The sequence below is a fragment of the Cydia amplana genome, chromosome 1, assembly GCF_948474715.1.
Source record: "Cydia amplana chromosome 1, ilCydAmpl1.1, whole genome shotgun sequence".
Lineage (NCBI taxonomy): Eukaryota > Metazoa > Arthropoda > Insecta > Lepidoptera > Tortricidae > Cydia > Cydia amplana.
In genome coordinates, this window is record NC_086069.1 from 24,373,924 (window position 1) to 24,426,623 (window position 52,700).

The 52,700-nt window shown below is 39.3% G+C and overlaps 2 protein-coding genes across 2 annotated transcripts; one reads left to right on the plus strand and one right to left on the minus strand.

Annotated features, from left to right (window-relative positions):
- The first annotated feature begins 14,142 nt into the window (after nucleotides 1-14,142).
- Nucleotides 14,143-15,832, plus strand: LOC134650776 (ELAV-like protein 1). Its single transcript, XM_063505712.1, has one exon. The coding sequence runs from the start codon at nucleotides 14,549-14,551 to the stop codon at nucleotides 15,629-15,631; it is 1,083 nt and encodes a 360-aa protein (XP_063361782.1). The 5' UTR covers nucleotides 14,143-14,548; the 3' UTR covers nucleotides 15,632-15,832.
- A 6,381-nt stretch (nucleotides 15,833-22,213) lies between these two features.
- On the minus strand, nucleotides 22,214-38,263 carry LOC134651794 (WD repeat-containing protein on Y chromosome-like). The gene is made up of 18 exons (XM_063506906.1): nucleotides 37,944-38,263; nucleotides 36,576-36,767; nucleotides 35,684-35,795; nucleotides 34,590-34,747; nucleotides 33,936-34,112; nucleotides 33,205-33,381; nucleotides 32,649-32,882; nucleotides 31,670-31,922; nucleotides 31,317-31,453; nucleotides 30,406-30,494; nucleotides 30,136-30,330; nucleotides 29,120-29,245; nucleotides 28,533-28,693; nucleotides 27,944-28,155; nucleotides 26,344-26,525; nucleotides 24,627-24,768; nucleotides 22,998-23,195; nucleotides 22,214-22,423 (listed from the first exon to the last, which is right to left on the minus strand). Exons 1-18 carry the CDS (start codon nucleotides 38,199-38,201, stop codon nucleotides 22,241-22,243), a joined length of 3,186 nt encoding a protein of 1,061 aa, XP_063362976.1. The 5' UTR covers nucleotides 38,202-38,263; the 3' UTR covers nucleotides 22,214-22,240.
- Between the last annotated feature and the right edge of the window lie 14,437 nt (nucleotides 38,264-52,700).

Sequence of the window (52,700 nt, forward strand, 5' to 3'; positions counted from 1 at the left end):
ATTTAATATCAGAAAGTTTGTTGCTTTTTATAAGAACATACCTAATTATAGAAAATAAAATAAAAAATTGTTGTTATTTTTATTTTAGATGTTTTTATTTTTGTACTTCAATGGTGTCAATGTGATACCATTAATACATTCACCGCTGAACTACGGTCGTAGCGCTACGTCGTAGCCGATAACGTGTGTTTCCAGATATGTAGAGGAAATGTATCATCGTAGAGGCAAAACGACGTGTCATGATTAGCGATGAATATTGCATCCCCGATCGATATAAAAACGATACCAAACTAGGCCTAAGTAGTACACCTAGCTTAAATTATATAAAACTAGCGACCCGCCCCGGCTAATCCTTCCTCTTGAATCACTCTATCTATTAAAAAAAGCGGCCAAGTGCGAGTCGGACTCGCCCATGAAGGGTTCCGTATTTAGGGGATTTATGACGTACTAGCTGTTGCCCGCGACTTCGTACGCGTGGATTTGTATATTCATATTCATAATCATATTCATATTCATATTTTATTGATAACGTTAATTACATGTTAGGAGTAAGTACATAAAATAAAATTACATTTCACTAAATGTAAACATACTTAACAACAAATAAAAGCAGAACAGTACGGTTACCATCAGTTTGTCACTGACATAAACGCCGTCGAGAACGTAATTTACTTTCTATACATCTCGCTCGCACTCGCATATTCGTGTAAACGGGATGTATAGAAAGTAAATTACGTTCTCGACGGCGTTTATGTCAGTGACAAACTGATGGTAACCGTACAGAAATACATATGTCGTGTCGATCATAATTATAAACTTAAAACTAAAATAATTCCATGTTTCGTTAAATAATTTTAAATAGTTACATTAAGGCTTTCTAATAATCCATATTAAAATATCTAAATTAAAAATAACATTTTACAGTGAAAGTAATGTCCCATCATGGTCCCATCGAAACAGTGATTTAGATTTTCACATTGTGTGTATGGATCAATGACACCCTGTCGAAGAATTCGTCGATCGTGTAGCAGGCCATCTTTTTTTAATCTTTCTAGTAAATGTGACATCACTAAGGGCATCTCTGATTTCAGCAAGTAACGTGTTGAACAGTCTGACGCCTAAAACACCAAGGGATTTCTTAGCTTTAGCGGTAGTATGGGCCGGTACCAGAATGAGACTTCCACCGCGCGTGCTTCTACCCGACTGCTGCTCACGGGTTTTATAAGAGCTTAGATTGCTTCTTACGTACTTACACGTACTTATTGTTACGTACTTATTGGTGGGTGGTTATAAATTCTACATTAGCTTAGAACATTATGCAGCAAAAGATAGCAGTAGGGACGGTTATCATTTGTTAATTATTATAACAACGCATGAGTTTGTCTTTCACAACCTGGCTACGAAGTCCCTAACTGAATAAAATTGTTCTCGATATAATCTCTCTCTCAACCCCCAGAAGATTTTCAAGTCCACTATTTAATAAAACCTACTACCTACCTATTTACGAAGTTTGAAGTTCCTAGCTTTAAATAAAATTTGAACCCTCTACCAACTCTCAACCCCTGTTTAAACTTTTAGGGGATGAATTTTTAAAAACGCTGAAATTACTTTTCTTGTATTGTAATAATATGCCTTTATACAACGATTCAAGTCCCGCACTCAAGTAAATATTTGGGTTCCATACAAATTTTCGACCCCCTTCACCACCTTGAGGGATGGATTATCAAAGACTCTGAAATTAGTTTTCTTTTCTCTTAATAAAATATTTTTTTACGAAACTTCAAGTTCCTAGCTTTAAATAAAATTATAACCTATACAATCTTTCAACCCCTTTTTAACCCTGTTATCGGATGAATTTTTAAAAACGCTGAAATTAGTTTTCTTGTGTTCTAATAATATGGCTTTATACAAAGATTTAAGTCCCGCACTCTCAAAAATATTTGATCTCCATACAAACTTTCAACCCCTTTTTCACCTCCTCGGGGGATGAATTTTTAAAAACGCTGAATAGGTTTTTTTTGTTTTTTTAATAAAATACCTTTTTACGAAGTTTCAAGTTCCTAGCTTTAAATAAAATTTGAACCCTATACAAACTTTCAACCCCTTTTGGACCCTTATAGGGGATGAATTTTTAAAACCGCTGAAATTACTTTTCTCGTATTCTAATAATATGTCATTATACAAAGATTCAAGTCCCGTACTTACAAAAAATGTTGACCTCCATACAAATTTTCAACCCCTTTTTCACCACCTTAAATGTTGAATTTTGAAAAACGCTGACAATAGTTTTCTTCTCTTTTAATGAAATAACTTTTTACGAAGTTACAAATTCCTAGCTTAAAATAAAGTTTAAACCCTATACAATCTTTTAACCCCTTGTTAACCATTTTAAGGGATGAATCTTTGAAAACGCTGAAATTACTTTTCTTGAAATCTAATAATATGGCTTTATACAAAGATTCAAGTCCCGCACTCTAAAAAATATTTGATCTTCGTACAAACTTTCAACCCCTTTTTCACCACCTCGGGGGATGAATTTTTAAAAACACTGAAATTAGTTTTTTTGTTTTTTAATTTAATACCTTTTTGCGAAGTTTCAAGGTCCTAGCTTAAAATAAAATTTGCACCCCAAGACATAGTTTCATCCCCTTTTTTACCCCCTTAGGGGTTGAATTTCCTAAAACGTCGCAATTCCTTTTTTTTGTAATCGGCTATTATGCCTATCTAAAAAGTTTCAAAGCATTTGTAATGGATTCAAACTTTCAACCCCTTTTTAACCCTGTTAGGGGATGAATTATTAAAAACACTGAAATTACTTTTCCTATCTTATAATAATATACCCATATACAAAGTTTCAAGTCCCACACTCACAAAAATATTTGATCTCCATACAAACTTTCAACCCCTTTTTCACCACCTTGGGGGATGAATTTTCGAAAACGCTGAAATTAGTTTTTTTTTATAAAATACATTTTTACAAAGTTTCAAATTCCTAGCTTAAAATAAATCTTGAATCCCATACAACCTTTCATCCCCTTTTTAACCCTTTTAAGGGATGAATTTTTAAAAACGCTGAAATTACTTTTCTTAAGTCCTAATAATATGGCTTTATACAAAGACTCAAGTCCCGCACTCTCAATAATATTTGATCTCCGTACAAACTCTCAACCCCTTTTTCACCACCTCGGGGGATGAATTTTTAAAAACGCTGAAATTAGTTTTCTTGTTTTTTAATTTAATACCTTTTTGCAAAGTTTCAAGGTCCTTACTTAAAATAAAATTTGCACCCCAAGACAAAGTTTCATCCCCTTTTTTACCCCCTTAGGGGTTGAATTTCCTAAAAAGTCGCAATTACTTTATTTTATAATCGGCTATTATGCCTTTCTAAGAAGTTTCAAAGCATTTGCAATGGATTCAAACTTTCAACCCCTTTTTAACCCTGTTAGGGGATGAAGTTTCAAAAACGCTGAAATTACTTTTCCTGTCTTATAATAATATACCCATATGCAAAGTTTTAAGTCCCACACTCACAAAAATATTTGATCTCCATACAAACATTCAACCCCTATTTCACCACCTTGGGGGATGAATTTTCGAAAACGCTGAAATTATTTTTTTTATTTTTTTATATAATATATTTTCACAAAGTTTCAAATTCCTAGCTTAAAATAAATCTTGAACCCCATACAACCTTTCATCCCCTTTTTAACCCTTTTAAGGGGTGAATTTTTAAAAACGCTGAAATTATTTTTCTTGAGTTCTAATAATATGGCTTTATACAAAGACTCAAGTCCCGCACTCTCAATAATATTTGATCTCCGTACAAACTTTCAACCCCTTTTTCACCACCTCGGGGGATGAATTTTTAAAAACGCTGAAATTAGTTTTCTTGTTTTTTAATTTAATACCTTTTTGCAAAGTTTCAAGGTCCTAGCTTAAAATAAATTTTGCACCCCAAGACAAAGTTTCATCCCCTTTTTTAACCCCTTAGGGGTTGAATTTCCTAAAACGTCGCAATTGCTTTGTTTTGTAATCGGCTATTATGCCTTTCTAAGAAGTTTCAACGCATTTGTAATGGATTCAAACTTTCAACCCCTTTTTAACCCTGTTAGGGGATGAATTTTCAAAAACGCTGAAATTACTTTTCCTGTCTTATAATAATATACCCATATACAAAGTTTCAAGTCCCACACTCACAAAAATATTTGATCTCCATACAAATTTTCAACCCCTTTTTCACCACCTTGGGGGATGAATTTTCGAAAACGCTGAAATTAGTTTTTTTGTTTTTTAATATAATACATTTTCACAAAGTTTCAAATTCCTAGCTTAAACTAAAACTTGAACCCCATACAACCTTTCATCCCCTTTTTAACCCCCTTAGGGGTTGAATTTTTCAAAATCGCTTCTTATCTCTTGTACACTTTACAAATGCAACCTAGTGTGCAAATTTCAACTTTCTAGCTTTTGTAGTTTCGGCTCTGCGTTGATGAATCAGTCAGTCAGTCAGTCAGTCAGTCAGTCAGGACACTTGCATTTATATATATAGATTAAAAAAAACTACTTACTAGATCTCGTTCAAACCAATTTTCGGTGGAAGTTTGCATGTACATCATATATTTTTTTAGTTTTATCATTCCCTTATTTTAGAAGTTACAGGGGGGGGGGGACACATTTTACCACTTTGGAAGTGTCTCTCGCGCAAACTATTCAGTTTAGAAAAAAATTATATTAGAAACCTCATTAACATTTTAAAGACCTATCCATAGATAACCCACACGTATGGGTTTGATGAAAAAAAAATTTTTGAGTTTCAGTTGTAAATATGGGGAACCCCCAAAATTTATTGTTTTTTTTTTCTATTTTTGTGTGAAAATCTTAATGCGGTTCACAGAATCCATCTACTTACCAAGTTTCAACAGTATAGTTCTTATAGTTTCGGAAAAAAGTGGCTGTGACATACGGACGGACAGACGGACAGACGGACAGACGGACAGACAGACAGACAGACATGACGAATCCATAAGGGTTCCGTTTTTTGCCATTTGGCTACGGAACCCTAAAAAACCGCATCAAAATCCGTTGCGTAGTTTTAAAGATCTAAGCATACAGACAGACAGACAGCGGGAAGCGACTTTGTTTTATACTATAGGTATAGATAGATAGTGATGTAGTGATACAGAATACAGATATCAAGAGAGAAAGATTGAAAGTTGAGAGATGTCTCCCTTGTGACACAAACTAAGTATACGGTAGTAAATAAATAGTACGGTTGTAAATAAATTTAATGAAATGTTGCGTCGTTGCGTGTTGTTGTGTGTTGATGTTGTGTGTTGTGTCCGTTGCTAGCCGATCTATTGCAGCGGATAACGATCCGAGCCGTAGTTTCGCAACAGCCACAATGCAAACGTATCCAATAGGTCGAGTTAGACCAAGATAACTCTGCAACGATTTTGATAGCACACGCAGTGCAAGGGTTATTAATAACGTCATAATTTCATAGAAGTTTGACGTATAAAATAACACTTATCACTACCAAAATCGTTGCAGACTTATCGTGGTCTAACTCACGGCTGTAGGATGTCTACAATGGGTAGTCTACATTGTATAGTACGCGTGCACCGATTGACCGAATGCACCGAGACCGACCGCTCCATTCCGGAAGAGTCATCGCCGTCATCGCAACCTCAATTGTAGAAAAGAAAGGATCAGAGGGACCGCGAAAACCGAAAATCGCAACTTGCGGGGATCTTTCTCTTTTACTCCGATGAAAGCGTAATTGGAGTGACAAAGAAAAATGCCCGCAATTTGTGAACTTAGATTTTCGCGGTTATAGCCGAAGACCGCCAATCGAAAGTCATTATCTGCGTCTCTATCGCTCTTGCATAGAAGCGATATCGAGCTCCCATACAAATGATACAAATTGTGAATCTCACCGTTTCTAGAGACACAGCTAAAGTCGGATTATTCCTATTTGCATTATTTGACACATTATGACTGACGTTTATAGAGATGTAACTAACCCAAATCGATTGTCACAGCAAGCGATTAGGGGTCATCCATTAATTACGTCACACGAATTTCTAGGTTTTTTGACCCCTTCCCCCCTCCTTGTCACACTTGGTGACATTTGGCAAACCCCTCCCGCCTAGTGTGACGTCACATTTTTTCTACGAAATCGCCAAATCGAATTAAGTATAGGTACTTAATTCGATTACCTAAGTATTATTAATATTTTATCAAAATATTTTTGACGATATAAATATTAGTAATTTTATAATCCAAAACTACTTAGGAAAGAAAATTAAACGAATAAAAACGATTATCGTTTTAAAAACTTGTTATTTAAATGTACAGCTAATAAAATAATTTAAATAAATTTTCGGTTACTGATGAAGTTAAAGTGACGTCACAAAGTTTGTGTCTCCCCCTCCCCCATCCCCCATGTCACAATATGTCACATTTTCTTGACCCCCTCCCTCCCCCTAAACGTGTGATGTAATTAATGGATGACCCCTTACGATTGGATGGCACCTAGACTGAGGTATCGAATTGTGACGTTTAATGAATTTTTATTTGCGATTTAAATAAAGCTAGAATTATATGATTAGTAAATAATAATAAAAAAATATAATAAATTTAATAATAATGCTTTGTTTCCATCTAAAATGAAAAATTTATATCGATTTACTTAGACGACTACCGATTCATAACGGTGGTGTCCGGCCAACCCTAAAGGCTTGGCCAGACACAGAGCGCGACTTGGCGCGACGCAGCACCGCGTCCGCGCCGCGTGATGCCGACGCGATGACTGTTCAAACAGGGCGCGCGCGGACCGCGCTCTCAACACGCCCTCATCGCGCGCGCGAATGCGGCGCGGCCGCGCGCCACCGCTCGCTGCCTAACGTCCGATCCGACTGATGTGACCCAGCGCAACGCGGCGGCCCGCCGCGTCCCGCCGCGTTCCGCCGCGTCCGCGCGGCGCAGCGCTGCGCGGACGCAAGGGGCCGCGCGGCGCGGGGCGCGACAGTAGCGGGGCGTGATACCGGCGGGACGCAGTCTGTTTGACGTCGGTAACCTGTTAGCATGTGCCGCGGTCGCGCGGCGCGGACGCGTCGCTGCGTCGCGCTCTGTGTCTGGCCAAGCCTTTAATTAAAAAAAAAAGACGTAGAACGTAAACGTTCGCAATGCAATTGTCTTCTTTGTGATTTCGATGTGCAAGACCTTTTACGTTGTATTGCTGTTGTGAGTGACATGTGTCAAATAACGCAAATAGGAATAATCCGACTATAGTTTGCCAATTACTGTTTATAATTGTTGGTATGTAGAGGGTGTATATGCAATCGACACTGGCTTGACACATTTAATTTGAATACAGAAGCTCAAGTTTGAATGATGTTTAATTCAAACTTGAGAATGTCAATTTCTCTACTTCCAAACGCCGTCATGTAATGTTGTGTTTATAAAGTTTATAAATTAAATAATAAATAATGTATTGACAAACTAAAGTGCCTTCCAGTATTTATAATAAACCTCCAAAGACCTCCTGCAACCAATTAAGAGGTTATGGAGCCCACAAGATAAAGTAAAATAAGTAATTTTAGTGTTTCAGGAAAACGATTCAGCTTTCGTACACAAATATTTCAGAAGATAAGCCTAGCAACGGAGTTGTTTACAAAATAAGGCTAGCAACCAGACTGACGTTTCAGTAAACCGTACGTAATTTTAAATGATGGAGAATTCGGACTGCCTAAATAAATTGAATTTAAATTCCTCCTATCCTACGTGGCGTAAATTAGCAAAATTATTTCTGGACGCCAAAGGAGTTGGAGAAGACAGCGAAGATAAAGGTAAAGCCGCAAAGGCTAAATATTTTATTTTAAAATCAATAGATGAGAATATCTTACATTATGTTATTAATTGCTCAACTACAAAGGATATCTTCGATAAGTTAGATGTTGTCTTTAATTACAAAGTGGAAAAAGACAGCCACCTAAAGGTAATTGAATTCTACAACTATAAATTCAGCGGAGATATACTTCAGGATATTAGCAAACTTCAAAATATGTGTTTCGAACTACAGTCTACCACAAATAAAATAAATGATGACATGCTTATACAAAAGATTTTAACAATCTTACCAGCTAATTTAAATTTCTTTAGAACTGTATGGGAGGTAACTCCAAAATCTGATCAAACCATACATACTCTCATTGAACGTATTCAAAAAGAACTTAAGCTATTTGATAGTAGTCCTTCAGAAATACTTCCACAAACAGAAGAGGCCATGAAAAGTAATGAAAAGAAGTGCTTTAACTGTAATCAACCAGGTCATATTGCGAGATTCTGCTTTAATAAAAAGTGCACCATTTGCAATAAAAGTGGACACACTTCCAGTGAATGTTTTTCTACAAAAATATGCAGGAAATGTAATAGGAAGGGACACATTGAAAGGTTTTGCCGTACGTTCAGCCTGGTGAGTGAACAAATAAAACACACGACTAGTACTAGAGCTATAATTGATTCAGGTGCTTCTTCCCACATGTTTTACAATAATGATATCATAAATTCCACAGAAAATATAAATGTAGATATAAGATGTGCCAATGCAGAGAACCTCGTCGCTCAAGCAATAGGTACAGTCAACACAAATGGTTTTGAACTGGAAGATGTACTATATGTTCCTGCAATTTCTAGAAACCTGATATCTGTAAGTTCAATCACTGATCACGGTGCATCTGTACTCTTCGCTGGAAATAAGGTATCTGTAAAGAAACATAATAATATTATTCTTACTGGTTATAAAACTAGAAACGGTCTCTATGAAACAGAATTTTCTGCAAATATCGTTCGAGAGGTATTGTTCTCCGAGAATGTCGATATCTGGCATCGCCGGCTCGGTCACGTATCGGATGTGCCGCGTCTAGCTAAATTGGTAAACGGTATTAAAATTGGGGGGGCAAATCAAGAACATTTTTGCGAAATATGTGTCAAAGCGAAAATGACTAGAAAACCTTTCAAAAACAATAGAATTCAAGCTAAATTCCCTTTGGAAATAATTCATACGGATGTTTGCGGTCCAATAGAAACTCCCACTTGGGATAACAAAAAATATTTTATTACTTTCCTAGATGACTTTACACATTTTTGTGTCGTTTATTTAATTACTTTTAAAAGTGAAGCCTTTGACAAAATAAAACAGTTTGTGACTTTAGCGGAAAATCATTTCAATTCAAAAGTGAAAAAAATAAGATGCGATAATGGACGCGAATACTCGAACAATAATCTAATGTCTTGGTGCAACTCTAAAGGAATAATTCTAGATCTAACAATACCCTACACGCCGCAACTGAATGGAAAAGCGGAGAGACTGAATAGAACCCTGTTAGAAAGAACTAGAGCATTAATATTCGATGGCCGTGTTCCAAACTATCTATGGGGCGAAGCACTTACAACTGCCAGCTTCCTAATAAATAGAAGCCCCACCGAAGGTAAAGACAAAACTCCAGCTGAGATGTGGTTTGGCTTCAAACCAAATGTATCGCATATAAGAAGATTTGGTTCAACAGCCTATTATAAAATAAACTCAGGTGTACGAAAGTTAGAAGTTAGATGTAATAAAGGAATTCTGATTGGCTATATCAGAAATGGTTACAAAATATGGGTGGATGAAACGAAAACAATTGTAAGAGCCAGGGATGTAAGAATAAATGAAGACGAGCAAGGTATATATCTAAATGAAGAAAATGATGAAAGCATTAGAGGTCTTTGGAAGATATTCGAAGAGAATGAAGAGACGGTTAGGGAAGGCACAACACGAAATAAAGAAGTTAATAGACAGGAAGAAAATCAAGGTGGTAGAGTCAACAATAATGAAGGTCGAGAAGGTGAAATGTTAAGAAAAAGAATGAGTAGTAGAAATATGGAGAGTGTTCGAGAAGGCGATATTCATTTGAGAAGATTGAGTAGTGAAACAAGTGAAGTAGAAACAAATGAATTCGAAACAAATAACAATGAAACAAATGAAGTTGAAATAAATGAAAGTGAAACAAACCGAGAAGTAGAAGAAGAAGAAAGTAATGAAGAATACTATGATGGAAATGAAGAACCTGTTGATACTGAACTAGTTGAAAATCGAGTTGAAAGTAATCGTAATCGAAATAATGATAGTGATAATAATGAAAATAGAAGAGTTCAGCCTGCCAGAGAACGTAGACTACCCGATAGATATAAAGATTATTTAATGAATTATGACACTGAAGCATCGATGTTGACCTACGAGGAGGCAATAGAATCAAAAGAAAAGGACAAATGGAAACAAGCTATAGAAGAAGAAATTAAATCACTTGAAGAAAATAAGACGTGGTCATTTGTGGATGAACAAGAAGCAAAAGGAAGGAAATTAGTTACTAGCAAGTGGATTTTTACTGTCAAGTCTGATGGTAGGTATAAAGCCAGACTAGTTGCAAGGGGCTTTCAACAAAAGTACAAAATAGATTATGATGAGACATATAGTCCGGTAGTCAATACTACTTCTTTAAGAATTCTATTATCAATTGCGGCAGCGAAAGGTCTAAAGATGAAGCAGTTTGATGTGAAAACGGCCTTTTTACATGGAGACTTGAAGGAATGTATATATATGAAGGTGCCTAAAGGCTACAGTGACAAAGAAGGCAAAGTATGCAAACTAAACAAGAGCTTGTATGGTTTAAAACAAGCTCCACTAATGTGGAATATCAAGTTTACAGAGTTCTTAACAAAGATGGGTTTTAAACAAATGAAACTTGATCAATGCATCTTTGTCATGGAAGGTGAAAGGAAAATTATCCTTGCAGTATATGTCGATGACGGATTAGTACTCGGAGAAAGAGAAGAAGATCTATTGCATATAATAGATACAATTCAAAAATCCTTCGAACTAAGAATTTTAGATGAAGTAACTAATTATATAGGTTTGGATATAAAGCAAGATAAGAAGGGGATTAAAATTTTTCAGAAGACATATAGTGAGAAAATCATTAAAAAATTTAATCTTGAAAATGCAAAAGAATGTAAATGCCCAACAATTATGATAGAAGAACATCCATCTGTTAAAGTTGATACAAAGTCTCATGAGCTTTACCGCGAGATGATAGGGTCATTGTTATATCTCTCGAATAAAACGCGACCAGACATTAGTTTTCACGTAGGTTATTGTTCGAGGCATCAAAATTCTCCAAATTTAAATGATTTAAACAATGCTAAAACAATTTTGCGATTCCTTAAAGGTTCAGCAGGAAAAGGGATTCACTTTAGTAAAGATGATAAAGTTCTCAGGGGTTATTGTGATTCGGATTTTGCGGGAGATCCAGACACTAGACGCAGCACTTCTGGTTTTGTGATTTGGCTGAATGGTGGACCAGTGGCATGGAGCTCAAGAAAACAATCAGTAGTCGCATTAAGCAGTACAGAAGCAGAATTTATAGCAGCAGCAGAATGTTGTAAGGAACTACTGTTCGTAAGGGATCTGATCTATGAGATAACCAAAGAAAAACTCGAAGTTGAGATGAGAGTGGATAATCAGTCTGCGATTTGGCTTATGAAGAAAGGAATCATGGGAAAAAGAAGCAAACATATAGACGTAAAATACTATTATCTAAAGGAGAAAATCGACGAGAATCAGATTACAGTAAAATACTGTCCAACAGGATCACAGCTGGCTGATATACTAACGAAAAGTTTACCAGCTGTAAAATTTGAAAAATGTCAACGAAGATTAGTGTTTTAGTGATAATGTGAGCTATTGTGTAGACAATGTAGTATAAGTGCGGGCTAAAGTGAACGTTAATAATTATTTCGAATAAATGTCGGGGTTTTTCTTTTATATTATATCGTAGTATGTAAGTTTTTATAGGGTGTGTAAACTTTTATATTATAATACAGAAATATATACTTATTGAAAGAAAACTTGAGGATCAAGGATTCTAGAAACAAAGTGTATTCAAAATTGAGGGGGTGCTTAATAATGATTCACTTAAGGGGGTGTAAGTGTAGAAAGTGTAACTGAATCATTATTTAACCTCATCCACCAAAAAAGAAGAAGAGTAACATTCCCTTTAATAGGTACATTTTACATCGTTTCTGATAAATATCCTTGAGTTTTTTGTTTCTAAGTCTGTATTTTAATATTTTATAATTGGTATTAGAATTGTTATTAGGTATAGATTATTAGTGATGTTGAAGAGTTGAGTCGGTGAATAAAGGTTTTATTTTATATAATATGATTAGTATGGAAGAATCGAGTGGGAGTATAAAGGAAATATAGAAGAGGATTATTGTTGATGAGTCGAGCAGGAGAATAAAGGATTTATTAAAGAGTGGAAGAATAAAACGTTTATTATAGATAATTTGTGGTGACGTATCGAGTGGAGGAATATTTGAGTACTTATCTTGTTGAATGAGAATTTACTGTAATGTATTTGTTGAATGGGGATTACATGTATGTAATATGTGGGAAATATACAGGGTGATGTAATATGTTGGAAATATACAGGGTGATGTAATATGAGGGAAATATACAGGATGTGTTATGTTTTTTTCTGGTTATTGTACTTATATGAAATTATTTATTGGAATATTGTCTTAACTAAAGAATAGCGCTGTAAATTAATGCTTCAAGCAGAGTCGATTGAGGGGGTGTGTTGGTATGTAGAGGGTGTATATGCAATCGACACTGGCTTGACACATTTAATTTGAATACAGAAGCTCAAGTTTGAATGATGTTTAATTCAAACTTGAGAATGTCAATTTCTCTACTTCCAAACGCCGTCATGTAATGTTGTGTTTATAAAGTTTATAAATTAAATAATAAATAATGTATTGACAAACTAAAGTGCCTTCCAGTATTTATAATAAACCTCCAAAGACCTCCTGCAACTAATTAAGAATAATTTATATTCTGTTTAGGAGGTGTGATGCCACAGGAGGACGCATAACTCTCACTTCACTCATATAAAATGTCGTGTTTATTACTCCTTGCTTGACCTGCAAGATATAACACTGCAAAAGCTTTGATAGGGAACACTATTCTAATCTTGTAGGCACTACAAACATAATTTCTGATCTGGGGTAAAGTTCAAAATTGCCAATTACTCACTATAGGTGGCGCTGGAAAGTGCGGGCATCTTTGTCTGTCACTCTAATTACGCCTTCATTGGAGTAAAAGAGAAAGACCCCTCAATTTGCGAATTTCGGGTTTCACGGTAAGCCCTCTCAGCCCTCTGAATACAATACCTACACTCCTTTTTTTGGACAATCGTTTAAAAATATACAATCAAGCAATGTTGAGAGGTTTTTTCTCCATAGGGGTTATCTAGGTACATTTAATATTTAATGCCAATATTTTTATTATAGTGTGTCAAAGGTCTGTTTGATATAGACAGAGAGAATCATACTATCTTTACACTAGTACTAGCACCCAAAAGAAAAGGATGAGTATAGTTTTATTTGTTCCTATTTACTGACAAGATTTGGTTGACCCAGTATAGTTATAAGTATTTAATTCGAAATCACAGAAACTTCGAACTTAAATAGCATTACGATTGTAGCACGATCTGCGTTGAGCTTTATACGTTTATCCGCGATAATTAACAAAAACTGTATTTTCGGTGAAAAAAAAACATTAATTACAGAAAACCCTTCTTGTGTAAAAGCGTAGCAATCTTTGTAAACGCTATCGAATTACTTCTGTATGTTGTCGCCTTGATTTAGTCTTACGTTATGTTGGCGGCAATGGATAATGCTGCCAGCAGTCAAAATTAATTCTAATTCGGGGTAACGCATTTACCCAGAAAAAGGTAAAATTTACCATTTATCTGGTAAATTATTTAACACAATCATAAGTGTACTCGATATATTTATCATTTGTAATTGACTCTTATGAAGATGCTATTTAAAAACATATTATGAAATTGGTATATGTAGTACCGGCAAAAGTAAGGGAATTTTTAGCTAGACTGACAGATTTACAGCGTAAGTGTTTGCACGATACTATTACTGGATATCATTACAAAAAATGTTACTTGTTGGAAGCTAATAAGAATTGTTTCTAGATAGTGGCTCCCTCTTTCAGTGCATTGTGTACTCACGAAATCGAAACTGTTGATGTGGTGGATGGTGGAAAATAAATGTTAATGTGGCAACCTTTTAAAAAGAAAGTGAAGTGAAAGAAATGAATTTACGAGAATAGGTCGCACGTCGCATAGATTTTTGGTTGATTTCCTTTTCACTTTGCTTTCGTATTCTCCGTAAGATCTAATAAACTGACGTTAATTTGTGTTTTTGGTTATATTTTGATTCAACGGAGTCGGTGCCGTAACACCGAACGCAAGATAAGTACGAATGTGGACAGCATCTTATTGATTTTCTTTCCTTGCATACGCTTTCAACCAACGCGAAGTGGTGTTAACAAAACTAGTGAAGAATCTATGATCTAGTTCATATTTAATTAACTTTTTAGTCCAGCGACTGGACCGTTTCCCCGGACATCTGTAAAAATAAATTAGTGAAAATGATGGCTAATTCACTTGACACCGTTAACGCGAATCAACCCACGCAAAATGGAAGCAAGGTGCAGCCGAGCAATAACGAGTCGAAGACCAACCTTATAGTGAACTACTTGCCACAGACGATGACGCAGGAGGAGATCAGGTCACTGTTCTCGAGCGTCGGCGAAGTAGAAAGTTGCAAGTTGATAAGAGACAAAGTGACCGTATTCCCCGACCACATCCTGAACGGACAAAGTCTCGGATACGCCTTTGTCAACTACCACAAGGCGGAGGACGCAGAGAAAGCGGTCAACACACTGAACGGCTTGAGATTACAGAACAAGATCATCAAAGTTTCGTACGCGCGGCCCAGCTCCGACGCTATCAAAGGCGCTAACTTGTATGTGTCCGGGCTGCCCAAGCACATGACGCAGCAGGAGCTAGAAAAGCTGTTCGGGCCTTACGGCTCCATCATCAGCTCGCGCATCCTGCACGAGAACGTGAACGTCGGCCACCTGCTGCAGGGCGGCGGCGACGGCGAGACCATCCAAGGACCGTCGCGCGGCGTCGCCTTCATCCGGTACGACCAGCGTTGCGAAGCCGAAGCCGCCATTCGCGAGCTCAATGGCACCGTGCCGCCTGGAGGGACGGGGCCTATGACTGTCAAGTGCGCTAACAACCCCAGCAACCAGAACAAAGCCCTCGCCCCTCTGGCCGCATACCTGGCACCGACGTCCACACGCCGCTTCGTTGGACCTGCAGGCAAGGCTCTCCTAGCCATCAACAAAGGTTTGCAGAGATTTTCTCCCCTAGCCGACCCCCTGATTCAAGGTAATGCTCTAGGAGGCTCAGGTTGGTGCATTTTCGTGTACAACATTGGGGCTGACACAGAGGAAAGCATCCTGTGGCAGCTCTTTGGCCCGTTCGGTGCCGTCCAGAGTGTTAAAATTATAAGAGATCCCACCACCAACAAGTGCAAAGGTTATGGATTTGTGACCATGACCAACTACGATGAGGCAGTGGTGGCCATCCAGTCACTCAATGGCTACTCATTGAATGGCCAGGTGCTCCAGGTCAGCTTCAAAACGAATAAGAGTAAATCTTAAGCTCTGCAAAGTCTAGTCAATAAATTGTAGCTAATACAAAAATGTTGATCATTACTGTCATGGACATCACAAAAGATTGATTAATTTTAGTATGACATAGGTAACAGAGTGACATGAGATTGTTTTTAAGTCAGTGTGAATAACAAGTACAAATATGAACCTTCCCTGAAATGGACTAGCTTCTTGTGGCTTAACAGTACTGTTTAAAATAGACAAGTTTTTGACGGAATGTCTATTGCTGTGAGAAGTAGAATTATTCACAATCTTCCATTCATGGAAGGTTTAATACATAACATCACTTTTTAAATATGTACTTATAGTTTCATAACCCATAAAACAGTGAGACTGTAATATTGATCCCATATTTCTTTTATCTTCCTAATAAGATATCCTTTTTATATTGAAGTTATTTCTGCTGACGGACATCTGTCACTGGTTTTTACTCTAGATTCAATCAGGCAACTGATATAGACTAATGGTTCTATCTCAAGCAATTTTAATGTTAAATGTATCACTAAAATTCATATTTAAACTTTTTAATGTAAGCTAGGCAGTGCTAGGTGTAACACTGTCATTATGATGTCCAAGTGGTATGTATAGTCTGCTGGAATGATCAGGAAATTTTGTAATCGTGTATGTGTATAAACTTCATGGGTAAACCTATGATAAGTCCCCAATCAAGTACTTGCCTTCTTTGCCCAACAAGGATGGAACACCAATAGAAATAGAAATTATTGAGCCTCATGTTACCAAGCAATACTTATACATTCAAAGGTCAATATTTGACCCTTAAGTAGAATTGTGCTGGGCCCAATTTGGTGTCTCTGATAAAATCATATTCATAGATATGAATGTTACCTATCTAAACTGTAATAATGGATTTTTGGTGTATTCCCATCTGTGCCCGCCCCACGTGACCACCGCCATACAAGAGGTGGGCACAAATGGGAATTATTTGTATGTAGCGCCTATTCCCATCTGTGCCTGGCGGGGACAGATCGGAATACACCGATTTTTTACATCTGCTGTAAGCCCAATTTGCATATGCATTAGTTATGGTGAAACATGCGCAGAAGTGTGCTAAGCCAAGTTGCAAACCAGGCTAAACATGTGCATGCACTAGATGTTTTATAAACTTGAGTGTATTACATTAGAAAAGTTCTGGTGATATTATTTACATGATACTGGAACCAATATGCTAGCAGAATTTTCTCAATTCTTGCAATAATATTTTACGGATTGACAGTGCAATATGAAACTTTTTACTATAAGTAAAAGTAAATTAAAGTTTATTATTTATGTATATGAAAATGCCAGGTGCAATTATATTTACTTACATACAAATGTCTATAAAAACTCAAATAACTGCAATAAAAATAATACTGTTTAATCTTTAATACGGTTTATTTTGTGGACTACCAAAGATGTCAAAGTTTATTAATAATTACATACAACTATGACTGATAAAATAATGTACACATCTTTGAAGTAAGTGAATTCACAGTAATAAAGTGTATAATACCATTCTACTTCTTCCATTAAATATGTACATGTTTCCGAAAGTTTTACAAATAAGGACCCTCATCTCTCATTGACAAGGATGCAAAGTAGCTAATTTATTATTATGATGATGGTTGAATGTTTGATTTTGAGCTAGACTCAAATGCACAAAATCATTGAAAAATAGTGTTACTGATATTATTATTCAATCATATATTTATTATACCCTCTTACAGTATATTCATATGTATAACTCTTGATTATATTCCATTTAGGTGTTTTGTGGATAGATATTATTTAAGATTTGATTTGGGTTATTATTGACTACCTTAAAAAATAAAAAGTAATCTCAATCGAAATTATGAAGTTGAAGGACCATGACATAAGAATGTAATTATTGATCAACATTTTATTGAACTAAATTTTGTATGTGTCTAATATATGTATCAGACTTGTGCGCACATATTTGTAGTGAATGTCGGTTTGGAATAACGACAAACTCTTCTCTGATACGCTAGAGGCAATAATGCCTGGCTCAAGCTGCAGTTGGAAGGGGCAGATGGGATGGCAGGGCGCGGCGCCAGCTCCTGCCGAGACCTACATATTAGGTTTAGTGAATATTTTAGCAATACTCCAAGGATGTACCCATTTGCTACCCCTTTAAACTCGCACAAAATTCAGGCATTAACATGAAATATGATATTGTCTCTCTAATTCATTTAATTAAATAATCATTAATACATACTATTTATTATTACATTTACTTAAGTAATTTTATATTTCATTATAAACATAATTTATTATCGTAATCATAATAGACATGTAATAGATTTCATTTGATGTTATAATATTAATGTATTGAATATTACTTAGTGTAAGTTTTCTGTAAACTGAGTAAAGATGTACCTACCTACCGCAAGATTTGTGTCGTTCCCATTCGTGTCTAGTAGATTCCGTAACTTCATAGTTAATTACTCATAGATAACATGAATGCATATCAGGTAACGTAAAAGGAAGAACTACTTAATGAGGTGAGAATTTCTTAAATAAATCGTCTAGAAAGAATAATGAATGCATTTGGAATAAGTATTTTCTTTAATTTCTTATTCACATAAGTATAGATGTTTCATTAAGGTATATAATTATTTATTTAAAGTACTTAACTACACGGAACTAGTCAGCTATAATTTTGCGCAACATAAATTATTATATTTAGTGTTTAAATAAAACTGTGTTCTCTAATTTAAACATAAATGTAGTTGCTTAGGATTTTGAGTTCAAATTATGTTGGTGTGGTGTTTGGTTAACGTAAGTTTGTAATAACACGGACCAAGCTCGGCAACTTCCGCGCCGGACCACTGACGCGCGAACGGATCGCCGTGCCGGTGCCGTCTTTGGTCCTCGTGGAAGCCAGCGGGCTGATCCGTAAATGCATATAACACAGCGAAATGCAAATGTGTTTGGAACTAGTCAGGTTAAAATGTACCTCTTCATTTCTTTGCAGTGGTAAAATATTCAATGTTTCACACGTGATTTCATAGATTTTAATTAACTTGTTTTAGTTGTCCAAGTAGTACTGTCGAAAACAAAATAAGTTGCCTTTTCTGGCTGGCACTGAAATAGGCTACTTAGTTAAGATAACGTTACGATAACACTAAACAATTTTGTTCTCGACTGGGCAGCTGGATAATTTAAAATTGTCACGCGTTTTAATAGTTAGGGCATTCATTTATTACTTAATTGTAATTTAATGTATATTGTGTCGTCCTTGGCTTGGATGAAGGAGCAAACGGATTATTATAGGAATATTGCTCATAATAATAGGGTTCCGTACCTTAAAGACTATATCTCTTTGAGCTTAATTCGCGTCGCAATAATCATCGCGGCTATACGAATTTCGCTATACAGTTTTCAATCACATTATTAGTAATGAAAAGACTTTTGGTTTGTCCCATGCTTTATCAAGAAGTTTGGGGACAAATTTCGCGTTCTGACCAAGTTTATGACCATCTAAGCTTTTGGCGTTGGCTTCGGCTAGACCGTTGGCCGGCCTTTCAACTTTTCCAGTAAATGACTCTCGAACTGAGCTTTTGCTACTCCTACGTAACTGGTACGGAATCCTCCAATCATAACTTCACTAAATTCATGCCGCTGCAAAACAAAACTATAAATGGGTCAGGTGTAATGACACCTGACCCATTTATAGTTTTGTTCTCCATTCATATTTTGTGTTTTAGTTTTTTGTTTGTGTTTAGATTAATTTAATTTAACAACTAACATTTCGTTTTTTTAGGCGTCTTATGTATATTTAACCACTTTAACAATATTGTTTATTATTTTTGTTCTGAGAGCTGCCGAGACTGCGGTGCCTGGGGCGCGGCAGTCTCGACGGCCCTACCTCGGGCAGGTTTGGGTATCGTAAGGTTTTGGCCTAGGATGTAGTTCTAGAGTTATTTAAGACAAAGTACAAATCGCCGATAAATGTATGAGGAAATAAAAACATGTGGACTTGCTTACATTTAATTTTGGAATAATGTCAACGAATGTAATCTGATGTAGGTACTATATAGACATTAAAATATTGACATTAGCAATAATATAAAAAATGTTTTATTTTACCCGCACCAATTTTGATATAAATATGGCAAAATAGTATAGAATATTGATTTTATTTAGCATAAAAGATTTAAAAAGCTCCCAACTTGTTTTAAATCTAGGTGAGTGAACAATAACCCTCGCGTTGAAACGAATCAGTAGCAGGCGAGGGCTCTGTTTAAACAAAATTGGAACACCCAGTTTTAAGCCACCAGATTTGCTAGGAGGGTGAAACGATGTCACCCCTAGAGTTCATTGCACCCCCGAGTTCCGCCGGCGCAGTCGCCGTGGCGTCCCCCTCAAGTTGCCTTGGCAATATTAGTTCCAACGCACGCCAACTTATTTATGAACTGCAATTAACTGCATCATAACAAGGGACAAGGAAATCGATATGATTTTTTGCGGACTGTGAGCGTCTGAATTGTGAAATTGCGCTTTTGTACGGCTCTTAGTTTTATATTTTGTATTTTTTGGTTGAATTATGAAAAACTCATTTTTCGATAACTCGAAGCAACAATAAGTTATAATCAATTCTTAATTTATGATGTTATAATAAATAAATGAAAAAGTGATATTCGGGGAAAAACACTAATTAGGTACTTAAATTGCAAAAATTCCAAAATCTTAGTTCACGGTCTATTTCTGCAATCTCCGTCAAAACTAGTGAATAATAATAACGGCATATTAATTCAATTTAAGGGAAATCGGTAAGTTGATTACCAGAATCACTAAATGCCGGAAAGCCACCCTGCCCTTGGCGTTCGTTGACCTATCAACCCTCCTACGTAGAGTTGAGACAGCTACGATGGCTACGCTAGTTACGCTACGTCATTATCACTTATTAATTTTGTAGCTTTAACGTAGTAGGTACATTTTTGTGTATTACTTGGAAAAACCTTTTTCCCTAACGTAAAGTGAAGTCGAAATAATTTTCACTCATTTTGAACTTGGCTCTATTTTTTATCATCATGGTCATTCATAGCGAAGACACTCGAAGTGTAAATGAAAAATTAACACTAAAACAAGCCGAACGGTGATTCATTTCTTCCTTTATATTCTTAATTAGGGGGGAGAGGGGTCGGCCTATTCTTATTTTTTCTTAAATACACCCTGGGAGGGGGTTAAAAACTGACAAAAATACTCTTACGTAATAAATGAACGGCGCCATAGAAATAACGGATTTCTGATGTAGATACCATAACCTCCCCCTTTTTTAATGCGATTAAAAAGACAAGCAGCAGTTGCCATATTTTTTTTCTATTCGCTAATCGAGATTGCATATCGTTAAGTTCTAGGCGTTATCGTTAGAATATAAATAGAACCGGTTCCTAACTAAGATGCCAATCGTTTGCGCCGTAGCGAACGATACGCTAATGCCTCTGTCGCACTAATATGGAAATATTCGTGCGACAGAGGCATTGATTACCGTTTCTTTCCCTACGGCGAAAACAATTGGCATCTTGGCTAGGTCCTCAGGGCTAAAGGCGCTAAAATCTATGTCGCTTTAATTATTTTAAAGTAAAAGAGAAAAATGCCCGTTATTTGCGAGCTTCGATGTTTGCGGTCGATAGGTCCTCAGAAGTCAGAGGGACATATTCATATTGGAGCAACGTAGCTAAAACAGAACGAGACAATATGGCAATACCTCTTTGTTACCTGCTACCCATACATTTTCTACGCACGACTGACTGTCACCAGCCGGCTAGCACATGATTGGCGCGACAGTATGTCGCCTGCGAGATATTACCCGTCCCTCTTTAATTAATATAGTTAGAAAAAGACTGTAAGTAAGTATGGCCGGCTGGGGAGATGAAGCTGAAGTGCGCCTTGTCGACGAGGAGTTAACTGGCTACTATTGCGTTGTCAGGTGGGTATTGGGATGTTAATGAAACACATGGCTGCTATTAATACAGCAAAAATATACTGCAAAGAATCACATGATTAATCTATAAATAACATATGTTAATAAACTCACAACATATTAATCTAAAACATGAAAGCTGAGTAACAAACAGAATCTAGGCGAACAACCTATTGTTATTTTATATTTGATTTCACGACATATTATTATATGTAGGTAATCTACTTAACTGATATGATGATGATATTTAAAAACGTCGTAAAGTCTAACCGTAGTCCAATTATCTTTAACCCAAGCCGCAAATTCATTTTAATTGAGGTGAGAAATGTCAAGCTCGTTTTGTATCTCTCGAAAATAGCTCAAAAGCTGCTTTCAAGGGTATCTACGGAAAGAAATGGCAATTCCAACTCGACGTCGCCATTAAAGGTTATTACAATTACGCCTCAACAAAGTAACTCGGCCGCGCCATCCCATCTAGCTCGAGTCTACTGTCTTTGGTGAAGTCTCAAGTCTATTACAGCGAAGAAAGAAGAATATAACCTCTATCCCGGTAGCTGGACACTTGTGCTGACAGGGACAGAGCAAGGATATGTTATTTCCCTGCCGCTCTTGGTAACTTAAAGTGTCCCGCGCAAAGATCTAATAAACCCTTCTCAATTCTCCGGGCGCTTTTCCGTGCTCATCCGCTGGGGTGCCTCCATAGAAGTGGAGCCGAAATGCGCCTTCTTCCCGGCGGCGGCGGCCCGGCGCAGGCGCGTGGCGCGCACCAGCTCCGGCGTGGGTGGCCGACGTATCGGGGTGGTGGATGCCATGCGCAGATGCGCGTATAGCGGGATCTGGAAAATAACAAGGGGTTTGGTTAAATTAGCAATTGTCGGGCAGCCGCATCCTCCTCTGTTGGCTGTATCTGTGATGATGTGTGTGTGTGTGTGTGTGTGTGTGAGCGCGACGACACGAAGCCTCAAGCCGTGTCGAGACGAGCTGGGCAAATCGAGCGATTTGATTAGGAAAATAATTGGCGCCAATCTCATCTAGAGTCCACACGTACACAATTTAATCACCAATTTTAAAACCCCGGCTTCTAACTACGAAAATTGGCATTTTTGCGTCCGCACGGCCTGATTCGATCGGACAATTTCATCAGATTGGCGAAAAATTGTCTCGTCTGGACTCCACTTCATTATCCTTGGTCGCCTCAGAAGAATCCGGTCACTTATTGTTAGTAGAGAGTACACGCTACACGGCACTATATAAAAGATAAAAACATCTCATCCAGTATTATTCATCCCACTTGACAACATAGGTATTTGCAGTGTGGTAAAGTCCTCTCGCAATTTTCCCGGCGTGACAATGACACGAAAGAGGCAATAAGCCCTCCTCAAGGTCCTAATATTAGGTTTTATTACTGACCGTCGGCAGAGAATCATCGAGCACAATCCGCTGCTGCGGTTCAGGCCGGCGCGGCAGCTTGAAGTGGTGGCCGAGCAGCGGATCTGCGCACGGCGCGCCGAACGTGCCCGTGCGCAGCTCGCGCTCCGTGATGTCGCGCAGCTTGTCGATCTCGATCTGGCCGGGCACGTAGCGCGACACGTAACCGCTGCGGAACACCTGCACAAGATAAGGTTATAGATCGGTCAAATCTTACAATAAAAAAACATTGCGTGATGTAGTTCTATATTTTTGTGTATGTTGTTTGGAGTCCTTGGAGGAATGTAAAACTATATTTTGCAAGCAAAAAAAAGTTGTGCTCCCTTCGTAATTTGCAAAAAACTGCAAAAATTTCGGACTTTTTTCAGTTTTTGCACTTTTATTATAAAACTATGGGTTTTTCGTCAAAGCTTGCTATGTAATGTTGAAAGAACATTAAATTTGGAACAATTTAAGCATTTACAGCGCCGTATGTCAAATAGTTCATGAGATATGGAACTTTAAAAAAGGGTATTTTTTTCCTTAGAATGAAATTTTTAGTTTTTCCTATATTTCAGGACAAATATCGGCACAACCGCTCATGCTATGAGATATATTGCGTGAATAAAGTTGTAGCAAATTTAATTACCTTTCATTTAAGTGCAAGAAAGGGTCAGTAAGTTCTACAGTTCTCTAGTTATCGTAAAAAAACGAAATTGCTATAATGACTTAATGAGGAAGGAAACTAATGTATTGTTTAAGGCATTGTCAAAATCCCTACAAAAGGCAGTACCGTCGACGAGAGTGCCATCTACGCTTTTACCGGCCTTCTCCGATAGCAGCAGAGCGATGTTAGAGATCAACCATTTTTAAAATGCACTCCCCTCTTACGAGTAAGCACTTCATTCATTCAGTAATGAAATCAAGATACAAACTGTAGTTTGGCTTGTTTTTCGGCTCCACTTTTTGATCGTAGCCATTGATTGTAGTCCACGATACCGATTCTTATTTAAGAATTAGTTTTGGTTTGATCTTGTTTTGATACGACCTTAACGATAGTTCACAGTGATTGGCGTGGTGTTGGCGAAACGCACTGGGATCACTGGAAGTCGTGTCATTAGATGTCTAGCTGTCGCTTCTTGAGGCTCTTGAGTGTACTGTGAGTCATGTTAATACAAGATCACGATAGTATCCTAACCATAACAAATTGATACATCAGAATCAGCTACCATTACCCACAGTTGAAATTTTCACAGATGATGTATTTTTGTTGCCGCTATAACAACAAATACCTACTAAAAACAGAATAAAATAAAGATTTAAGTGGGGCTCCCATACAACAAACGTGATTTTTGACCGAAGTTAAGCAACGTCGGGCGGGGTCAGTACTTGGATGGGTGACCGTTTTTTTGCTTGTTTTTTTTGCTTGTTTTGCTCTATTTTTTGTTGATGGTGCGGAACCCTCCGTGCGCGAGTCCGACTCGCACTTGGCCGGTTTTTTTAATACGTCATAAATCCCCTAAATACGGAACCCTTCATGGGCGAGTCCGGCTCGCACTTGGCCGCTTTTTGAAAGGTTCATTCATGACTTTCGTGAGTCAGTGTTCATCAGCTTTATCCAAGAAAGCTCACCTTCATAGTGGTAAAGCTGGCAACTTTCTTGACATCAGGTGGTACCGAGGTCACGTCCAGGTTCCAGGGTTTGAAGGAGCCCAGGGTCTGCAGGTACTCGCCGGAAAGACGCCAGACTCGAACGCTGTAGTCTGAACTGCCACTGCGTGAAAAGATTATATTTAAATGGAGCCGGTTGATTGAGAGGTTATCGTGACCCTCATGGGGCAGGTAGTCCGAGCAACGTTATAGTCGTTAATGTATATACCCACTCGTAGGGATCTAAGACACATTCGTCAGATTGCTTTTTCGTCAGGATAAATTATAGCCTGTTTTTTTTTTCGGACGAAAACGGAAATACTCTTTGGATCACCAGTGGATCGAACAATTTAAACATTGCCTTCACAACTTAACCAGACGGAGCCCCGCGAACGCGGGGCTCCTATTTCTGGGCGCTTTGCCCTTCGGGAATCTGAAGCTACCTAACGAACCTAACCTACCTACTTACCTATTGATTTAGTGTGACGTTCGTGAAAACATTACACTGGGGAGACAAGCGTAGGTAGTAGGTAGATGGGTAGGTTAGGTTCGTTAGGTAGCTTCAGATGCCCGAAGGGCAAAGCGCCCAGATATAGCTTCGCGGGGCTCCGTCTGGTTAAGTTGTGAAGGAAATGTTTTTGGAACAGAAAATTCTGACAAATGCGGAATCTGACCAAAAGTCCGTTTTCGTCCGAAAAAAAACAGGCTATCCTAACATTCCTAACGAGAAAGGAATCTGACGAATGTGTCTTAGATCCTCGTAGGTAATAATAATATATAATAATAATTTATAAGGTAGGTTAATTTATAAGGTAGGTATAATTATAATTTATAATACATCATGTCGTTGATGTGTGATGATTGATGATCCAATATCCAATGCAGTGCAGCTCCTATATCGATCCTATCTAGATAGAGTCATTAGAGTCTATAGTTATATTCGGCACCATGGGACACACGCGACCTAGGACCTAGGTCCTTCACAACTTAACCAGACGGAGCCCCGCGAAGCTATTTCTGGGCGCTTTGCCCTTCGGGCATCTGAAGCTACCTAACGAACCTAACCTACGCGATAACGAACTTAACGCTATAGTACTTGAGCAGATCATACTTACTCAGCACTTGACACAACCCTCGACGGGACCGCGCGGTAGTTCCTGAGTAACAGCTTCTACGGCCTGCTCACAGATGTACCTATCAGTGACGAGTAACGTAGTACAGTCACCAGCATAAATATATGACTGTGGGCAGCCGTGCAAAAATATCTGATGCTCCATTGCAGGCATAAGTATATGGAGACACTACCTCGGTAAAAATATGTGATACTTTGTGGCCGGCAAAAATATCGTTATTCTGTATCCGCATAAATATCGGATCGGGTCGCTTAAAAATATTTGATTACTCATAAAAATCAAAATTATCTGAATACTCTCATCTGGCATAAATATCTCTCCACTGTGAAAGCAAATACATCGAATGGACGACGGACCGCCTATTATAATATCTGACACGTTGGAAAATCACAAATATGTTATCGACCTTCAAAACGAACCATACATGTTTGGTATAGAGCCGTAAATTGTATGAAGTGATTTGACAATTCACGAAAAGAGTGCAGACTTGTCATTGTATATGTCTGTCTGTAATATTTCTGCACGGCTGCCCACAGTCATATATTTTTGCTGGTGACTGTACCTACCTGAGCAAGAGCTTATACTCGTCGATATATGCGAGGGTGGTGACGCAACGCACGTGGCCTCTGTAGCTGTTCAGCAGCAAGGGCAGAGGCTGATCGCGCACACAACGCTTGGCGCGACCTTCGATGCGGTCGCGCCACAGGAACGGGAACTCGAGGCGGAGGGCTGGCATGTTGACGTGTACCTGGGGGGAACAATTGATCGTCTCCAACAGCTTATAGTTACTCTTAGTGTAAAGGCCTGAGTGGATGCTCGAGTTGGGCGTGCGGCGTACATGTTAAACAAATGCAAACGTATAGTCGGTATAGTAGCGGCCTTAGTGCACGCTGCTCAAATCACTTGTAAGCCCGACGCCACGCTGCACGCCCCGCCGAGCGTCCACTCAGGCCTTTTACACTTATACATGTCCTGCGTGGCATAAGCCTATAGTTCACAAGTTGGAGACGTAACATAGGAACGTTCCTTATATATATATATAGACTATAGTAAATAAGTAGTTAATTTAGTAAGCTCAGGCAGGCCTATGGAACTCTCCGCGCGAGCTCGGTTTTATACCTACGAATCCGTTCCCGTTCACGGTAGAAAAGCAAGCCAGTTGGTTGCCACGCGCGCTCACGCACACACGTCGCGTCGCCGCGCGCTCGAATATGCTAAAATGTATGCGAAAGAAATGTCTCCAACCAATGAACAAATAACACTACTTGTAGTGTGGATGAATGCAGAAACAACAAAACTAATAAAAAATACCGTTTTTGCTCTTCCGATAGATAGGAAAAGTAGGTAGACATTCTCAATACAAGTACTTTTGGTTTTATTTTTACGATAGTTTCAATTGTGGTTGCAAGCTACAAGCTACTTAGGTGGTCTTGAATTATTGATTCATTCCACGGTTTATAAAATGGCGTAAACACTGCGTTTACTGCAAGGAGATATGTCCTTTTAAAATGTCTCGCAGTCACTCGTCGGAATGAAACGCATAAACGGAATATTGTAATTACTTATTGCAACTTATCTTGCTCATGGTTATTTTACGCTATGCTTTTATATGACCAGTTCTAATGTTAGTTTGACAATTAAAACTTATATTTGTAGCTACCTAAGTAGGTAGGTATCTTATATTAGTAAATCATTTCTAAGCGTCGGCAACCCTAGCGTTGCGCCGGTGCGCGGCGGCGCGTTGAAGGTCATTCCATTGTATTTTAGTGTAGGTATTAAAACGGTAGGTATTTGCGTTTTCTTTGAGAGATAAGTATCTGTTCGTAAGAACTATTATATAATCTGTGGCTCAGGTTAAAATATACAAACAAACAATTAAGGGGGAAAGATGATAGGAAAGGTCAGTCGAGAGTTCTTTTGAATTAATGGGCAGAGGTATCCCTAGATCCCTACAAATTTCGTCAGAATTTACAAGGTAATATCCCCATGCCATAGATATTGCATGTATCGGCGCTCATGTACCTATACTTACCTATATTCTCAGTTAACATGATGCTGCGATTGGTAAGCTAGAAGCCAGACGGTCTGATGTACTTATAAACCTTTGAGCAACAGCTGTTAGTGTTACCCTTCTGGTTCATCTCCAGCATTGCTGTACTGACTGACCTCCTTATTGACAAGATAATTCGTCATAAGCCAAGTCTTGATGTATCCCACAGTAGTGCCAGTGAAGAGGTAGTTGTTCTGCGAGTCAGTGGCCAGCGCAGAGACGTAGTCACCAGCAGTGTGCACGGCTTGGAAAGAGCCCTGGAACCCGCCGGCTGAATGGTCTGACCACGCTTGCACCATACCGTTTTCGATGGACAACATCAGTGATGCTGGAAAACAAGGATTGTAGTATTTTGGTAAGTGTAACGAAGAATTTTATGATGAACCGTTCAGCTGACAAACATACATTTACCTTATGATGAATAGAATGCGTTAGACGGCTAAGTACATCCCTCATACAGATACATCTCGCGCGAAAGATCTACGTGCGCATTTAATGCTGCGAGAGTAAAACGGACACAGCTGTTTTACTACAACAACTATTAGGTACAGTTAAAGATGATGGCCAATACTTAAACATTACGCTTTACCGACTCCGGTAGACCACTCGGTCTACCGAGCAATGTAAACTGTAAGGAGTATGGATAGCTTAACGACAGCGATGGACACTAGCGAGACATGATTGTAAGTAGTTTTTTTTGCTAACCAACGCGCATGTGCACAGGCCGGGTCTCAAGGAAGACCATAGCGTGCACGGCGAGATGGCGCATAGCCTGCGCCCGCTGCGGGAGCGAGACGGTAGACACGCGGCGCGCGCGCGCCTTCTGCACCGCTGCTGCCGTGTCCACGCCGCGCCCACTCATACTGCTGCATTACCAAAACAACCGTAACCACAGATTTTTGGTGCTCAAGATGCGCAGTGCGCAGATAGTTGGCGAGACGTAGGTAAGTAGATTATGGTACCTACGTAATTAAGGTACTTAGATGTAAATACTGGGCCATAAATACAGTAGGTAAGTTTAAAAATTCATCCTTACGGGTACAGTTAAAAAGTTAGGCTAGGGGAATTGACCCTGCTATTTTCGGATTGTATTTTACTTTCGTTCGCTATTAAGAACTGAAGCTGTTCAGAAGCATAACAATTCAGTGAAGATTTTGGAAGTGCGTTGAATAAGCGAATATTATGGCGTTAAGCCCATGACCTGATGCCTGTCTGCTGACTCATATAATTATGATATCTTCATAGCCCATCCCTATACCTGGACCTGGATAACTGGTAGTTATCCCTTATACCTGGGCCTGTATGCGGACGACGAATGCCGTTTTGCACCCGCGCCACCGGGACTAGAAGAGCGGTTTAAGTCCCGCTTGTTGAATTGCATCTTGATGCGCAGCATGGGCTCCGTACACGAGAACATTCTGTAAAAAAACATAGCTGGCAAATATAATTATAACAAGAAAAGAAAAGAAAAGAAAAGAAAATATTTATTAGTAACATCGTTACAAGTCAGGTTTATAAATTTACATTTAAAGCATTATATAGTTATAACACTTATAACTAACATATCGTTATTAGTGTATAAATAACATCAACATTAATTTAGATATTACATTTTGTACATATATTTCATACATTTATTTATTGTTTAATAATTCATTTACATCATAAAATTGCGCCTGTAGGAGCCATTTTTTAAGTTTGCTTTTAAATACATGTGAGGAAGGTGCATCCCTGATACTGTCCGGTATCTTGCTGTATATTAGAGGGCCGAGGACGTAGACTGACCGTTTGGATTTCGCGAGCTTGTGGGGCACGGGGGCAAGCTGGCCCGCGTTTTTATTGCTACGCAGACTATATTTTGTGTTTGCTGATTTAGTTGCAAACTCTTTGCTATTATTGTACGTAAATATTGCCACAAGCTAGGTACTAATAATTAATACTTATTCCTCCCTCACACCTACAGCGGCATGCAAAAGTAACAATAGACTCATATGTCATATATTTTTTGTGCGGGCGTCCGCGCCTTTCAAATTTAACCAGCCATCAGGGGCACCAGAAACCGGTTCCACCTATGTCAACTAAATTTGTGTCCAATGTCTTGCTTCATTATAAAGAAATAGATTACCTAATGAACATCCTCTTCACAATCTACGGCCGCGTTTTGTTGTCTAGTGATTTGTTTTCATCCATGGATGTCTTCCCTAATTAAAAATTGTTTATCTCGAGATCTATTGTTGGTTGACTAGAGCCACCACCACTTCCACCCCCATGGCCACGCTGATGTCTTTCCCATATGCCCCTTCCTCACCTGTAAGGCTGACCAGTCTCCAACTTCCATAGTATCATCTCGGAGTTATAGGAGCTGGTAGCAAGTGATAATGGCATACGAGCCGCCGCGGCCAGGACATCCTCACTGTGCCGCGTCTCCCAAGACTTGCCCTTCGTGTCTGTGCCAGTGTCCTCGAACTCTGTCACGTGTCGATTCCACCCAATTGCCATAATCCTGCAAGCAAAAGATTTTTCATCCATTGATAATCGCCAGATGGAACATTTTATGGCAGTATAGTTCTTTACTTACCGTCCTTCAACCCAGAACACGCCGGTAACTTCGCACATGTACTCAATCGTCAAGGTTTTCAGACACAATCCAGTGTTAAAATTCCAAGTCTGTAATATTTAGAATACAAAATACTTGGTGCTGCATAGTTTAGGAGAAGATACGCAAACTTCTTGAAAATCAAGAACTTGGACGAAAAAATGACCTGAAAAAAATCTGATCCCAAATATCACAATATATCCCAAATCCCAATGGGCCTGCGGATGCGGAGGTCCTTGGCCTTTCGTTACAATATCAAGGTGCTAGGTATACGTCTTTTTAATTTTAGGTCTTGTAAGTATGCTTTAGGCTGCAGAACAGAGGGCCTAGCAAAAAAGCGCTGGTGGCCTAGCGGTAAGAGCGTGCGACTTGCAATCCGGAGGTCGCGGGTTCAAACCCCGGCTCGTACCAATGAGTTTTTCGGAACTTATGTACGAAATATCATTTGATATTTACCAGTCGCTTTTCGGTGAAGGAAAACATCGTGAGGAAACCGGACTAATCCCAATAAGGCCTAGTTTCCCCTCTGGGTTGGAAGGTCAGATGGCAGTCGCTTTCGTAAAAACTAGTGCCTATGTCAAATCATGGGATTAGTTGTCAAGCGGACCCCAGGCTCCCATGAGCCGTGGCAAAAATGCCGGGATAACGCGAGGAAGAAGAAGAACAGAGGGCCTAGCTAAGATGCCAATCGTTTGCGCCGTAGCGCACGAAACGGTACCTAATGTCTCTCTATCACTCTTCCATATATGTAGTACGTATCTGTCGCGACACCAGCGTTTCGTTCGTTACGACGCAAACGATTGGCATCTTGGCTAAGCCCCCAGCTCGGAAAAAGTGATATCACAATAGCTGTGACATATACATCGGGTTCGTTGAACAATACAATCTCTAACCTTAATCGAACCATCTCTGGCGCCGGTACACAGCAGCTGGTAACCGGGGTCGAAGCAGGCGGCCGTGATCTCCACAGGGATCTGCTCGCCATGCAGTAGCCGGGTATGTGCATCCCTCACCATCACGTTGCGTTTCCCTTTATACATGAAATATTTATAAGTGTGCCACTGTGCCACGTTACGATAGACGATAAGGTCGACATGGTGGTATTGGTGGTAGTTAACTGTATCGATCTATAACTAAGGTAGACTTAATTCCATAAATGGTTGCATTGTACGCGGTAACAGATGAAAATATACGATTCATAGGGTTAATGGCAATTTAGAGGCCAAAGCTAAATACAAATTCTCACCAGTTAGCGGGTTCCAGTTAATGATGATGCTGTCCAACCCACAAGTGATTACCACTTTAAAGAGCGGGTTGTAGAGCACCTTCGCAATCGCTCTCGAATGTGTAAAGCCATCCGTATGGTTGGTGTTTAGTTGTTCATCCAACACCAGAACTGCAATCTTGATTGCTGCCAGAATAAACTCTCGCGTAGCTGTATTGTAGACGGCTGAGATCGGGGTACGCTCGCCGATTTCAGACGGTACGTCTATATATGTCTGTGAATGGTAGGTACACAGATTTATTCTAAGCGCTTATCGATCGCAGGCTGCGGGTCAAAGACTCTGGCAAGCCATTATTTGCGCGTTCGATGATAACTCAAACTTCTTAGTGTTCTCGAAAGGGGCTATTCATAAATTACGTCATTTCTAATTAGGGGGGGGGGGTCTGGACATCGGATGATGGTAGCAAGACGTAGGAGGAAACGGGGTCATTCGAAGCATGATTGTATGAAGCATGATTTTTGAAAAATCGTCAAAAACGATGACGTAATTTATGGACAGCCCCAAATCACAGTTACACTGGTGCACCAGAGATTTCGACTTTTCGACTCGCCCAGTAAGCAAAGGAAGTGTTGAGTTGGACAAAACGGACAAAATTGACATCATGTCAAATTGTTCATCTTCAGATCTTTATGTTACTGATGCACTTACTGCTACTAAAAGTTATAATTAATTGACCAATATGTGTCTTTTCTAAGCAAACAGTCCCACTTTGTCGTTTTCCATAAGGACGCTTTGACAGGTTACCTATTCGTATAAAGATACCTACAAGCAAATCTTGTCCTTAGTCCTTATGTTAAGCGACAAAGTGGGACCTTTGACAAGACTTCGACACATGTTGTAGAACTTCTTAAGAAACCAAATCCAAAGTAGATACTTAGTTCCAGAACCAATAGCTACCTTTTTCATCCCTTTAGGATGTACGTAGGTACATTATCTTACCTGAACACAATTTTGCCCTTGAACATCCCAGACCTTGATAACCCTGTCTCTCGCCAGCGAATAGATGGTCTGCCCACTGTTCTGTAGTACGAGGGCAACGATGCCCGCATGGTGACCCTGGAGAACCAAGTTAGGTGTGGCGGGAACGAAGGGGCTCCACACTCGCACCGTGCAGTCTGGCCCGCCTGTCACTAGCACATGGGCTTCCTCGTCAAACGCGAAGCATTGGATACCCTAAAAATTAAGGAACGATGACATCCTTTCAGACGTCTCCGCCGACGGCGACACCTGGACAATTACGTAGTCAATAAATTCTTTCTTGCATGGGCTCAGCGTGACTTGCAAAACCAAATTGTGTTTTAATAAAACTCGTACTGGAACAAGTCGAGATTTTCGGAGCAGACTCTTGAGTTAAAGATCTTCGAGGCGTGCTCTTTTGAAGTCAGGAGGGTTGCAAGGATGTTTTAGGAACAGGTTTACTAATTTATGGCAAAAGCGATTCAGCATATTGCGTGTACATTTTTATTTATAAGCTTCAATTAACTTACGGATTTACCTTATCGACATGGAACATGTTGTGTGTCTTGGAGCCCTGCAGGTCACACATGAGCAGTGCGTCGGGGCACGTGGCACAGGACACGAGACAGTGCAGGGGCGAGTAGTATGAAACTTGTCGCACCCAATCTGTATGGATCCGACCTTTTTCAATCAAGCTCAATTCTGGTAGCGCGCGCTGGTAGAAACAAACATTAAAAAAACATAAACAGATTTATTGGGTTTAGTCCGTTAAACTGTAGTGTGATGGTTTCCCAAAAATATGCCGTGCTTGGATTCCTTATTATCAATCTGAACCAATCGTGGCAAGTAATCGAACTATGATGGCCTTTTAACATCAGTGTTAAGGGTGCCTACGATAGGGCCCACTAGAATGGCGATGCGAGCAGGGTACGTGTCGCCGCGGGGTTTTGAGCAAACGCTCGCATGCTCCTCGCCCGCGCTGACGAAAATGAAGTAAACATGCCTTTTTGCGCCACAATAACGTTCAGATTAAGAAGCCAGACATCAAATCTGTCTAAAGGAGGCGTATCCATGCACCACGCACACAAGGCGCTAGCTAGTTTTTACTACCGTTGCGCGAGTGTTAGTAAATGTGGAGAGGAACGAGCGGCGACACCGGTTCCGATACTAACTGCGCGCGATAGCCATTCTAACCTCTTTAATATGTTCTGTGATAGGGCCGATGCCTACCTGTTAATAAAACAACCATTGCCCTATTTTTTAAGATACCTTGCGTTGTAGATCAATATGACGCACGGTCTGCAACGGTTTCCCAGCTTCATTCCGGAATGGTCCACGTTCGATTGGGGAGAACTGCAGAACTCGCACATACCCTCCAACATCTCCAAGGATCAGGATGCATTTCTCGTTTATGTCCTTTTGGAAGTAGTAGTACATTGTGCATATCTAGGAAAGTCGTGATAATTAGAGCATGACTAAGTTATTTTAAAACTATAAGTACGTGAAGACAGAAGGACTATTTTTAAATTTAAAAGAATTAATTTAACAGAGCTCTTTGCACACATCTAGTTTATCAACAGATTAGATTTAGACATAGAATATGGAATGTTTTATAAATTTATATCTTGGGGATTCCCTCAGTCTAGGGATGACATCTCTAATTCGCAGAACACGGGCAAAACCCGCGGACATTTGGCGTAAATCGCATTTTTCCCGGACGTGTCCAAAGATAATATTATTAAAAAAATCGCTTTAATCATTCTAAAAAAGTGTCCGGGTTCCAGGACACTTTATGAAAACCTGCCCGGACGGCCTCCAAACTAGGACAAATCCGGGGAAACCCGAACGGATGGCAGCTTTACCTCAGTCTAACATTCATCGAGTGTGCATGTGCACCGTTCGTAAGACAGGGTGGATACTAGCCATGTACTCCCAACTGGTGATGACGATCTTGAGCGTGAAGGTCTTGGCCGTAATGTCGTAGAAGCGCAGATCACGTTCCGTCGAGCTAGTCACCAGCATGTTCACGTCCGGAAGGCACACACAGTCCGTCACCCATGTACTGCGCACTTTCAGGACAGCTGCCAGATATATTGACTTTGAGGACACGGATTACTTAAACAGTACAGGTGCAAATACGATTTTACAAAACACAATGCTTACAAATGCTCGAATAAAAGAGATGTCTAGGAATTCTACGTCTAGGTGATGCTGAAACTCAGTTGGAGTTCTAAAATGTTTACCTACGACATACTAACACAATCAGAAACAGAAATAATCAAATATCCATTTCACTATTTTGTCACGATTATGTACCTACATTCAGAATAAAATCGAGTAGGTAACCAATTCTACAGTAGACTCCAGTAACTTCTTAATGGAGACCCAGAGCGGGCAGAGGGACCGCAGCGCTGGGTGGACGACATCCGACGAGGTCGGGACTGGATGAGTCGGGCACAAGATCGACAGGAGTGGAACAGAAGGGAAGAGGCCTACATCCAAGATTGGATCACCAAAAGGCCACCATGATGATGATGATGAACCATCTTAATACATTTTTTACATATATCATATAGCCATGCTAAGCCGATGGTTATTGATTCGATTTAGTCTGAGTTTTTGCTCTAAGAACTAAAGGAATGAATGTACTGTGACAAATCGGCCTCCGTAGCCTAATATCGGCCTCCGTAGCCTAGTCGGTAGTGACCCTGCCTACGAAGCTGGAGGTCCCGGGTTCGAATCCCGGTAAGGGCATTTATTTGTGTGTTCATCACAAATATTTGTTCCTTAGTTATGGATGTTTTCTATGTATTTAAGTACTTATATAAATAAATAAATAAATATTGGGGGACATCTTACACAGATCAATATTATTATATATATCGTCGTCTAGTACCCACAACACAAGCCTTATGAGCTTACCGTGGGACTAGGTCGATTTGTGTAAGATTGTCCCATAATATTTATTTATTATTTATTACAAATGAGAGAATTATAATTTATAATAGTCCACTGACGGCTGGATGAATAAGCGGTGCGAAGCATCGCCATGTCAAGCGTCCACCAGTTGAGTTGCCCGTCGCGGCTCGCGGTGATGTACTCGCCCAGCATTGGGGTCGTGCTGCGATCCTGCACACATCATTATCAAAAAATATAGATATAGATGGTCAAGCGAATCTTGTCAGTAGAAAAAGGCGCGAAATTAAAATTTTCTATGGGACGATATCCCTTCGCGCCTACATTTTTCAAATTTGCCGCCTTTTTCTACTGTCAAGATCTGGTTGACCAAGTATAGTTAAGTATTTGATAGAGTAAGGACGCTACGCAGGAAGTATTTCGTATATTGCCCCGCCTGTTCCTATCTCTATTGCACGCGCGTAATTTTATTATTGTTGTTCCATCCATGATGCAGACGGTTAATGCCACTGTGCGAGCGGGGCAGCAATATGCGCGTGCGATAGAGATAGGAAGTGAAGGATGAACAAGCGGGTCAATGTACGAAATTCTTCGTTCTTATGGCTCCTCTACACGATGGGCCAGCGCCGGCCACTCCAAGAGACGCAGGCATGCGGTAGAATGAGATAGCAATATCACTTGCTCCCTCTAACGCATAAATGCGTCCCTTGGAGTGGCCGGCGCTGGCCCATCGTGTAGTGGAGCCATTAGCGTCCCTACATTAAGCATTTGCTTTAGTTCGACTTGGGTTTAAACAAGATCTGTACAAAATTTGTTGTTCACACCAATAGCACTAAGTTTAAGGTTTAAGAAGACCTCGAAAAAAGTGATAGATAATTACCTACTTATTCTTTCTACAGCGGCATTTACCAAATTCGCAGCATCTGATTTAGAGTTAAATCGTCTGGCAGCACTCCTATAAGTACAATTGTCAGTTCATAATATATTGGTAACCTTTGCAACGTCAGGACAGAAGCATATCTTGGATATGGGATGGCGGTGCTGTGAGCGCATGATGGTGGGTCGGCCCATGATAGCGAGCTGCAGCGACGCGCGCTGGTTCTCAGGGTCGTTTGTGAAGTAACCCAGCAGCAGGTGCGACACCAGCTCGTCCCATTCCATCTCGCCGTTACGGTTCGTGTTTATCTGGATCGGGTTTAGGAAATAAAGATAATTCATGTGGCTAAATAGGCACCTAATACAGTATACATGACCTGGTAACCTGGGCCCCCTGGAGCGCCCCAGAATTACCGTAGTATGGAACTCCTATACTAGTTAGTAGTTACTAGCACACGTGTCTTGTTAGGGCGCTCCACGGGTTAAACAAAAGCGGTCAAAAGCATTTACTTATAACAGGAAAAATTAAAAAGCGGCCAAGTGCGAGTCGGACTCGCCCATGAAGGGTTCCGTATTTAGGGGATTTATGACGTATTAAAAAAAAACTACTTACTAGATCTCGTTCAAACCAATTTTCGGTGGAAGTTTGTATGGTAATGTACATCATATATTTTTTTTAGTTTTATCATTCTCCTATTTTAGAAGTTACAGGGGGGGGACACACATTTTACCACTTTGGAAGTGTCTCTCGCGCAAACTATTCAGTTTAGACAAAAATGATATTAGAAACCTCAATATCATTTTTGAAGACCTATCCATAGATACCCCACACGTATGGGTTTGATGAAAAAAAAAATTTGAGTTTCAGTTCTAAGTATGGGGAACCCCCAAAATGTATTGTTCTTTTTCTATTTTTATGTAAAAATCTTAATGCGGTTCATAGAATACATCTACTTACCAAGTTTCAACAGTATAGTTCTTATAGTTTCGGAGAAAAGTGGCTGTGACATACGGACGGACAGACAGACAGACATGACGAATCCATAAGGGTTCCGTTTTTTGCCATTTGGCTACGGAACCCTAAAAATTGGGCCGCTGGTGCTAACTTTGCACGTATCAGTGAGTGATTATAGTACTGATTATGTATGGTCACGGCATAAAACTTGGCACGCGACCTATATAGCGTGGGCGGAGTCTACTTTTTTGCTAGGTAGATGACCGTAGTCGTCATCATTCTCTTGCCCTTGTCCCATTCATTTGGAGTCGGCGCAGCATGTCTTTCTCTTCCATACCTCTCTGTCACCCGTCATCTCATCATTCACTTGCGTTCGTTTCATATCATCTCTCACACAGTCCACCCACCTTTTCCTCGGTTTTCCTCTCCTTGTACATCCCTCCACATTCATTCCGACATTTCCGACCGATGATGTAGATGACCGTAGTAAAAATTATTAAAAATACAGATAGGTGAGTGAGGTGTACTACCTTCAGAAACAATATATTGAACTCTTCATCGTCGTATTCTAAGTTAAACTGGGTCCTCAAAAGCTCCCTGAATTGACCCGGTAGCAATTTGTGCTGGGGGGCCTCTTGGAAAGCATTCTTGAGTACTATCATATCGGCCATGGAGCAGCGCTCGTGCAAGGGTACGTTGCGCCAGCGCTGACGCACTGTTAGTGACGGAGACACGTCCGACACCCTTGAAGAAGTAATTATGGCCACAATTTCGCTTTCATTTGCCATGGTACTCAATATAAAGAATAATAAGATTAATTATATGGTACAAAATAATAATATCACAAAGCTGTTTGCAAGCTGTTTGTTTTTATTGTTGACAAAGCAGTTTCAGTCAGTGTCAACAGTCTCTGGAAACTCCCTTATTGACAAAAAATATGTGGCGATAAAGTTCGCAAGGCGACAACATACCGGACCGGAACCGGAACTTGACATTAATGCGTACATACGAGTGTCAGTCGACCATTTTGCAAAAATTTGAAATCCTACATTGGATTGTTGTGTGTGAAAATGGTCGGAAAAAGCCGATATTGTGAGATATGCGGCGTGAGAGAAATTTTCAGAGGAGGCTTCTTTGCCAAATTTCCCAAGGATGAACTGCGGTAAGTCAACAAGTTCCTAAATACAACTAGGGAATAAATCAAATTACTTTATTAAACATTTTGATTTGTTAGCCGCGTAAGCTGAAGGCCGACTGAGAAGCCGGTTCGAATCCTTCACTCCGTAATGCCGCAAGGGATTCAAATAGGAGGAGCAAGCACGTACTGCTCGCCCATAGAACTTTGGTTTAGACTTTCTAGGGTGACATCATAGACCGTAGTCTGTTCCTATATGAAGTTTAATTACTTACCTACTACAAAAGCTTTGATGTAATTCATTTTCATATTTAGCTACCTTTCTAAAGTACTTAAATTATTGGTTTACAGGTGTAAAACTTGGCTTAGACTGGTTGGAAAAGAAGATCTGATTCATGTCCCCATAGAGAAGTTGCATGAGCTACGTCATGTTTGTGGTGACCACTTTGACCGGAGAGACTTTGGGAAGACAGGAAATAAGCTAAAAAAAAGAGCATATCCAAAATTAAATCTTGCCGCACCTCCACTGACAGACCATCAATTAAGAGGATTCCCTCAACATGTAGCAAGTAGACGAGGTAACTTTTTATTAGTTAACATATTTATTAATTATCCTTTAAAACAGTGGATAGGTCCAGCACAGCAACAAATAAATTTCATTTCTATCACATATATGCGACTACTTATATATATTAGTGATAAAAAGAGTCCCATATACGTGACAGAAATGTTTCTATCACTGGAAAAAGGCCACAGTTTTACAGCTATAGTATGGAAGTAGTATAGGTACATACTCTACTTGGTTAACAGCCGACTACAACTGACAAATAAAAGTGATAAGTGATGGTAATGTAATATGTACCTTTCACTTACCACTACCAGGTATGTTTGTAATATCTTTTTTAAACTTATTATACGTGCTGCGGCGCCTGCGGGACAGCCGCAACAGTCTCCCGGCAGTTATAGCTGACAGGCTTGATAGTCAGCTTCTCGTGCACCGGACCAGGGTACACTCAATGGTGTATGTAGTTATTATTAGTAGTGTATATGCCTGGCTCCAGCCAAATAGATATATTATAATATTGTAAATTAAAATTAATAACTTATAAAAATATTCAACCGGATAAAGGTAAGCGTATTATTATGAGGATGTTACTTGTTGAATAATTTCTAATAACAATAATTTATTTTAGTTCCTTATTAAGATAGTAAGTATTAAGTACTAACATGTATGGACCGTTATGAAGAAGTCTGCAATAAACAAATTTTATATTATTTTTATAACATGAGAAATGTCTTTAGATAATGTAGTTATGTATTTTTTTTGGGTTCCAGCACAAACTTCATCAGCTGCTGCATCTACCAGTACTAGCCAAGCTTGTCTGCAATATGGACTATTAGGCATTCAACCGGATAAAGGTAAGCATATTATTATGAGGATGTTACTTGTTGAATTATTTCTAATAACAATAATTTATTTTAGTTCCTTATTAAGATAGTAGGTATTAAGTACCGTATGTATGGACCGTTATGAAGAAGTCTGAAATAAACAAATTTTATTTTATTTTTATATCATGTGAAATGCCTTTAGATAATGTATTTATGTATTTTTTTTTTGGTTCCAGCACAAACTTCATCAGCTGCTGCATCTACCAGTACTAGCCAAGCTTGTCTGCAATCTGGACTATTAGGCATTCAACCGGATAAAGGTAAGCATATTATTATGAGGATGTTACTTGTTGAATAATTTCTAATAACAATAATTTATTTTAGTTCCTTATTAAGATAGTAAGTATTAAGTACTAACATGTATGGACCGTTATGAAGAAGTCTGCAATAAACAAATTTTATTTTATTTTTATAACATGTGAAATGTCTTTAGATAATGTAGTTATGTATTTTTTTGGGTTCCAGCACAAACTTCATCAGATGCTGCATCTACCAGTACTAGCCAAGCTTGTCTGCAATCTGGATTATTAGGCATTCAACCGGATAAAGGTAAGCGTATTATATATTAAGTAACATCCTCATTTACTTGTTGAATTATTTGTTTATTATTTCCTATTGAGTACATATGCGAATTGTCTGCGAACTGGCAAGAAAATTAGGTAGTCATATTTAGGTTTGGTTGCACCAAAGATTCTGTCATCATTAAAACGTTCGCAAAGTTTTATAGTAAGCATGGAAAGTTTCATAGTTTTCTTACTATAAAACTGAGTGACGTAGATTAAAATAGAGTACATAGCTGATTTCCTCGACTGGGCATTTTTAAGTAAAGGTGTGATGGAGTTTTGGAGAGATCTTTTTAGGGTTCCGTAGCCAAATGGCAAAAAACGGAACCCTTATGGATTCGTCATGTCTGTCCGTCTGGCTGTCCGTCTGTCTGTTCGTCTGTCTGTCCGTCTGTCTGTCCGTGTATGTGACAGCTACTTTTTCCCGAAACTATAAGAACTATACTGTTGAAACTTGGTAAGTAGATGTATTATGTGAACCGCATTAAGATTTTTACACAAAAATAGAAAAAAAACGATAAATTTTGGAGGTCCCCCATACTTATTTTCATCAAACCCATACGTGTGGGGTATCTATGGATAGGTCTTCAAAAATGATATTGAGGTTTCTAATGTAATGCGAATGCGCGAGAGACACTTCCAAAGTGGTCCCCCCCTGTAACTTCTAAAATAAAGAGAATGATAAAACTAAAACAAATATATGATGTACATTACCATGCAAACTTCCACCGAAAATTGGTTTGAACGAGATCTAGTAAGTAGTTTTTTGTTTAATCGTCATAGATCGTGAACCGCTATTTTATTATGTTACTTGCTGTTACGGAACCCTTCATGCGCGAGTCCGGCTCGCACTTGGCCGCTTTTTAGGGTTCCGTACCCAAAGGGTAAAACGGGATCCTATATTACTAAGACTTCGCTGTCCGTCCGTCCGTCCGTCCGTCCGTCTGTCACCGGGCTGTATCTCACGAACCGTGATAGCTAGACAGTTGAAATTTTCACAGATGGTGTATTTCTGTTGCCGCTATAACAACAAATACTAAAAACAGAATAAAATAAAGATTTAAGTGGGGCTCCCATACAACAAACGTGATTTTTGACCGAAGTAAAGCAGCGTCGGGCGGGGTCAGTACTTGGATGGGTGACCGTTTTTTTTTGCCGTTTTTTTGCATTATGGTACGGAACCCTTCGTGCGCGAATCCGACTCGCACTTGCCCGGTTTTTTAGTTACTTGGTATTGTATTGTACCCTTTTTAGGATTCCGTAGTCAACTAGGAACATCTCCTCTACAAGTTAAGTGGAAGTGAATTTTTTTGTACTTTGTTAATACCAGTGAAAATGGTAATTATATGCTAGTTTTGTTTTAAAAGTATTTTCACACAGATCTCAAGATCACGTTGCTATTCGAAACCTATATTCCGATTTGTGAACATTTTTAGGGTTCCGTAGCCAAAATGGCAAAAAAGAAACCCTCATAGTTTCGTCATGGCCGTCTGTTCGTCCGTATGTCACAGTCATTTTACTCCAAAACTATAAGATTATGGGTATTTTAATAAAATTTGGAACATGTGTTTTTATATGACATAGGAGGCAAACGAGCACACGAGTCACCGTGATGGTAAGAGATTACCGTTGTCCATGGATACCCGCAACACCATAGGGGTTGTAATTTCATTGCAGGCCTCTTTTATTGAAAGTTTGAAGGTTGTAACGGTCCGAAAATACCACACGCGACAGTTCATTCCACAGTTTGTCTGTGCGAGGCAGGACGTGTCTGGAGAAACTCATAGTTGATGGTCTTCGCATGCTCTGACTGCTTTGTAATAGTTTACTTGAGGACTCTTTACTAGGTACCTACTACTCCTACTAGATAAGTGAGATTTGCTCTCACGCGGACGCCGATATGCATGTCTTCAAGCAGGTTATTAGTATCAGCTATAAGTAGGTCAAATAGATCGGTATAAGGGCCCCCCCACATCTGGCGTCTTTCGAGCGTCGGCTTCTACAATTCTATGGCCGCTGCTCGATGCAACGTCGACGCAGCGTCGACGCAACTGCGCAGCGACGTCATTTTCCATAGCGCTGACCAGACGCCGACAGACGCCGACGCTCGAAGGACGCTAGATGTGGGGGGGGCCTAAAACAGATAAGAATAAGTTCAAAGTAATGTACATACCTACATATTTACACTTGGTTTACCGCCTCCGCCTACTAGGACTGACAAATAAAAATAAGTGATGGTACTAACTAATGTATTATGTACCTACCTACCTATGATTGTAATTTCTTTTTGAAACTTATTTTAACGTGTGAAATTTCTTTAGATAATTTAATGTAGGTATGTATTTTTTTGGGTTCCAGCACAAACTTCATCAGCTGCTGCATCTACCAGTACTAGCCAAGCTTGTCTGCAATCTGGACTATTAGGCATTCAACCGGATAAAGGTACCTTTTTTAACCGACTTTCAAATCTCAAAAGGAGGAGGTTATCAATTCGGTTGTGTTTTTTAGGGTTCCGTAGTCAAATGGCAAAAAAACGGAACCCTTATAGATTCGTCAGGGGTCATCCATTAATTACGTCACACCAATTTCTATGTTTTTTGACTCCCCCCCCCCTTGTCACACTTGGTCACATTTGGCAAACCCCTCCACCCCTAGTGTGACGTCACATTTTTTCTACGAAATCGCCAAATAGAATTAAGTAAGTACCTAAGTATTATTTTAATATACTAACTTGGTCAAGCAGATCTTGTCAGTAGAAAAAGGCGGCAAATTTGAAAAATGTAGGCGCGAAGGGATATCGTCCCATAGAAAATTTGAATTTCGCGCCTTTTTCTACTGACAAGATCTGCTTGACCAAGTATATTTTAAACTTTCGCGTTTTGAATACATATTAACTCACATTATAGACGGGTCTAACGCGAATTATATTCAATTACCTTTATTTACCGACGTTTCGACACAGGTCCACCACACACAGGACCAGTGAAACCTGTGTCGAAACGTCGGTAAATAAAGGTAATTGAATATAATTCGCGTTAGACCCGTCTATAATGTGAGTTAACAAGTATATTTTATCAAAATATTTCTGACGATATAAATATTAGTAATTTTATAACCCAAAACTGCTTAGGAAAGAAAATTAAACGATTAAAAACTATTTTCGTTTTAAAAACTTGTTATTTAAATATACAGCGAACTAAATAATTTACATCAATTTTCGGTTACTGATGAAGTTAAAGTGACGTCACAAAGTTTGTCTCCCCCCCTCCCCCATGTCACAATATGTCACATTTTCTTGACCCCCTCCCTCCCCCTAAACGTGTGACGTAATTAATGGATGACCCCTCATGTCTGTCTGTCTGTCTGTCCGTCCGTATGTCACAGCCACTTTTTTCCGAAAGTATAAGCACTATACTGTTGAAACTTGGTGAGTAGATGTATTCTGTGAACCGCATTAAGATTTTCATACAAAAATAGAAAAAAGACATTAAATTTTTAGGGTTCCCCATACATAGAACTGAAACCCAAAATTTTTTTTTTCATCAAACCCATACGACCATGTGGGGTATCTATGGATAGGTCTTCAAAAATGATTGAGGTTTCTAATATCATTTTCTTCTAAACTCTAAATAGTTTGCGCGAGAGACACTTCCAAAGTGGTAAAATGTGTGTGTCCCCCCCTGTAACTTCTAAAATAAAGAGAATGATAAACCTAAAAAAAATGTATGATGTACATTACCATGCAAATTTCCATCGAAAATTGGTTTGAACAAGATTTGGTAAGTAGTTTTTTTTAATACGTCATAACATAAACCGTAAACCCCAATTTTATTATGTTACTTGCTGTCACGGAACTCTTCATGGGCGAGTCCGACTCGCACTTGGCCGCTTTTTTTCTATTAAGCGTATTACTAGTATGAGGGTGGTGAAGTTACACCAAGAAAAGTCTGCAACGATTTGACAGCCCTCGCAGTGCCAGTGTTATTTTAATCGTCAAACTTCCATGAAATTATGACGTATAAATAACACTTCCACTGCGTGGGCTATCAAAATCGCTGCAGACTTTTCTTGGTGTAACTCTAAGTACCTACTGGTAGAATTATTTCCTAATGAGTAGGTATGCTAATTGTCTGCGAAGCGGCAAGAAAATTAGGCATCTAGATTTAGGGTCGGTTGCACCAAACAGTCTGTCACCGTTAAAACGTTCGCTAAGTTTTATTGTCTGGGAAGTTTCATAGTTCACTCCTGACTCTCCTGAGTGATGTTTATCAGTCCATTATATCGATGATTATGTGACGTTATAGATTTAAATTAGTTGTGCGATGAAAATAGTACCTTTGTATTTTAGTTTTAAGTATGATTTGCTCGACAGGGCGTGACAAATTTTAATGGATGGGGTGATAGAGTTTTGATTTTTAGGGTTTTGTAAATGTAAGTATAGTCAACCAGGAACTCTTACAGTTTCGCCGTGTCCGTTCATCTATTTGTCTGTGCGTGGCTTTTAGCTCAGTGACCTTTAAGTACTCGGAGATAGTAAAGCTACAGACATGGGTATACATATAATATATCTGTTTTATATTTTACTTCTGTCCCGATTGGTTTTAATGCTATTAATTTAAATTAATTTTGTTTCAGTGCAAGATGTTCTTCGTGATCACAATTATTTTAAACATAATGATGATGAGGAAGACACGTCGACGAAAGCACAAACCCCAGTGTTTGACACCGCAACGTCTGCGACTACCATTCGAGCTGATCTTCAATCTACATGCCTAAGAATTCAACCGGATAAAGGTAAGCGTAGAATTATGAAAATGTTATTGGCTCAATTAAATGCTATTGAGCATGCGACTTGTCCACCGAACAAGAAATGGTTAGGTATGGGATCATCCATTAATTACGTCACACGAATTTCTAGGTTTTTGACCCCTCCCCCCTCCTTGTCACACTTGGTCACATTTTGCAAATCCCTCCCCACCTGGTGTGACGTCACATTTTAGGCAATTTTGTTTTCAACGAAATCGGCAATACTAACTCGGCATTGTATAGCGGGCGTGGGTATAGTAATAGTCGGCACTGAAGTTAAAAGCAGTTTATTAAACTTAAAGTACACGGATTACGATACAACACAGTCCACTACACATTAAAATACTAAGGGTCGGTTGCACCAAACTGTTACGAACGTTAAAGAGTTCGCTAAATTTTTATGTATGGAAAGTTTCAGGCCCTATAAGTAGGTCAAATAGATCGGTATAAGGGCCCCCCCACATCTGGCGTCTTTCGAGCGTCGGCTTCTACAATTCTATGGCCGCTGCTCGATGCAACGTCGACGCAGCGTCGACGCAACTGCGCAGCGACGTCATTTTCCATAGCGCTGACCAGACGCCGACAGACGCCGACGCTCGAAGGACGCTAGATGTGGGGGGGGCCTAAAACAGATAAGAATAAGTTCAAAGTAATGTACATACCTACATATTTACACTTGGTTTACCGCCTCCGCCTACTAGGACTGACAAATAAAAATAAGTGATGGTACTAACTAATGTATTATGTACCTACCTACCTATGATTGTAATTTCTTTTTGAAACTTATTTTAACGTGTGAAATTTCTTTAGATAATTTAATGTAGGTATGTAATTTTACTTCTGTCCCGATTGGTTTTAATGCTATTAATTTAAATTAATTTTGTTTCAGTGCAAGATGTTCTTCGTGATCACAATTATTTTAAACATAATGATGATGAGGAAGACACGTCGACGAAAGCACAAACCCCAGTGTTTGACACCGCAACGTCTGCGACTACCATTCGAGCTGATCTTCAATCTACATGCCTAAGAATTCAACCGGATAAAGGTAAGCGTAGAATTATGAAAATGTTATTGGCTCAATTAAATGCTATTGAGCATGCGACTTGTCCACCGAACAAGAAATGGTTAGGTATGGGATCATCCATTAATTACGTCACACGAATTTCTAGGTTTTTGACCCCTCCCCCCTCCTTGTCACACTTGGTCACATTTTGCAAATCCCTCCCCACCTGGTGTGACGTCACATTTTAGGCAATTTTGTTTTCAACGAAATCGGCAATACTAACTCGGCATTGTATAGCGGGCGTGGGTATAGTAATAGTCGGCACTGAAGTTAAAAGCAGTTTATTAAACTTAAAGTACACGGATTACGATACAACACAGTCCACTACACATTAAAATACTAAGGGTCGGTTGCACCAAACTGTTACGAACGTTAAAGAGTTCGCTAAATTTTTATGTATGGAAAGTTTCATAGTAAAGGCGCGGGGCGCGCCGGCTGACGATGATCAGTCTGTCAAATGTGGTTGGTGCAACTGGCCCTAAAACTGTTACAATTGAACAAAGCTATGATCGGTCGTAGGGTCGGATACACGCATACGTTTATACACAAAGGTGTCGGCTACCGAACTAACTCGCGCGCAGCGCCCTCAGCGATCACGCGATACAACATGGCGGCACACGCGCCCACCATAAGTTGACCCGCGGCTTAATCTGTTAAGAAGCGAGCCGGGGGTCGACCGCGATTGGTTCTCTTGGGGAGACGCTTACAAGGCGCGATATCCCTTTCTAACGCACGCGTGGGCGTGCTGTCCCTGTCACACGCTATAATTGTTTTTTTTTTTTTAATATTTTTGGTAAAAGAAATATTAGTAAATTTATAACACAAAACCAATTAGGAACGAAAATTACTTACCTACTTCCAAAACCTCCCACCCCCTAAATGTGTGACGTAATTAATGGATGACCCCTAATAGCTTAAAACCATAAATTTGACCAGACAAGTAGAGTCTGTATAAGTGAAGCCTGTTGTGAAATATGCAATAATTTTATAAGTATTAAAATTATTTAAGCACAAAGGTATTTAATTTATTGGACTTGATGCATTATAAGGTTTTTTACTATAAGAGCCAAGTGTTCAAATGATCCTGATGCGACTTTATTGTTAAGAGAATTAAAGAGCGTGTCAAGGTAATTTTGAACACCTCGACCGCTTAGTAACTTCTGCTACTGACTGTAGGACTGTTAAAAAAACTCTGCCTATGTTGACGAGCTGCAGTCCAAACAGCTGGAAGGAATTTAATGTATGAGAAGTCGTCTTATTTATCACTACTACATAGTTGAGTTTGCTCAGAGCAAAAAGTCAACCACGGCGTTGCCTGAACAAGAGATTTCCTTTAGCAGGATTGGTCCTTAGGACCCAAGGATGGATTTAAGAAGTGGAGCCACTGAGATTTTTGATGTAAATTTTTAAGGGGGGGGGGCTCTCAACTTGATCTTGATATCTGTATCGTTTAAGCTACTAGGTCAAGTTTGGTATCGTTTCCGTATAAAACGATTTTTATACCACGTCGGCGGCAAACAAGCTTACGGCCCGCCTACAAGGCGTACGATGCTATCTCCTCCTCTGCCCCGTTCCCTCAGCGTGGGTGCTTCGTCTGCCACGCGCGCTAGGGTGTACGTGGGGGGCGCTTCGGAACAGAAGGCGTACCGCGAACACCGGAGTTCGCAAATTGGAGGCATCTTTCTATGTCATTCTCTAATTCTGCCTTACTTGGAGTAAAAAAAGAGAAAGATGCCCGCAATTTGCGAAGGTGTTCGCGGTACGCCCTCTGTTCCAATACTTCCAATTAGCTAGACCGCACGCACGGCGCAACTGCGCAGCAGTGGAGTTCCGGCTTGAAACGCGTTTCCCTAATAATAATAAATTAATAGAGAACAGACTTTCGCGATGCTAGGACTCCAACCACTACACATATGAATGCTGAACCGCAAGCTCACCAAAATACTACCGCAGATACCTAAACACCAACTACTAAAGATAGTAGGATTCATTACAGGCGAATAACACACTAAACAGAAAACAGATAGCCTCATGTGCATGAGCGTGCATGTAACAACAAAACACGTTCTTCTACACTGCAAGCAGATATAATTTAAGTACCTATAGTATAGTAACAGGTACCTACATTCTTGCACACTTAAGGAGGCATAGTTAGCAACCTGAAAACCTTGCTAGCATTCGTGGAGGAGCCGGAGGAGAATATAGCGCTACCTAATTTTTCACGCTTAATAAGCACAATATAGGTAAAGAGTATCGGAATAATCGAAATCGTTTTATTTTATGCAGATGAGTCTTTCTGGAGAAAGGTGGCAATGGGTACATCAAACCCTACTCCTACCCCTAACACTAACAAAAGAAAACTCGACCAAGATATAGGTATGTACCTAACTATTTCTAACAAATCATGACAGAAAGTAGATTTTTTTACTGTCAGATGCTGTAGGAGTGATAAGATAGTGAATTTAAGTAGTGCAAGTGCAATAATGCCAAGTAATAATTTGCTTATTTTCTATCTTTTTAAGCTAGTAGACTGGTCATATTTTTCATAAAATCGTTTTCGACTGGCAAAGCATATTACTTTTTGGCAACCGGGTTTTTTAACCTAATTAGACCCCGCTGAATCCGAATTTGCCGGTTGCTTGATCGAAATATTTGACATTAAAGGTCCCTTTTTTTCGTTTTTCGTAAATAACTCTTAAACGGTGGCGCATAGCAAAAAATGTTCTATTACATAAGTATTCTGCATAAAATTGCCTACAAGAAAGATTCAGTACAATTTTTCGCTAGGATTTTGTGTATAGAACGCTAATAGGCTTTAAGATTGAGAAAACATTTTATTTCGTTTTAGGGGTCGCTACCGAATTTAGAAAATTTGAATCCTTCATACATTATGATTCTTTTTAATTTTTAGTTTTTAATTAGTGAGACAGTGAGTCAAAGTATATGGAAGCTATTTACATGTAATTCAATACTAGGTATAGTCAATATATTTTAATTTTTATTCCTATTTTAGGAGTGCGCACTGCTGAATGAATATTTAGAACGCCTAAACCACGCATAAAAAGCTTTAAAAAAATAGTGGTATTATTTTATGTTAAACTGCACATTAATACACCCTGATCCTGACCCGTTGATTCATATAAAAAAAAAACAAGAAAAAAGACTAAAAAAAATAATCTTGTATGGAGGGTGCAAATTTTCAAAATTCGGTAGCGACCCCTAAAACATAATTGAAAATTCTGAAAAAAATACACATTTGTTTTTTAGTGAAAGAGAACAATTTAAGGGGTTGAGACATAGAAAATTTCAATTTCGACGAAATAAGCAACACCGTATGTATATATACTATAATTTAGTATAATATTATCTTTCAAACATTTAATTATTCAACTTCCTTGGTGAACTGACTTGAATAGTTCCTTGACTTCATGGATGAACTTGTCGCAAAATTCCATTGACATAGGTAAACAATCATTATTATTTATTCGTCGTTGGTTATATATTTTCTCAACACATACACTCTATTCACTACTATCATGCTTAAAAAGAGTGCCAATATAACGTTAAAATAAATTTACTTGCAAATTAAATTGAAAAGTATCAATATTATTCTCGTCTGCGTTGAAACGCGCATAGCTTTGCCGGCGCTCGCGTATCAAGCGCCAGCGCCATCTATCGAGTGTTATTTCGCAAAATCGGCGAACGCTCTAAGGAATAAGGGCTCTTAATTTAGTTGTTCTAAATGGTGTGTTCACATTACGGCACCTATGCAATTAAAACTGAGAGAACCCTATGGAGGAACCTGGTCTTCAACAGAAGGATATGATGTCACGATCCTCAGTATTGAGGGACCAAGTGAAGAAGAAAAGCTGTTACTAGTAGGCATAGGTACTGGATCACGAACATGGTCGATCGTCAGGAAGGTGGTCCGCCGTAACGTCTGTCAAGAACACAGGTATGAGTGAGAGAGATAGAGAGACAAATATGCTGACAGAACCAGAGGGTCTACTGTGAACCATGTTCGACGTGTTGCCTCTCTGTCACACTTACGTACGAATTTACAAGTGCGACAAAGACGCAACGGGGTAGGCTCTCAGGACAGTGGAGGAATTACATACAGTCTTTGCCGCCTTAGGCCCCAAGCTACATAGCAAGCTCTAGCCGCCCCCCCTTTCTCAGCACCCATCATATAGACTGCCGCCCAAAATATCTGGCCGCCCTAGGCCCGGGCCTACTCGATCTTAGGGCAAATTCGTAACTGCCTGAGGGTCGCGTGGGTCCGCTACGCCCGCTCGCTATCGTTTTTAACTAGGACGCTTGTCACTGGACCATAGACATCGAAGTTTGCAAATTGCGAGCATCTTTCTCTGTTACTGTAATTACTCCTTTATAGGAGTAAAAGAGAAAGATGCCCGTAATTTGCGAACTTCGGTGTTCACGGTGCTAGGTCACCTGTGCGAAAAGAGAAGAGTCGTGAAATGTAAAGAAATTAGTGATGTGCCGTTCTTAATAAATTTTACAAAGAGGGTAAATTCCCAGTAACGTTTCTGGTATCGTCCCAAAAGTCAGTAAATTACGATAAAGTTCTATTTTTCTTTTATTATCAATGTGTTTATTATTATTATAACAATGCATAAATGTGTCTGTAATGTTTAAGGACTTTGATTTTCAATTTTGGTAATTATTTATTCTGTATTGGCTCTCATTTCACCAATTTAAACATGCCGAAATAAATACATACCTATTTATATAAACTTACTTAAGTACCTAATAAAAATTGTGTAACACTGATTCTCATCGTGCCGACATCATAGTCACCCTAATGAGTTTGACAATGTTGTCTTGTATTTTTATCGCAAAATGTAATAATTGTGGCTTCCTGGTGAAACAATATTCCAATAGCCGCTGTCCTAAAACTGCTGTCCCAAGCTGAAAGGGATGAAAGACAAGCTGCTGAGCTGTTAGAAACCGCTGAAGTGGTACAGGAACTTGACCGGTTGTTTGACTTTACCAATGGACCATCATCCGCAGAAGACATAAAAAAAGGTTTGCGACAAAATGTTTCGCAAAAAACGACTCATTTGGAAGAGTGGGCGGCACTTGAAGGAAAGTTAAAAACAGCCAAATTTCTTAATACATTTGGAACTGTCGCCACAAACGTTAAGTGTATCCAAGGTTACTTGATGTCATTACAATCTCTAAGAGGGATTTGGCTGAAAACCAGAGCAATGGGATTCAAATACTTAAACTTACGCCAGTTAAACCAAGATTCTCTGGAGAACTTATTTGGCGTAATACGACAACAGAGTCCAACAAATAGCAACCCTACTTGCACACATTTTATGGCAGCCCTGAAGACTGCAGTTGTCACTGGGCTGACGGCCCCCCATAGTGCAGGATCAAACTGTCAAAAAGATAGGAATATGCTGCTGACAGACTTTCACAATTTGGTGTTTGGATCTCATGAGTCGAAACCTTCCTCGAGTGAGAATCCTCAATCGACTGAAAATCCACAAGCCTCCATTGATGCTGAGAATGGTGATGATTTAAGCGACGAGGAAATCCCCGTGTTAAGTCTACCGGAAGGGCCGGAAACTAACGAAATCGAAGAGGAATTAGTATCTATAGAGAACCAATCAGTTGTATACGTCAGCGGTTATTTAGCGTCACGAATTACCAAAGTGCACGAATGCGACCAATGCCGCAACACTTTGACTGTCACCCCAGATCTAGACGACATAAAAAATGATGACACGTACAGTTATATACGTCTAAGAGAGTGGTGGGGCGAAAAACAATCCCTAACATACCCCTCAAAGAATTTATGTTGTCTAGTAAAACGTGCTACGGAAATAATGGAAACCGATATTTGCACAAGTCTCCATAGAATAGACGTATTTGTTTATGCTGTGACTTTATTCAATACCGGATGTGACACCACATGGTTCGATTGCGCGTTACACAAGACCTTTGTTTTCGACAACATCTTCTCCACTATGGCCCACCTATTTATACGACGCCAATGTCAACGACTTAATCAAAGTTTGGCATCCCGAGAAGAAGCGTTATCGGATGCTATTAAAATGGCACAACAGCAAGGCAAAGCCAAATAGCCACGCATACATAAGGCTTTCCAGGTACCCATAAAAACTGAAAAAAAAAGAGTAACAGGTTAATTTTATCTTTAAATCATGACATCTATATTCAGGTTATAATGTTAATATAATTTTTAAAGGATATTCTGTTTTCAGTTGCTGCGGTAAGCGCG

Excerpts from the sequence above, each read along its gene's own strand:
- LOC134650776 (XM_063505712.1), top strand. The coding sequence starts at position 14,549 with ATGATGGCTAATTCACTTGACACCGTTAACGCGAATCAACCCACGCAA.
- LOC134651794 (XM_063506906.1), bottom strand. The coding sequence starts at position 38,201 with ATGGCAAATGAAAGCGAAATTGTGGCCATAATTACTTCTTCAAGGGTG. Across the intron at positions 34,113-34,589 it reads TCACCAGTTGGGAGTACATG|ATATGCACAATGTACTACTA; the intron begins GCTAGTATCCAC and ends CGACTTTCCTAG. Across the intron at positions 22,424-22,997 it reads TCGATGATTCTCTGCCGACG|ATCCCGCTATACGCGCATCT; the intron begins GTCAGTAATAAA and ends GTTATTTTCCAG.